Here is a 72089-nt window from a genome sequence, read left to right as displayed (position 1 = left end):
GGTTTTGTGAAGTAAGGGGTAAAAAGAGGGATTATATATATATATATATTTTACTTTATGGGATTTATCCCACATTCACAAGGGAACATTCTTCATGATGGTTTATATAAGCCCATAGTTACATTGTGTTTCGACAAAATAAGCCCAAGGCTACCCACTTGTGCTTGGTGTTAGGTGTGCTAGGCTTAGGTATTGTGAATGCAGGTCGCATGGAGATGGAGCGGGAGCTAAGCTTTCAGGCTTATTTTTTATGCAAATTTCAATAAAATCCAAGGCTTTAAAACCAGAAGCTTTGCAATATATAACCTTTTTGTCACACAAACCTATTCTTAATGATTTGAAAGCAGGTATTCGGCTTATGCTAGGGTAATATTCAAATGAATTAACAAGGAAAGTGGGTGATAAAGCAGGAAGCTAAGTAAAGGATGATGGAAAATGGAGAGGAAGCAAGGCGAGTCAGCAAGCCAAAAGCTTCATCATGAGAGCAACAAATAATATCTGAATCATCAGATTTCCTATAATTATAGGACCCTAACATCGGCTCCAGCTTGGGGATGGCAGTCTCCTTGGAGGTGCCAAGAACCACAAATCTCTGAGTTTATAGATCAGTGCCTTCTCCATTGGGTTGTTCCCAAATCTGCAACTTGTTCTTCCAACTCTCAAACTGAAATCAAAACCACTCTGCATACTGAACATTGAACTACACACTGAACTAAAATTTGAGAAGCAAACTGAATTTGAAACTAAAAAAAGGGCTCAGAGTCCTGAGCTTATTTGCACCCTGCTACCTACCCTATATTTTTGAAAATCATGGTGACTTAAATAATACAGAAATGCCAATGAAGCCAGCCAGGTAGCTACAAAAACAAATGGACTGCTTGACTGATTGTCAATAAACTCAGAAGTATAATTTTATCATGTGTCCACATAATCAAAGCTGTGATATATAATGGCAATTGTTGATGTATTTGGTCCTTATAGAGAAAACATGTTTGAAAAATTGAACTGAAAAGAACCTCCATGTAATCTGCTATAGGATCAACAAAAGCATAATGTATGATATTTTCTTCTAGGCCTTCAATGACTAATTGATCAGTTGCATCCTCAATATTAAACCCTAAAACTACTTCTTCAGTTTTGTACTTGAAAGCATAATCATCCTCAATCTCCCAGTCAAAATGTAGTACAATTTCCTCTTGCTTTGGAAAAGGAAGATTTTCCAAGAATTCTTTAGGATCTCGAAAATTATATGACTGAATTTGAGAATGCAAAAGTTTAATGCCATTTTCATATTTTTTAGCAACTAACTCAAGAACACATATTTTAACTTCAAGAGAAAATTTTCTTGATTTGAAAATAAGAAACACAGCTCTTAAAAAATCTTCATCAAGCTGAAATTCTGATAACCCATCCCTGAATTCATTTAAATTTTCATGAAATGAAAGGTTTTCCACAAACCTTGTCATCATGTATCACCATTAATGCTTTGGAATATAGATCCTTTGGTTATGGAATCATTCTGAACTTTCAAGCTCTCGATCTTGAACAATGGAGTCGCCGGGTGAAAGGTACAACCTTCTGGTGTCTAATCGTTGTTCACCATCAACAATCAGATCTGAACTTTGATGCACTTTTCTGAGGAAGATAAAATATTCTTTCCCCAGTATGGTCGCCACTATGTTATCACTCCAATAATTTCCCTAGGGTTGTTATCTTGTGTCAAAAGAAATATTAGAGGTAACCACAAACCTACTATTGAGATCAGGATCTAGCATTCCTAATGCTCAGAGAGTGCTCTCTCTTTATGATTTAACTTTGTTGAGTTAATTGATTTTAGGCTAGTTATTTAAGCTTGATTGGGTTTTGATTTTGATTTGGTGGTGGAATCACTAACTTAGATGGATACAGGGATGTCTTTTACCTTTGGGCTATGGGGTCAAGTGTCAAGAAAACATGACTGAATCAAGTTCTAAAGATAGTGTTCATAGGGTAAGGTAGCTGAGTAAATTTAGATCTTTTAGGCTGGATGGTGAAGTGGTTTTCAATCGGGGTCAAGGAGCAGTTAAGGATTCCTCAAACCGGATAATAAGGGAAATGATAGAGGTCAATCAAAACTAGGGAGAAATGAAGGATTCCCTACTCTGGATATCAGAAGAAAACATTGAAATGAATAATTGCTTAAAACAGAGTGTACTTAAACAAATTCTGTAATAATATTCCAGTTATTTCATTCAATTTAGATAACATGCAAATATGTGAAACACTTAAGAAGATAACAATTTGACAAACAAAAAATACTTCACTGAAGTGGCCCAACACATGAATCCTGTAATGCAATGCCTTTATTACTCAGTCCAGTCTGCTGACTTGAAAAATGGTACAATGAACCCTTAGGTTTCAGATCAATACAACTATAAAAATGTTTAGCAATCCACCCTCTATACTTCGAATTTATGAAGTATTTATACAAAAACTTATTAAAAAATATCCTAAACTGATTTAGGAATTATTCATGGAAAAAGAAATATCTTCATGCAAGAAGATAGAGATAGATATGTAACTGATGCAAGTTGTCCCTCTTTTATTGTTTGCAGCTAGCTCTTCTTTGATATTACGCTACCTTTTCTCTTTTGTTGTATGTCTTCCACGTTGGCTGTCCTTTTACTTTGCCTTCTGACTGATACTCTTTCATCTGATACTCTTTGACTTATCTGATCTGCTGCTTTTCTTTCACTGCTATGTATCCACTATTTACCTTGCATTTTCACAGTAAATAACTTAATTTTTCCCAAGTCTCTGTATCTGGTAAGTTAATATTTACCATTCTTCTATAGATTTCATCAGCTTCTGTGTATTTTGCAATGGTGGGCTAGTTTACAAAAATATGTTTTACCTCATGTTGGAGGTAAAAGAGGTTCTCAAAAGTCTAGTAAAGAACCTTTCTTGTAGGCATCCCTTTCATAAAGGAACTATTGGCTTTCTCCTTTGCCACTTCTCTAATTCCCTTGTTATAGTCTTCATGTGGCATTAACCTTTTATTTATTACCAATGGAGTAGGCAGACCTTTCTGCCTCAAAGCATCAAATTGACCATGAATCTGCCTATAGCTAGCTCCATGGTTTGGCATTTGTCCTCAAGCTGCATCATCAAGTTCCTCTTGGTGATTACCTTTTTCACCTCTAGTATAGTGCTAGTTCTGCCAGTTATGCCAAGCTCCTGCAATTCATATTTATTCTTTGAGTTAAGGAATTAGATTATTATTGAGGCTTATTCTGACATATTTCCAAGTTTGGCCTTAACCCTTTGAATTGCTTCACCAACCTCTTTGACTAAATCATTTTTTCCAAAGATAACTTGTATAAATGGCCAAATATCATTGATAGAGTCAATGATATTGAGCCATAGCTTCTCTTTTGCTTGGGAAAGTGGTTCCTTCAATGTTAATTCATTTTCTAAGTTCTTTATCCTCTCAGTCAACCTATTTGACTTATGTAATTCATTTTTATGCATGATTTGAGCCAGTTTCTTCTGTTAGAGCCTAGATTTGCCTCAGGCTGAAAAGGCAAGGTTCTAGGTCCACATCAAACCACGCTCAGCCTTGTAGCTAGCCCTACAAGGACAGGAGAGGGCTCTCTCCGGGTCAATCTCGGCAAAAGATAATCGATGGGGCTTGAGACGATTGTAATAAAAGCTAATCTTAGGCTAGGTATGAAGTGCAAGGATTAAATTTGAGTTTTGGCGGGTTTTGTTGGAAAAAGGGACAGGCAAATTTTGGGTCCGGGGATGAGGCCAGATTTTTGCAAAGTTCTAATTGGGGTAAGGAAGGAAATCGTTTTGATGATTTGAATTGAATGAATGGGTGGAACAAACCGATGAGGAGACAAGGAGGGCAAGGGGGTCTCAAGAGTCCTCCTCAAACAGATGAAAACATGAAGAATTAAACAAAATATCCAGGCAGAGCATAACAGTCCAATGAGTTCTACCTTAATCACTCATTTGTTTAATTGCAGAAGACAAGAGAAGGGAAAATGAAACACATAAACATCAGTGAACTTACAAATACATAGAGAAACACACCATCAAAACATAGAGCCACATGGATCCCAACAAGTGCTGCAAAACCCTGGTCTTCCTTAGCCAAAAATGTAGATATAGAATGTACAATAGAGTGCCAAGCAATCCCAAGTATCCAACCATGCTAATGATTGAAAGATCAAAAGATATAGGCAAACCTAACTCCTTCCCATGCCTCTAGGGGTCAAGCTCGTCATTCTAGGAGATGTTTGAACTAATTATAAACAAGGAACTGAAATCTAGGTAGTCAAACAACTTACCCCTATATGCTAGGAAACTGATTCATTCATTTAATTTTCACTTTTTAGTGAATGAATCCTCTAGAACAAGTAAAAATGTGCCAATATTACATCATAGTCATCAAGTTACATCTAGATAGATCAATAATTACATCAAAAAGTAAAACTAGTCAAAACTGGGCGAAATTCTGAGCTGCTGAGTGAAAAACAGGTCAAAATTCTCTATGTGCCGCACCAAAATCTGTATGCGTCGCGCCACTTTGGAGCTGATTTTGAGGCACTTCCTGAAGTTCAAATTGAGGCCAAGTGTGCTTGTTGGAAAGCCCCACCTATATACTTTCCAACCCAAGTGGAATTTCTGGATTTGGATGTCATTTTCCCCTCCAAAACCTCAATCTCCCAAGACTACTTCCTGTGTGTTAAAATAGGGGCAGTGAGGTCATTTTTAGGGTGTTTTTGACCCTTTAGGCAACCCAAAACTTGATGAAATCCTTAGGTAATCCATGAGCATGCATAAATTTTGATGAAAAATCCAAAAATGTAAAGTTTTCCTCCTGGAGATCTCCCAATTATAAGCACGTGCCAAGTGGCGCTACGCATTGGGCAGAAAAAACCTGTTTTTAAAGCCAAAAAATTCAAAATTGACAAAATTTTCTCCAAATTCCTTGAAATTTCAGCTGAAGGTGCCTCATCAAGTGCCATGCTCAGCCAAAGAAGCTTCAGCCAAAATTTGGAGTCGATCATGTGTTTTGTGCCTCCTCAGTACCCTCCTAGTGTATGCAGTTTCAGTTGTAGAGTCGTTGTCTCGGTCATATGATGTGTCGGTGTCCATCTCCATGGTGCTGCAAGGTGTATGTCAAGTGTATGTTTGGTTTGTTTGAAAATGAGAAATGAGAACTTGGTGTCATTATCTCCAATTTCCAACTATGTGCCAAATGTGTGCCAAAGGGAAAAGACTGTGGGAGAAATAGGACAACGGGAACAAGGACTGTAACCAAGTGAAATTTGCCCTTTTTAAAACTTCTGATTTGTCTCAAATGTGGAGACAATGGGACAGTCACTTGATTGTTTGGGGACTTGAGGATTTTACAAGTGAAATGAGAGAAGGAGAGTGATAGGGAATGGTAGGGTTTAGGAATAGGGATAATAGAACTTAGGAATAAGTGATTTGGGAATTGGGAGCATGGGCTTAGTGATTTTAGGGGATAGGGGGGAACTTAGGGAATGATAAAATCAAAGGACAAAGAAGATGAGGGAGTGAACTTGGTGACAAAAAAATGAATTGAAACCCTAGCAGCAAGTTTCTTGGAGGTATTTAAAAGGTAGGGTTTGATTGTTTTACACAAGCATCATGAAATACACATCATCAACAACCATTAATCTTGGATGAAAAACCATGAATGAAGTTCAACCTACTTGTACCAATGGAAATCCATGCATTTTGGGCGATCTTGGAGCAAATTTTAAAAAAAATCGGCCTTGGTAGATCTATGTGTTGTGCCACAATCCCAACATGCCGCGCCTTCCCTATGCACCACGCCAGTGTATTTTTACACTGGAAATTTGAGCCCAATGCGCCGCGCCACCTGCCCTATGCGTAACAATTTTTGCAGGAGACTTTTGGAGGCTTTCATGATGTCCAAATTTGGTGTAGGATAGTGCGCTAGAAAGGTATTTGAGTCTATTTTCCAACCCAACCAGAAATTTTCAATTTGGAGTTCATTTGCCCTGTCAAAAATCAAATCTCCCAAGACTGGTCAAAATGTGCCAAATGAGGCTGCCTCAAGGCAGAGTGCTGTTGCAGTCAACTTTTGAAGGTCGTCCTCAACTCCAAATTGAGTTCATGATAACTCATTGGAAATATATTTGTGTCTAGTTATTATTTGACTGATCAAGCAAGTCATTTGGCCAACCAAGCTAGGAGAAAACTTGATTTTACCAAGGTCACTTCAGAGGTGCATCAATTCTCCCGAGGCAAATTTATTTTTGACATTTCTCTAAAACCATGACACCTGTGTAAAAAGTGAATGAGGTTTTTCTTCCTTGGACTATTTTAGACAAAAACCTCTCTCATTTTTTCCAAATGCATATTTTATTGCTCAGAAATATCATTTGAGTAAAACCTACCCCGATGTGTGGAACAGGGGATTTGTCGAAATGAAGCGAAATGAAGGGGATAGGGGGCTTCTAAATTCTTGAGGAAATTTTGAGAAGTAGGGAGGGATGTTAGGAAATAGGGGAAAGTGGAATGTCAAAGATTGAGTGAGGGGAAGGGGTCCAAAAGGGCTAAACACAGGCCCATCCTAGGAAATTGCCAAGTTGTAGCAAGAAACTAGGGTTTGTGCAAAAATGAGGAATTAGGGGGATCTCAGTGATGGGAAGTGTTTAATAAGGTACATTAAGGATAGGGGAAGGTGTAGAAATATCAGGATACAAGTTTTGTTGATGATTTGGCCATCCAAGAGAAATTGCCTTCAAAACCCTAGGAGAGGGAAATGAACTTTACCTAGGCACAACCGAAGCATGAACAAGGTATAAAATGAACCATTGGAAACTGGCATGATGATCACAACCCTCTGAATGATGGTACACTCAGCTGAGTGGTGACCTGGACTGACATTTGGACAACTTTTAAAGGAGTAAAACCAAACCCTAGACCTAATACCTAGTGACCAAATTTTGCTTGAAAACTCACTGAAATGACAAAATTTGACCTTGACACCTTAAAATCACTTTGTAAGAGCATGTTTTATCACTGGAGGAACGCTGCAAAGACTGAAACTAACACTGGCTCCAATGGGGATGGTAGCTCCTTGGAGGTGCCAAGAACGGCAGATCTTTGGGAGAGCAGACATTGCCTTCATCCATTGGGCAATGGAGTCAAAACTCAAGCTAAAATGCATGACTGAAAACTAACACAAACTAACTTAACAACAAGACTGAAAACTGACTCACAAATGACTCATGACTGACTTAACTAAAACAAGAACTTACAAATCTTATTGAAGGGCAGCAGTCCATCAAGATTTCAAATCATGATGACAACCACCTGCATACTAATGAAATATGTACAATCATGTGTAATGAGATTTCCAATGTAACCAATCCAGTAGATGGCTACATACCAAATTTCGACTCTCACTCTTCTCGAGCAGGCGGAATGATGAACCTGTAGGCAACTCAAAATAACCACTGAAACCAAAGCTTATGATAATGAACCAGGCAATATTTATCTTTTCTAATGCTTGCAGAAGAATGCCAAAAGGATCTTGAAAATCCTGAAGCACTAGCTTGTCTTGAGATCCAAAAGCAAAAATACAAGTACTCCCTACATTCTGATCTGAAAGAACCACTGGTTGCTGAGTGATAGGAAGGCACAGAGAGGTATAAGTTTTTGTCATCTAAGTGTTCGCTGTGAATTCCTTGACCATGAGAAATTCTGGCATATTGTCTCTTTTAGGCTCATATTCCTCAACTTCATGGTCAAGGTCATTCTTAAACAAAAAACAATCTTCAAGATTATCAAACATGATAGCCTTATCATCTTTGTGAAAGAAATTATTATCTATTTGCTGATCTATAAAGCTAATTTCAAGACTATCATTATTTTCAAAAGTGGAAGAAATTTCACCAACACTTTCTTGACCATGTGCACACTGCAGACCTGCATTAGCTTTGGCTGTAACATGACCTTTCAAGAGTTGATCTATCTCATTTTCAGACAAAGGAGATGATACTTTCTGTTTTGTTTTGCTCAAGTGATTTTTGTCTTCTTGAAATAACATTTTAAAACATGAAAAATCTGAATGACAGTCCTGATCTTCTGAAATTTGGAAACATTGTTGATCATCTTCATATGACATGGCAATCAAATTATCCAAATTATCATTTACCACCGAATTATCAAAAGAAGATTTTTCACTTACTTGAACAAAGGTTTCATCTTGTTTTTCATCAAATGACTAGATTACCTCCTCATGAAGGCTTTGTTCAACAATTATGTCTTCTTCATTCCAGATGATCTCAACAGCAGAGCTCTCCTTCATGGGATTCAATACAAGGTAGTCTACATCATCACAATCTAAATCTAGATCCGAAATAGCTGACTTGACTTTATCACATTCTGAAATTGAAACTTGGTTTCCCTGCATGCTGTCTTCTTCTATGGACAGATCTGAAATAGAACCCTCTCTTTCATCAGTTCCCATTGTGCTAAGATATTGATCCACCTGCAAAGTTTCCTGAGCATCTTGATGAGTATCTTCTAAGCTCTTTTTATGTTCCTGAAATGGATTTTCATACAAGGCCTCCATGATCTCATCATCCATGAAGTCATCATCTTCATAAACCTTTTCAAGATTTTCAATAAAACTATGAACATGGCTACAACAATTCTTGACTAAATTTAATGATGGATAAAATTATTTATACCTTTCAAAGAACATGGTATGAAAATCCTTCAAACAGTAAATACAAGCAGGCGGCAAACTTTCATACCAAGATCGAGCTTCACTTTCCAGAGTGGCCATGAATATTTTCATCAAGCAATCTTCAGGAAAATCAACCTTCAACTTGCGAATATGTATGTGAAATCTAACCAGATGTAAGGCAGCATCCTTCCTATCATCATCTTTAATCGTAGGCAAATTCCTTGACCAATCTACCTTTGGAATTTTATTTGGAAAACCTAGAATGTGATCTCGGCTCATGGGAGCGTATCTTCTTGCAACCCGTTCCATATTGAAAATCTTAAAGCTACTAATTTTCCTGTAGTGGAGTCACCATGAAGCATTGATCTCTGTATTTTTCAGTGAATGAAGTTGCCAGGTGAATGATTTCAGCCTATCGAATTCTAGACTCATCACCCAAAGTCTAGAACGATCTGATGTACTCGGGGGTAATTCACAAGTCAAGTGTCACGTTCACAAGCTAGACGAGAGATTGACTGAAGCAGTGTTTATCTACTTGCGCTAATGAAAAGCAAGAGCATTTCGACGGCTACCTTGCATAACTTTAGGCTCCGTCTGTAGCTTATAAAACAAATGACATCAACAAGCAAACCATTTTCTTCCCCAGTATGGTTGCCACTATGTTAGAGCCTAGATTTGCCTCAGGCTGAAAAGGCAAGGTTCTAGGTCCACATCAAACCACACTCAGCCTTGTATCTAGCCCTACAAGGACAGGAGAGGGCTCTCTCCGGGTCAATCTCAGCAAAAGATAATCGATGGGGCTCGAGACGGCTGTAATAAAAGCAAATCTTAGGCTAGGTATGAAGTGCAAGGATTAAATTTGAGTTTTTGGGGTTTTGTTGGAAAAAGGGACAGGAAAATTTTGGGTCCGGGGATGAGGCCAGATTTTTGGAGAGTTCTGATTGGGGCAAGGAAGGCAATTGTTTTGATGCTTTGAATTAAATGAATGGGTGGATCAGAACGATGAGGAGCCAAGGAGGGCAAGGGGGTCTCAAGAGTCCTCCTCAAACAGATGAAAACATGAAGAATTAAACAAAATATCCAGGCAGAGCATAGCAGTCCAATGAGTTCTACCTTAATCACTCATTTATTTAATTGCAGAAGACAAGAGAAGGGAAAATGATACACATAAACATCAGTGAACTTACAAATACATAGAGAAACACACTATCAAAACATAGAGCCACATGGATCCCAACAAGTGCTGCAAAACCTTGGTATTTCCTTAGCCAAAAATGCAGAGATAGAATGTACAATAGAGTGCCAAGCAATCCCAAGTATCCAACCATGCTAATGATTGAAAGATCATAAGATATAGGCAAGCCTAACTCCTTCCCATGCCTCTAGGGGTCGAGCTCATCATTCTAGGAGCTGTTTGAACTAATTCTAAACAAGGAACTGAAATCTAGGTAGTCAAACAACTTACCCCTATATGCTAGGAAACTGATTCATTCATTTAATTTTCACTTTTTAGTGAATGAATCCTCTAGAACAAGTAAAAATGTGCCAATATTACATCATAGTCATCAAGTTACATCTAGATAGATCAATAATTACATCAAAAAGTAAAACTGGTCAAAACTGGGCAAAATTCTGAGCTGCTAAGTGAAAAACAGGCCAAAATTCTCTATGCGCCGCGCCAAAATCTGTATGCATCGCGCCACTTTGGAGCTGATTTTGAGGCACTTCCGGAAGTCCAAATTGAGCCCAAGTGTACTTGTTGGAAAGCCCTGCCTGTCTACTTTCCAACCCAAGTGGAATTTCTGAATTTGGATGTCATTTTCCCCTCCAAAACCTCAATCTCCCAAGACTACTTCCTGTGTGTCAAAATAGGGGCAGTGAGGTCATTTTTAGGGTGTTTTTGACCCTTTAGGCAACCCAGAACTTGATGAAATCCTTAGGTAATCCATGAGCATGCATAAATTTTGATGAAAAATCCAAAAATGTAAAGTTTTCCTCCTGGAGATCTCCCAATTATAAGCGCGCGCCAAGTGGCGCTACGCATTGGGCAGAAAAAACCTGTTTTTAAAGCCAAAAAATTCAAAATTGACAAAATTTTCTCCAAATTCCTTGAAATTTCGGCTGAAGGTGCCTCATCAAGTGCCATGCTCAGCCAAAGAAGCTTCAGCCAAAATTTGGAGTCGATCATGTGTTTTGCGCCTCCTCAGTACCCTCTTGGTGTATGTAGTTTCAGTTGTAGAGTCGTTGTCTCGATCATATGATGTGTCGGTGTCCATCTCCATGGTACTGCAAGGTGTATGTCAAGTGTATGTTTGGTTTGTTTGAAAATGAGAAATGAGAACTTGGTGTCATTATCTCCAATTTCCAACTATGTGCCAAATGTGTGCCAAAGGGAAAAGACTGTGGGAGAAATAGGACAACAGGAACAAAGGACTGTAACCAAGTGAAATTTGCCCTTTTAAAACTTCTGATTTGTCAAATGTGGAGACAATGGGACAATCACTTGATTGTTTGGGATTTAGGGATTTTACAAGTGAAATGAGAGAAGGAGAGTGATAGGGAATGGTAGGGTTTAGGAATATGGATAATAGAACTTAGGCATAAGTGATTTGGGAATTGGGAGCATGGGCTTAGTGATTTTAGGGGATAGGGGGGAACTTAGGGAATGATAAAATCAAAGGACAAAGAAGATGAGGGAGTGAACTTGGTGACAAAACAATGAATGAAACCCTAGCAGCAAGTTTCTTGGAGGTATTTAATGTTGAAAAGTGTGCAACAAGAAATGCTTGTTGAGAATGCAACAAGATGATGGAGCTTAGTGAAAAGAGTCGCCTTCACTAAGTGGGCCCGCAGGCAAATTATGGCGCAAGTTCTATTTTTGGATCCCAGCAGGGGTGATCACAGTGTGGGTGATCACAGTGTGGGTGATCACAGTGTGGGTGATCACAGTGTGGATGATCACAGTGTGGGTGACCACAGTGTGAGTGATCACAGTGTGAGTGATCAAAGTCTATTTTTAGACTGGCTGTCAAAAATAGAAAAGTCAAATATTATTGTCTCATAATAATATTTGGACTATAAACTTGATCTTATTCTCTTGGAGCACTTCAGGATGAGCTACGGATGTGGTACATGCAGATCCCAGAGGGAAATACGTGGTTACCTATGGGATGACTAATATTTGCATGCAGGACTTCAGTTAGAACTCAAGTGAGTTGAGTTTAGTGGACTGGAGGTGCAGTTGATGGAGTTGTGTTCAGTTTAACTTTGTTAAACTAGTTGTATTTAGTCTAACTGATCAATAGACTAGAGATGAGTTGGGTGAATTAGTTATTAATTAATTCACAAGTTATTAACTCATAATGCAACTATAGAATACATCAGTTAACTCAGTTGCATGTCAGTGCATGTTCAGTTCAGCAGGGACAGGTGTTAGAGGATTAGATTGCTATCAGTTGTGACTATAGCTGTGCATGATGATTTGCACAATCAAAGGGATTGAGTATGCCAATGAATTGGCCAATATCAAGAATTGTAGCATGTGCTCACGTCCAATAGAGTGTGAGTGATTATTTGCAGGTCAAATACAAGTTTGGTAAGCCATTCTCATCAGTTCTTGAGTACGTATTGAGCTGGAGAGGCAGGCAAGAAGCGGGGGAGATTTGGAGATCAAATCTGAGTTGTATTGTGTGTAACAGGTGGAGTTGGTACTGGATTGCTTGTGATAAGCATTGTACTTTGTAATGTTACATGATTCAATCAATATAATATACAGATAGTGTGGGGTTTTTAGCGAGATGCTTTCCCCGGGATACATACTATGTTAATGAGTTTGATTGATGCTTCTATGTGTGCCTGTGAATGTTTCTGCTTCTGTAAATTGATGATCAACGTAGAGGAGATTATGTATTATACATGTTCCGCTTATAATTGTATGATCAGGATAATCTCTGTGAATATGTGTTAAATTATTCAAAATTTCTACATGGTATTGGAGCTGCTTGATTTGTAGAAGAGATTTTTACAGGATATCAAGCGAGGATTGATCATCAGATCTACTATTCAGGAAGTGTTTACATTCTATTTCTTTAGGCAGAGTCTGTAATTGGGCCAGGTAGCCTCTGGATTCATCCTTCTTTTGGAAGGTGAAATATCCGGTGAATGCCCATACAGTAGATCTCTGTACAAGAAATATTGTGTTCTCACGAATTCTAGATCGGAAGCGATTGAGTTTTTGAGCTGGTGGAATTCGAATTTAATTCCAAAGCAAGAGATAAAACTTAGAAACATTAAGTGTGAGAATGGAGACAGTATGCCCTAGTATCTCACGAAGTTCACCCAATGCCGGGATGAGCTGGGAAGTGTGGGGGTGACTGTCGGATGAGGATGGTGAGTCTAGCACTCCTTGACCTTCCTAAGAGTTGGCATAGCTACCAGGACTCGATGAATGGAAGGGAGAAACTGCCAGGATGGGAGAGACTTTGGTCGGATCTTGTGCAGGAGGAGATTAGACAGAGCACCAGAGACGGTTCTTCATCCATGCAGGATGAGGAGAACTGTGCCTTAGCGAGTAAGGCGAAGAAGGGGAAGGGGAAGGTTTCTCTTTCCGAATCCAATTCTTCCAATGATGGGAAGAAGGTTGACAAGGCGAATGTGAGATGCTTTCGTTGTCATGAGTTGGGTCATTATGCTACTAATTGCCCAAAGAAGAAGTCCAAGAAGGGATCCGGGGAAGGATCTGAAGGTGAGGCACTTGCTTCACAGTTTGAGTTGGATTTCACACTATTCGCATGCATGGTTTCATCCATGATGGGAAGTGGTTGGTTTCTTGATAGTGGAGCTTCTTTCCACATGACCGGTGACAAAAGTTTGTTCAGTACTTTGGAGGAGAAAGATCTCCAGATACTCATAGGGATGGGTAATGATGAGAAGTATAGTGTCTCAGGTGTAGGCACGGTTATTTTTCAGAGGGAGCATGGAGCTCGCCTTACCTTGACCGATGTCAAGTATGTACCAGGACTGAAGAGAAACTTGGTGTCGATCGCGATGCTGGAAGACAGAGGCTATGATGTAGTCTTCAGTAAGGGAAAGGTTTTCCTTAGACACATCATCACCAGACAGGTGAAGCAGATTGGTCCACGGGTCAAGAACCTATATGCTCTTGAGGTTCAAGATGCATGCAAAGCCTTGAGTAGCGAGGCAATTGATGGAGACTTGGTGGTTGAGAGGGAGTGTATACTACCTCTCAACATGCAGAGCCAGAAGAAGTCTCAGACGATTGTGGAGGAGCCACGATTGGTGCAGCAGCTTCAGGAGGTTGTGGAGAAGCCACAACAAGGGAAGCTGAGAGGAGATCGAGTAGAGACATCTACTCATCCAGAGACCTCCAGTAGGGGGAAACTTCGAGCCAGGTGGGTTGAGGGATCACATGCAGCCATACCTCCAGGTAGGAGGTGGGGTGATGTGGATTGATCATCCCAAGGAGGAGGGGCAAGATCCTTGAGGTACCCAACCTCTTGGATGAGACCTTGCTACGGGAGCCCCAATGTGTAGTAGTAGGAACTGATTGAATGGGTAGAGACAAATGCGGATGGAGCGGCAGAGAGAACGATAGTGCAGGGAATCCCAGGACAGTGCATAGCTAGCAGGCTGCAGCAATGCGAGAGGCACAAGTGTTTTGCACAGTGCTAGGTGGCACAGAGAGGTGTGCAATGGTGCGAGATGCATGAAGATGTTGCGGTAGCGCAGATGTCAGAGAGGGAGCACTTGTCAGCAGCAGGTAGAGCTTCAGCATCAGAGGGTGTTTCTAGCCCAACAGGGAGGTCAGTTGGGAGGTGCAGTGCGGATGCAATGCTGGGAGATAGAACTAGTAGCAGCACAGATGCAGTCAGAGATCAAAGTGACAGAGGCTAGAGCAGTCAGATATTGAAGAGCACAGAGATGCAGAGTTTTCAGTCAACAGAGGCAATAGCAGTCAGAGACTTTGATGACAGAGCAAGTGGACCGGCCAGATGTTTTGCATGGAGAACATTCCAGAGTTACAGGATCAGGTTTGAGAGGAAGCCTTTCTTGTTGAGAGGGAGTGTTGAAAAGTGTGCAACAAGAAATGCTTGTTGAGAATGCAACAAGATGATGGAGCTTAGTGAAAAGAGTCGCCTTCACTAAGTGGGCCCGCAGGCAAATTATAGCGCAAGTTCTATTTTTGGATCCCAGCAGGGGTGATCACAGTGTGGGTGATCACAGTGTGGGTGACCACAGTGTGAGTGATCACAGTGTGAGTGATCAAAGTCTATTTTTAGACTGGCTATCAAAAATAGAAAAGTCAAATATTAATGTCTCATAATAATATTTGGACTATAAACTTGATCTTATTCTCTTGGAGCACTTCAGGATGAGCTACGGATGTGGTACATGCAGATCCCAGAGGGAAATACGTGGTTACCTATGGGATGACTAATATTTGCATGCAGGACTTCAGTTAGAACTCAAGTGAGGAGTTTAGTGGACTGGAGGTGCAGTTGATGGAGTTGTGTTCAGTTTAACTTTGTTAAACTAGTTGTATTTAGTCTAACTGATCAACAGACTAGAGATGAGTTGGGTGAATTAGTTATTAATTAATTCACAAGTTATTAACTCATAATGCAACTATAGAATACATCAGTTAACTCAGTTGCATGTCAGTGCATGTTCAGTTCAGCAGGGACAGGTGTTAGAGGATCAGATTGCTATCAGTTGTGACTATAGCTGTGCATGATGATTTGCACAATCAGAGGGATTGAGTATGCCAATGAATTGGCCAATATCAAGAATTGTAGCCTGTGCTCACGTCCAATAGAGTGTGAGTGATTATTTTCAGGTCAAATACGAGTTTGGTAAGCCATTCTCATCAGTTCTTGAGCAGGTATTGAGCTGGAGAGGCAGGCAAGCAGCGGGGGAGATTTGGAGATTAAATCTGAGCTGTATTGTGTGTAACAGGTGGAGCTGGTACTGGATTGCTTGTGATAAGCATTGTACTTTGTAATGTTACATGATTCAATCAATATAATATACAGATAGTGTGGGGTTTTTAGCGAGATGCTTTCCCCGGGATACATATTGTGTTAATGAGTTTGATTGATGCTTCTATGTGTGCCTGTGAATGTTTCTGCTTCTATAAATTGATGATCAACATAGAGGAGATTATGTATTATACATGTTCCGCTTATAATTGTATGATCAGGATAATCTCTATGAATATGTGTTAAATTATTCAAAATTTCTACATTTAAAAGGTAGGGTTTGATTGTTTTACACAAGCATCATGAAATACACATCATCAACAACCATTAATCTTGGATGAAAAACCATGAATGAAGTTCAACCTATTTGTACCAATGGAAATCCATGCGTTTTGGGCAATATTGGAGCAAATTTTTAAAAAAATCGGCCTTGACAGCTCTATGCGCCGCGCCAAAATCCCAACACGCCACGCCTTCCCTATGCGCTGCTCCAGTGTATTTTTACACTGGAATTTGAGCCCAATGCGCCACGCCACCTACCCTATGCGTAGAAATTTTTGCAGGAGACTTTTGGAGGCCTTCTCGATGTCCAAATTGGGCATAGGATAGCGCATTGGAAATTTCTTTGAGTCTACTTTCCAACCCAACCGTAATTTTTCAATTTGGAGTTCATTTTCCCTGTCAAAAATCAAATCTCCCAAGATTGGTCAAAATGTGCCAAATGAGGCTGCCTCAAGGCAGAGTGCTGTTGCAGTCAACTTTTTAAGGTCTTCCTCAACTCCAAATTGAGCTCATGATATCTCATTGGAAAAATACTTGTGTCTAGTTATCATTTGACTCATAAAGCAAGTCATTTGGCCAACCAAGCTAGGAGAAAACTTGATTTTCCCAAGGTCACTTCAGAGGTGCATCAATTCTCCTGAGGCAACTTTATTTTTGAAATTTCTCTAAAACCATGACACCTGTGTAAAAAGTGAAGGAGGTTTTTCTTCATTGGACTATTTTGGACTAAAAAATCTCTCAGTTTTCCAAAATTCATCTTTTATTGCTCAGAAACATCATTTGAGTAAAACCTACCCCGATGTGTGGAACAGGGGATTTGTCGAAATGAAGCGAAATGAAGGGGATAGGGGGCTTCTAAATTCTTGAGGAAATTTTGAGAAGTATTGAGGGATGTTAGAAAATAGGGGAAAGTGGAATGTCAAATATTGAGTGAGGGGAAGGGGTCCAAAAGGGCTAAACACAGGCCCATCCTAGGAAATTGCCAAGTTGTAGCAAGAAACTAGGGTTTGTGCAAAAATGAGGAATTCGCAGGATCTCAGTGATGGGAAGTGTTTAATAAGGTACATTAAGGATAGGGGAAGGTGTAGGAACATCAGGATACAAGTTTTACTGATGATTTGGCCATCCAAGAGAAATTGCCTTCAAAACCCTAGGAGAGGGAAATGAACTTTACCTAGGCACAACTGAAGCATGAACAAGGTATAAAATGACCCATTGGAACCTGTCATGATGATGAAAACCATCTAAATGATGGTACACTCAGCTGAATGGTGACCTGGACTGACATTTGGACAACTTTGAAAGGAATAAAACCAAACCCTAGACCTAATACCTAGTGACCAAATTTTGCTTGAAAACTCACTAAAATGACAAAATTTGACCTTGACACCTTAAAATCACTTTGTAAGAGCATGTTTGATCACTGGAGGAAGGCTGCAAAGATTGACACTAACATCTTCTAATCCTCTAGAATTTTTATCTGTTATTTAAGTCTATTTATTTCACTGGTCTGAATGGACATGTCCTCCATGGCTTTGACCAGTTTACTTGCTTCATCACTTGGATGAGCTACTGCTATTGTTGAACCTATTGCTGATGTAGTTGTTGATGCAGTTGGAAGTGTTGTAGCTACTAGAGCTGTTGGGGCCAATGAAGCTACCAAAGTGGAAGGAACTGCTGTAGTGACTGTAGGGATAGCAGTGGTAGTAGTTGTCTCAATGCTAGCTTGTTTCAGCTGTATTAAATTGTCCAATTCATTCTCCATTTCTTTCAATTGAGCATTTAGTTGAAGAATGAGATCCATCATTTCATCCTGCTGGGTTTGGCTCTCTAGGACCTCCTTGGTCTGTGGATGTTCAGAAGGAGGCAACTTCAGTTGTTTCTTCAAAGCAACAATGTCTTCATTTTTCTTCTTTATGAGCTTTTCTGCTACCTTGATGTCATTTGGATTATATCCAATCTCAATCACCAAGTCCTCCAGTGACTTGATTCTGTTATCCTTGGCCTGTGAGGATGCCTTTTCTAGCTTAAACTGTGTTGTGATGTTGTCTAGAGAACTTTGAAGTTTTTGCACAGTTATTGCTTTGCTAGTCATTGTTGAGTAAATCGTTTCACCTTCCTGCTTATGAAATTCAATTTGATCAATAAGGTAAACATCCCTAGCCAAAACTTCAAACTTTGTCTTCCTATAATTTGATGATGTTCTAGGCTTCTGGATTGTAGGCTACAAAAATATCATTTGCATTTTACCAGTTTTAATGTCAAAAGCTGACATCAACCTCTTCTGATAGTTAGGAGTCAGTTTGAAGTATTGGGCATATGTTTCAGCCTTCAATGCCTCATTCCTCAACTTGATTTCTTTGTACTTCTCTTTTATATCCTTCTCTTTATCCACTGGTTTGATAGATGAAAAGACTTCAATACTAAGATGTTTTTCAACAATTTGAGTATTTGAGGTGGAAGATTGATGAGTTTCCTATGAAACTACTGGAGTTGTATTCTTTTTAACCACTGTGTCTGTATCAATGATTTCAACTGTCTCAATGGTCTCTTCTTGCTCATTTACAGGATTAAGCTTGGGTTTCTTCTTGTACATGATTTCAAACTTGTCATCTGTAGTATCCATTTTAGAGCTAGAACCTTCTTCCCTGGTTCTTTTTACATTTCTGTCCTGCATGGCTAGAGTCTGTAGAATGGGACTAATACCCATTTGTTCCTGTAGGGTTGGAATCTATAGAAAGGAACTAGTATCTATCTGCTTTTCCACATCTATTAAGGTATTTTCCAACCACTCTGACTAGTTGGCATATTTTTCAATGTCTGGCCTGGAGTCATGCATAAAAGGTCTTAATTTGAATTTGAGCCTTAATTTGTTTATGACTCCATTAGGGTCATACTGCCACATGAAACTGCTACTAAACTTCATTTGCTGTAAAATTTTCTCTGCTTCTTGTCCAGCTTCCCTATTATTACAAATAAAAGGGCCCAACTGGTTTTTGATCTTGAATTGTGTTTTCTTCCTAGCTGACAGAAAATTGACATCATCTGAGTTTATGATCTGTCTGAAATATTCTAATGCAAATATTCTCATGGGGAGATATCTAGGCAGCTTGTAGGGAGTGAGCTGGCATCCATATATCCTGATTTAAGTGTGGTCTTGGTATAAATACCAGTCTCCTACTCTACTGTTTTTAGAAAACTAAAAAACTATTTTTATCTCATCACTAATCCTGGGTTGATTGCTACTTGTTAGCATATTTACAATTGGATGAACAAAGGAATCAATGAACTCCTTATAACTAAAAATAGTGGAATATTTTTGGATCAATGGTGTCCAAAAGATGACAGGCCTTGGTTGGCCCTTAGTGTCCAATTTTTGGATGCTGACTGGAAACTTGTTTGACTGGAAATATAGGAACATGTGGAACAATACTGAAGAGTATTTGAATACTCTTTCATTTGGGAATCTGATCAATTGATGATGGATTATGTCTACCAAGAATTGGGAAAAATTGAAAACTGCAGCTAGAGACTTGCCTAGGAAAAATATAGAGAGGAAAGAAATTACAGGTTCATCTATAAATTCATCAATTATATACCCAAGGATACAAGAGAACATGGTTAAAATTTGTCTTGCCTTCTCATAGAAAATGGTGGCAGAGTATGGAGGACTATCTGTAAGAGTATGAGACTCTTCGAGGATGAAAGTTTGAAAGATTTGAGCCCTCTTGGGAAGGTCCAGCTTTATGTAAAGTTCACATAGGTTTTCAATGGAAAATGGGGTTTCATTTGGGCTTGGCTAGACCTGCAGCATTTGATTTATTGACTCTGCAGTAATGGTGAATAAAATCTGTTGGTCAGGAGAGACTATGGCTATTTGACTTGGGATATAGAAAGCTTGGCAGAAATGGATGATTTCTCGGAACATGTATACCTGTGGGAACAAGTATTTGGGAAAAATTGATTCCCATAGTTGAATGTCATCATTCTGGTTAAGGAATTTATCTTTACTCCAACAGTGGAGTTTTAATAGATGGCTAGAGGTGGATGTGTATTTAATTGGGAAATATTTGTCGGCCAATGGGAGGTGGTCAATGTCCAGGTGAGGGGTTTGTAGGGTTTTTTCATTTAGAATGCTCCAGGAAGCCATAATTTGGTTTATTCTATTTGAATTACTCTTTCTCTGACTTTATGATTAGGTTTAAAAGCTCTGGAATGGTGGGAAAGGTGAATATAGTCTGCAAGAAAGGGTTTCTTCGGATGCATAGTGGGTTTCTTTAGTTTGGCAAGGTTTTTTAATTAATTCAGTTAATTAACCTTATATAAACAGTGTGCAAAGCTTAATTACAAGGACATTCTAGTTCTTTCAAGAATACCTGGAAAAACGATGATTAGGTGTGCAGACAGGGTTCTGTGGTAGCAGCAAAAGTTTCTGGAGATTGAATTTTCTGTGCGTTGCTTCAATTCAGAGTCGGCAGGGTCTTTGATTGCAAATGGGTAGAAAATGGTTGAACAGAGTTCTCGGGCATAAGAACTGGTTAGCAGAGGTGTTTGCAACGAAAATTAGTGAAAAGAGTGAAAAAGGGTCTTATTTGGTTTTTAACCAACAGTGATTCAATTTGGGCATGGGATTAACAAATGAACAGTGGGCGATTTCATTTTATGCGCGGAGGTGGTTTTATGCACTATCGCACCGTTTTTGGGTAGACGGCAGTATTTTTTGAGAGCACATGATACAATGTGGTGCTGCCACATAGTGAAACAGTGATCGACCAAAACCGCGAATTTCGCGTGCTTTTGGGATTTTAAGTGTCGGACGATGGGAGTGCGCGATATGGATATGGGTCATCAGATCTGGGAGTGTTTGATCGGAGGGCTATCGCATGGCAGAGTTGCAAGGGCAAAGTTGGGATGTGGTTGGCGGGGCCCGGGGATAAATAATGCGGCGGGTTTAATACATTCAAAGGTTTAGTGAGGGTCAGGGAATTATAACGTGGGGGGTTAAATACATAAAGTGGGACTATAGGTTAGGGAATAACTTAGGATAAAGGGGTTTTAGTGGGTTTTTAAGGAAAAAGGGAAATTAATAAAGGGGAGGGTATTATTTGTGATGGGAATGGTTTTCACACTAGGGAAAAGAGGTTTTGGGAAGGGGAAATGGGATGAAATAAGGGGGAAAGTGAAATGAAGGGGAGGGGATATTTTTACAAGGGGAAATGAAAGGAAATGGTGCTTAGAAATGAAGAAGGGGAAAAAGCATTAGGGAAAGAAAGGTAATGAAGGGATAATGAAGAAGGGGAAAATTAATAAAGGGTGAAATGAGGGGAAATTAGTGAATAAGCTTTAGTGAATGTCCTTTGCCTTTGAGAATTCCTCTTGCACATGAAACATAGGATTAAGCATGATGAAGGTGCATTTGAGCTGACAACCTTGTATATTTCCAAAACTTCTTTTTCCTACCTTTATTTACCCTAGCATTTTCTCTTCATTCATTGGGTGCATTTGAGCTTGCTGACCCTTTATTTCTTTTTCTTTGATGAGAAAACTATCTAATTCTAACCTTATAACTTCCAATGGCTCAGATTAAACTGATGAGCTCATTATTATTCTCTACCTATCAACATGAAATTTAAAGCATGAATGAATCAATATTAAACTATTTGACCATCATGGATTGTGGCATTTTTGACAAGCTGCAAACAATATTATTTTGCAAAGTAGAGTAAAAAGGAGTGGCATTTGAATTTGTACACTTTCATGATCCATTCTTATCTTTTTTTGGGGTTCATATTTTATATCTTTTTTATCTTTTTCTTTCTTTTGGTCCTTTGATTATTATTTTAGGACTTCACCCTCTTCACATTTTTTTATTTTTAATATGGGAAAACATTTTGCAAAAAGAAACAGTATGTACAATATTACAAGACTAATCATAGTCAATTCAAAATTATGAATCCTATTATTATAGGAACGTAACAGTGGCTCCACATGGGGATGGCATTTCATGGTGAAATTTCAAGAACTTTAAGATCAGTAGCCTTTGAAACTTTGACTTTGGTTGCTTTGTAACTGCTTCTCTATGATCTGGTTTATTCATACATATGATGCTACACCTTTCAAAGCTGAGGGCCTTCTCTTCGGGCTTCAACCTCAAAAGATAATCATCCAATTCAATCTAAACTTTGCAATGTTATGTACAATGAGAAAAGTAAACAAATTAACTAATGTTAATCTGGGGACAAGTAATGCTTCACCATTCTACCATTGACTGGTCCACCTGGTAGATTTGTTCCATCTAGTTACCTCAAGAAAAATGCATTGTTACATCTGTAACCACGGATGATATGGGATCCTTTCCATAGGAAATCAAATTTACCATGTTTACCCTTTTCTTCTCTTCTGGAATCCCATTTGAGTACTTTGTCACCTATGTAAAAATCATCAGCTTTGGTTTTCTTATCAAAAATATTTTTGATTTTATCTTGGATCACTTGGGATTTGACATAGAATTCTTCCCTAGTTTGTTGCAAATGTATTGTCTGATTTATCCTCCTTTGGATATCATTTGGTTCTACTTGCAACTCTTGAATCATTTTCATCACTGGTACTCCTAAAGAGGATGGAAAAACAACATCCATTCCATATACTAGTTGATAAGGAGATGTACCAATGGACTTTTTGGTAGTTAGTTTGTCTGCCCATAAGGCATTAACCAAATTTTTGTTCCAGGTCTTCTTATTGTCTTCTAACAGTTTCTTGATGATATTAACAAGGCTTTTGTTTGAGGATTCTGCAAGTCCATTACCTTGAGGGTAATAGGCAGTGGAATGGCCAAGGGTAATGTGATATCTGTTACAAAAGTCTACCATTTTCTTGGATTTGAAAGCAGCTACATTATCAGTAATTATTTTTTGTGGGCATCCAAACCTAGAAAGGATGTTGTTCTAAAGGAATGAAATGATGACAGAATCTATGGCTTGTCTAGAAGGGATGACTTATATCCATTTAGTAAAGTAGTCAGTGGCTGTCAAAATCCATTTATGCTTAGCTGAGGAGGGTGGGTGAATTTACCCAATGAAGTCTAAACCCCATTGCTGAAAAGGGATTTCTGCTGAGATGGGTTTGAGGGGTAAAGGTAAGAGTTTCTTCTTGCCTTCAAATATTTGGCATTTATGATAGGAGGTCACATATTTCTTGACATCTGCAAAAAGGGTGGGCCAATAAAAACCTGCCCTTAAAATCTTATCAGCAGTTGTTTTCCAATATAGGTGTCCTCTACAATCTCCTGCATGAAATTATTGCATGACTTTGTCAGCTTCATCTTTTAATAAAAAATTCAACAAAATTCCACCATTATCTTTCCAAAATAAATCATTGTCTATGATACAATATTTCATTGATTTCATTTTCAAGAATCTACCTTTAGTTCTAGATAAACCAGGAGGATCTTGTAAATTTAGTAAAACAAATATGATATCTACATACCAGGGTGAATCTATGAAAGCTTCACTAATCTGTGGAGTCACCATCTCTTCCTGATCATCTAGGGCACCAATGAAATTTATATCTAAGGCCTAACAGTTCGATTCAGCCATGAGTTTAGCTAAACCTTGGGCTTCGATAGGTTTTGTAGGCTTTATTTCAATGTCTTATTCCAAAATAGTGGCAATCCATTTGCCTCTCTTCCCTTCAAGACCATTCTGTGTTAGAATGTTCTTTACTACTGAATTTGGAACATATGCAATGATGTGTGAGTATAATATGTACACTCTCAAATATTTAATAGATTTCACTAAAGCAAGTGCTTGTTTTTCCATTATATTATACTTTAGTGTAGCATCTCTCAAAGATTTGTTGAAGAATGCAATAGGCTGCTCATAACCTTGATCATTCTTTTGCAACAAGACTGCTGCAATAGTATGTTTTGAAGCAAAAGAAAAAATTATAAAATCTTTTTTGAAATCAGGACTTATGACGATAGGTGTTTTAGTAAGTGCTTCTTTGATTGCCTCAAAAGAATACTTAGCCTCTACTGTCCACTTAAGTGTTGAATCTTTCTTTAACATGTTATTAAATTCTCTGATTAGTTCTGCTAAGTTAGAAATGAATCTTCTAAGAAAAATTATTTTACCTAAGAATGATTGTAATTCTTTAATGTTTCTAGGGTGGCTGATGCTTAGAATTGCCTCTATTCTAGCTAGATCTATTCTAATTCCATCTTTTGATATTATGTGTCCTAAGAGTTTACCTTCTTTGAGTCCAAAAAGTGATTTTTTAGGATTTAAGGATATGCCAAATTTTCTACATTTAATAAGAAAGCTTCTCAAATGATCTAGATGTTCATCATCTGATTTGGAAAACACTGTGATATCATCTGGGTAAACAACTAAAAAGTCATGGATTTCTTTTGCATAAGCTATGTCCATAGCTCTTTGAAAGGTAGCCCCTGCATTCATCAATCCAAAAGGCATTTTCAAATACATGAAAGTCCCCTAGGGAGTGGTAAATGTAGTCTTTGCTTGATCCTCTGGTTGACTAAAATTTGGTTGTATCCAGAAAACCCTTCAAGTAATGAGATTCTAGATGATCCTACCAACCTCTGTAGAATATGGTCCATTTTAGGGAGGGGATAATTATCCTTCAGTGACACTTTGTTCAAGTTTCTAAAATAAACACAAAGTCTGATTTCCTCTATTTTCTTTCTTGTGGTGACTAAATTAGAGAGCCAATCTGAATATCTAATTGGTGCTATGATTTGTGCATCATACATCCTTTTTACTTCTTTTTCAATTAATGGCATAAGAACTGGATTAATTCTCCAAAGCTTTTGTTTGAAGGGTTTCTGATCTTCTTTGATAGGTATTTTATGTTGGATAATGTTGGTGTCATAATATTTGAGGCCTTCATAGCTCCAGGCAAAGACATCTTGAAATTCTTTAAACATACTTATGTATTTCAGTTTTTTAGTTTGAGGTAATGCTTTGGATATTTTAATAAGCTTAGGTTTTTCTTCTGCTCCTATGTTACATTCTTTTATGTTTGATCTTATCCCTTAGGCTAAAAGTTATTTTTAAGGTTTAAAATCTCAGAATCATCATTGATTATTTCTTCTATTTCTACTTTTTCTAAGTTATCTATTTCTACTTTAGTGAATTTAGTGGGTTTATTTACATCTAAAGCATTTATATCTATCTCACTATTTATGATGTTATCTAATGTACAATCAATATCTACGTTACAATTTTGGAATTCTCCCTTGACATTCATGAAATCATAGATTTGAGAATCTTGTGAAAAAATCTGACAATATTTCATATTATCATGTATAACAGGTATGTGTCTTATTTCTACAGTGTATTGGTGGTTGGGCTGAAAAGGTAATCTGCAAGTGGTAGCAAAAGTAGCCAAATTGTGAGCTTGCATGTTCTGTTTCCTAGGAATAGCAGTGAAATCAGTTTCAAGAAGTTCCTTAATCAGATCTAGAACAATTTCTTTGTATTGGCTAAGTCTAGGATTATTCACAAAATACTCTCCTTTAATTTTTTTTATGATCAATTCTGAGTCTCCCATGATAGAAACTATCTTGGCTCCAAGTTTTCTTACAATTTGCAATCCTAAGATTAAAGCTTCACACTTCGCCATGTTGTTTGTGCATTTAAATTTTAATATAAAGGCATGACCTTTAGAATGATTATTTTCCATGTTATGAATCCAAACTCATGCACCTGCTCCTAACCTATTTACAGAGCCATCAAAATCTAAATGCCATAGAGACTCATGTGTTATGTTTTCACTATCAAGTGCTTTGTATTTTTCTTCTACAACTGTGATTTCATTTTTGCCATTGTCTAAATTATACAAGACAAATGAGTCCATATCAGAATGCATGGAGTATATAGGGTAATTCTGTGGTTTTTCTGAACTACTTACCATGTATTTCATCAAGGTTTCTATGTAAATATTTCTTTGCTGACCAAATACAGAGATGGTAGCATATGACATGTCTAACTCTAGATATCCCTGCAATTTGGCTCCCCATGAGCGATATAATAGCATTCCATACTTGGGTGGGATATCAACAACTACTATGTCCATAACAATACTCTTTGTTGGGCACTGGACTAGAGTTACACACAAATATTTAATCAGGCCAAGGCATTTGACTTGACTAGAATCAAAGGAAAACAGGTCCTTGTAGGGTCTGGTGATATCTAAGTTTAATATTTCCATGATTTCTTTAGGCATTAGGTTATGGGATGCCCCTGAATCTAGCATAGCATTATGTAAGATTTTATCATGAACATTTAAGCTAATGTAGAATGGAGGGATACCCCCTTGTTGATGTTTTCCATTTACTTCTGGACCAAATAATAACTCAAGTTGATCATCATTAAGGTTTACAGCATCTTCGCCTTCACCTATGTTTAGTGTTTCAGTGATTTGTGCTTTGTATGATTCATTTTTCACTAGCTCTATCAAAGGAACTGATATTTTCAATTTGGCTATCTCAGTCTTAATGTTGAATGGAAATTGAGTTTTTCCTAATTGAATGAGTTCTTCCTTAGAAATTGTGGTCTGTGTACTTTTGTCTTCTTTATCAGCACTTGGTAACTCAGTTTGTGTACCAACAGTTTTGTTTTGAATTTTCTTATTTGGAATAGTTTGAGCAATAGTTGAAGTTTGAGTTTCAACTGAAGTTATGTCTACAATTTTTGGCTGGAAGTCTCCTGAGTTCCTCTAGGGAGAATTTGCAGAACTTTGGTCACAAGAGCTTCTGTTATTTTTTTAGTTTGGGTTTGGACTAATTTCTTAGTGGGAACTTCTGTATTCTTTTTTCTTCTAAGGCTATATTGTTTGTGAACTTCATAGATAGCAGATTCATAGCCTTGTTTGTAGTCAAAGGACTCTCCAGATTCTAATTGTAATTGTTGTAACATGTACAGTTCTTGTTCTTCCTGAGTAAGAAAAACAACATCTTCATTTTTAATCCCCAATAGGTTTATCTGGGTGTCCTCCTCTTCTTCATGATTTTGTGAACCTTCAGCATAATTCTCCTAGAATGGTGGTTTAATTGGTTGATCGGGTATAACATCTCTTGTTTTTCCAGTATTAGGATTTTTCCTAAAGTTGGGGTTTCTAATTGGGGGTCCTTGTTGATTTTCCCACTAAGATTTTCTTTCCATATTTTCTAATCTATCCATTATCCTTTCTACACTTTTAGCTAAACTATCTATCTTACCATATGAAGTGGATGGTTCCTCTTTAATGGTAACTCTTTTCTAGTTTCTCATCCTAGCTCTCTTAGCTAATAAATTGGCTTCTACACTAACATCATTACTTTGCATCTGTTCCAATGTTTCAGGGTTTCTTTCTCTCAATTGGTAAGACATATCAGTGTCAAAACCATCAGGAAATTTGATTAGTGCCAAGTCTGGTGGAGGTTTGATATTTGTAGGGATTGCATTATAGATATTGTTGAACCTAGTACAATAGTCCTAAACAGATTCATTTGGAGCTCTTCTAATGTTTTCATATTCAGAAAATATTTGTAAATGGTTTTTCTTTCTTTCCCATCTATTGATAAACAATCTATGGAAAGCAGCTAAATCAGCAATATGATTAGCAGGTAAACCTTTAAACCATTTTTTGACATCTCCTGCTAATGTTTGGGCAAATAATCTCATTTTCACATCAGACTCATCAATCTCATGTAACTCAAAATAATCAGTCATTTTATTCACATGTTGTTGGGCAGTATATTGACCAGTAGCATCAAACAGAAAGATTTTACTCTGGTAGTCTTGGGGCATGGCATGTAGTTGAGCTGGTAAGACCAAAGGTGCATATCTGTCTGCCATGGCTAAGGCTTTGGTTTGACTGGGGGGTAAAGTAGTGGTGCTTGAAGAAGCACTTGAAATGGTTGTAGATGAACTTGAGATGTTCGGTTGGAGAGGAAGTTGAGGTATGAATGGTTTTGGGGAATGAACTGTGGTGGATATTATAGGTGAGGTGGTAGTAAATGAAGCTGTATTTACAGTTTTTGAAGACTTCGTAGAAATTTCAGTGGTAGCAGTAGTTAGGGCAACCAATTCAACTAATTGTTGAAGAGAGGCTTCATCTATATTCCTTATCAAAGGTGAGGTTAAAGCTTCAAGTTTGTCAAAAGTATCCAAAACATGTTGATCTAAATCAGGATGTATAAGAACTTCCTTTGATTCAATAAATTGAATAAAATTGCGGTCTATTACAGTATCATGAATTGAATTTTCATATTTGGTACGAAACAAAGAAAGCTCAAATGGTAAATCAAATTGAATATCCTCTAAACTTGATTACTCTTTAGGAAGTGAATTTGCTTTAATTAACTGACTACTACTTCCTTGATTTTCTACCTTTTTTGGTTTTCTTAAAATTCTGTCAAGATCATAAACTGTTATACAGGGTTTAGATCTGGATGTGCCCTGGTATAGTGTGTTCTTTTGGAAGCCAAAATTTTAAATTTTAATGAAACTTTTAAAAAAACCTACAATGACCTTAAGATGAAGAGATTAGATTTTAAGATTTCCTTTAAGGTTTATTAGACTAAGGACTGTCCCCAGTATGGTCGCCACTATGTTATCACTCCAATAATTTCCCTAGGGTTGTTATCTTGTGTCAAAAGAAATATTAGAGGTAACCACAAACCTACTTTTAAGAGCAGGATCTAGCCTTCCTAATGCTCAGAGAGGGCTCTCTCTTTATGATTTAACTTTGTTGAGTTAATTGATTCTAGGCTAGTTATTTAAGCTTGATTGGGTTTTGAATTTGATTTGGTGGTGGAATCACTGACTTAGATGGATAGAGGGATGTCTTTTACCATTGGTCTATGGGTTCAAGTGCTAAGAAAATAGGACTGAATCAAGTTCTAAAGATAGTGTTCACAGGGCAAGGTAGCTGAGTAAATTCAGATCTTTTAGGTTGGATGGTGAAGTGGTTTTCAATCGGGGTCAAGGAGTAGTTAAGGATTCCTCAAACTGGATAATGAGGGAAATGATAGAGGTAAATCAAAACTAGGGAGAAATGAAGGATTCCCTACTCTAGATATCAGAAGAAAACATTAAAATGAATAATTGTTCAAGACAGAGTGCACTTAAACAAATTCTATAATAATATTCTAGTTGTTTCATTCAATTTAGATAACATGCAAGTATGTGAAACACTTAAGAAGATAAAAATTTGACAAATAGAAAATACTTCACTAAAGTAGCCCAACACATGAATCTTGTAATGCAATGCCTTTATTAGTCAGTCCAGTCTGTTGACTTGAAAAATGGTACAATGAACCCTTAAGATTCAGATCAATACAACTATAGAAATGTTTAGCAATCCACCCTCTATACTTCGAATTTATGAAGTATTTATTCAAAAACTTATTACAAAATATCTTAAACTGCTTTAGGAATTATTCAAGGAAAAAGAAATATCTTCATGCAAGAAGATAGATACATATATGTAACTGATGCAAGTTGTCCCTCTTTTATTATTTGCAGCTGGCTCTTCTTTGATATTACACTACTTTTTCTCTTTTGTTGTTTGTCTTCCATGCTAGCTGTCCTTTTACTTTTCCTTTTGACTAATAATCTTTCATCTGATATTGTTTGACTTATTTGATGTGCTTCTTTTCTTTCACTTCTCTGTATCCACTGTTTACCTTGCATTTTCACAGTAAATCATTTAATTTTTCCCAAGTCTTTGTATCTAGTAATTTAATATTAACCATTCTTCTATAGACTTCATCAGCTTTTGTGTATTTTGCAAAGGCGGGCTTGTTTACAAAAAGATGTTTTACCTCATGCTGGAGGTAAAAGAGGTTCTCAAAATTTTTGGTAAAGAACCTTTCCTGTAGGCATCCCTTTCATAGAAGAACTATTGGCTTGCTCCTTTGCCACTTCTTTGATTCTCTTGTTATAGCCTTCATGTGGCATTAACCTGTCATTTATTACCAATGGATTAGGCAAACCTTTCTGCCTCAAAGCATCAAATTTGACCATGAATATGCCTATAGCTAACTCCATGGTTTGGAATTTGTCCTCAAGTTGCATCATCAAGTTCCTCTTGGTGATTACCTTTTTCACCTCTAGTATAGTGCCAGTTCTGTCAGCTATGCCAAGCTCTTGCAATTCATATTTATTCTTTGAGTTAAGGAATTTGATTATTCTTGAGGCTTCTTCTGGCATATTTCCAAGTTCGACCTTAACACTTTGAATTTCTTCATTGGCCTCTTTGACTAAATCATTTTTTTCAAAGATAACTTGTATAGATGGCCAAATATCATTGACAGAGTCAATGATATTGGCCCATAGCTGCTCTTTTGCTTGGGCAAGTGGCTCCTTCAATGTTAATTCCTTTTCTAAGTTATTTATCCTCTCAGTCAACCTGTTTGACTTCTGTACTTCATTTTTATGCATTATTTGAGCTAGTTTCTTCTCATCCTCTAGACTTTTTATCTGTTCTTTAAGTCTATTTATTTTAGTGGTCTGAATGGACATGTCCTCCATGGCTTTAACCAGTTTACTTGCTTCATCACCTGGATGAGCTGCTGTTGTTGTTGAACCGGTTGTTGATGTAGTTGTTGATGCTATTGGAAGTGTTGTAGCTACTAGAGCTGTTGGGGCCATTGAAGCTGCCAAAGTGGAAGGAACTGGTGTAGTGACTGTAGGGATAACAGTGGCAGTAGCTGTCTCAATGTTGGCCTGTTTCAGCTGTATTAACTTGTCCAATTCATTCTCCATTTCTTTTAATTTAGCATTTAGTTGAAGAATGAGATCCATCATTTCATCCTGTTGGGTTTGGCTCTCTAGGACCTCCTTGGTCTGTGGATGTTCAGAAGGAGGCAACTTCAGTTGTTTCTTCAAAGCAGTAATGTCTTCATTTTTCTTCTTTATGAGCTTTTCTACTGCCTTGATGTAATTTGGATTATATCCAATCTCAATCACCAAGTCCTCCAGTGACTTGATTCTGTTATCCTTGGCCTGTGAGGACGCCTTTTCTGGCTTAAACTATGTTGTGATGTTGTCTAGAGAACTTTGAAGTTTCTACACAGTTATTGCTTTGTTAGTCATTGTCGAGTAAATCATTTCACCTGCCTGCTTATGAAATTCAATTTGATCAATAGGGTGAACATCCCTGGCCAAAACTTCAAACTTTATCTTCCTATAATTTGCTGATGTTTTAGGCTACTAGACTGTAGGTTGCAAAAAGATCATTTTCATTTTACCAGTTTTAATGTCAAAAGCTGACATCAACCTCTTCTGATTGCTAGGAGTCTATTTGAAGTACTAGGCATATGTTTTAGCCTTCAATGCCTCATTCCTCAACTTGATTTCTTTGTACTTCTCTTTTATATCTTTCTCTTTGTCCACTGGTTTGTTGGATGAAGAGACTTCAATACTAAGTTGTTTTTCAATAAGTTGAGTATTTGAGGTGGAAGGTTGATGAGTTTCCACTGAAATTGCTGGAGCTGTATTCTTTTTAACCATTGTGTCAGTATCAATGATGTCAACTGTCTCAATGGTCTCTTCTTTCTCATTTGTAGGATTAAGCTTGGGCTTCTTCCTGTACATAATTTCAAACCTGTCATTTGTAGTATCCATTTTAGAGCTAGAACCTTCTTCCCTGGTTCTTTTTACATTTCTATCCTGCATGGTTGGAGTCTGTAGAATGGGACTAATACCCATTTGTTCCTGTAGGGTTGGAATCTGCGGAAAGGAACTAGTATCTATTTGTTTTTCCACATCTATTGAGGTATTTTCCAACCACTTTGACTCATTGGCATATTTTTCAATGTCTAGCCTAGAGTCATGCATAAAAGGGCTTAATTTGAATTTGAGCCTTAATTTGTTTATGACTCCATGGGTCATACTGCCACTTGAAACTGCTACTTAACTTTATTTGCTATAAAATTTTCTCTACTTCTTGTCCAACTTCCCTATTATTACAAATAAAAGGGCCCAGCTAGTTTTTGATCTTGAACTGTGTTTTCTTCCTAGCTGACAAAAAATTGACATCATCTGAGTTTATGATCTGTCTGAAATATTCTAATGCAAATATTCTCATGGGGAGATATCTAGGCAGCTTGTAGGGAGTGAGCTGGCATCCATATATCCTGATTTCAGTGTGGTCCTAGTATAGATACCAGTCTCCTACTCTATTGTTTTTAGACAACTGCAAAACTCTTTTTATCTCATCACTAATCTTGGGTTGATTGCTACTGGTTAGCATATTTACAACTGGATGAATAAAGGAATCAATGAACTCCTTATAACTAAAAATAGTGGAATATTTTTGGATCAATGGTGTCCAAAAGATGACAGGTCTTGGTTGGCCCTTAGTGTCCAATTTTTGGATGTTGATTGGAAACTTGTCTGGATGGAAATATAGGAACATGTGGACCAATACTGAAGAGTATTTGAATACTCTTTCATTTGGCAGTCTGATCAATTGATCATGGATTTTGTCTGCGAAGAACTGGGTAAAATTGAAAATTGTAGCTGGAGGCTTCCCTGGGAAAAATATAGAGAGGAAAGCAAGTACAAGTTCATCTACAAATTCATCAGTAGTATTCCAAAGGATACAAGACAACATGGTTACAATTTGTCTTTCCTTCTTAGAGAAAATGGTGGCAGAGTATGGAGGATTGTCTATAGGAGTATGAGACTCTTCTAGGATGCAAGTTTGAAAGATTTGAGCCCTCTTAGGAAGGTCCAGCTTTATGTAAAGTTCAAGTAGGTTTTCAATGGAAAATGGGGTTTCATTTGGGCTTGGCTGGACCTATAGCATTTGATTTATTGACTCTGTAGTAATGGTGAATAAAATCTGTTGGTTAGGAGAGACTATGGCTCTTTGACTTGGTATATAGAAAGCTTGGTAGAAATGGATGATTTCTGGGAACATGTATACCTGTGGGAACAAGTATTTGGGAAAATTTGATTCCCATAGGTGAATGTCATCATTCTGGTTAAGGAATTTATCTTTACTCCAGTAGTGGAGTTTTAATAGATGGCTAGAGGTGGATGTGTCTTTAATTTGGAAATCTTTGTCTACCAATGGGAGGTGGTCAATGTCCAGGTGAGGGGTTTGCAGGGGTTTTTCATTTAGAATGCTCTGGGAAGCCATAATTTGGTTTATTCTATTTGAATTACTCTTTCTCCGGCTTTAGGAGTAGGGTTAAAATCTCTGGAACAGTGGGAAAGGTGAATATAGTTTGCAGGAAAGGGTTTCTTCAGATGCACAGTGGGTTTCTTTAGTTTGGCAAGGTTTTTTAATTAATTCAGTTAATTAACCTTATATAAACAGTGTGCAGAGCTTAATTACAGGGCTGTTCTGGCTCTTTCAAGAATGCCTGGAAAAACGACGATTAGGTGTGCAAACTGGGTTCTGTGGTAGCAGTAGAAGTTTCTGAAGATTCAATTGTCTGTGTGCTACTTCAATTTAGAGTCAGCAGGGTCTTCAGGTTGCAAATGGGTAGAAAACGGTTGAACATAGTTCCCGGGCGTTAGAAATAGTTGACAGAGGTGTTTGCAATGAAAATCAGTGAAAAAAGTGAAAAGGGGGCTTTTTTGGTTTTTAACCAACAGTGGTTCAATTTGGGTGCGAGATTAACAAATGAACAGTGGGCGGTTTCATTTTATGCAGGGAGGTGGTTTTATGTAATATCGTGCCACTTTTGTATAGAGGGCGGTATTTTTTGAGAGGACGCGATACAACGTGGTGTTGCCACATAGCGAAACAGTGATCGGCCAAAACCGCGAATCTCACGTGCTTTTGGGATTTTAAGTGTTGGACGATGGGAGTGCGTGATATGGATATGGGCCGTTAGATCTAGGAGTGTTTGATCAGAGGGTTATTGCGTGGCGGAGTTGTGAGGGTGAAGTTGGGATGTGGTTGGCGGGGCCCGGGGATAAATAATGCAACAGGTTTAATACATTCAAAGGTTTAGTGAGGGTCGGGGAATTATAACGTGGGGGTTAAATACATAAAGCGGGACTATAGGTTAGGGAGTAACTTAGGATAAAGGGGTTTTAGTGGGTTTTTAAGGAAAAAGGGAAATTAATAAAGGGGAAGGTATTATTTGTGATGAGAATGGTTTTCACACTAGGGAAAAGAGGTTTTGGGAAGGGGAAATGGGATGAAATAAGGGGGAAGTGAAATGAAGGGGAGGGGATATTTTTACAAGGGGAAATGAAAGGAAATTGTGCTTAGAAATGAAGAAGGGGAAAAAGCATTAGGGAAAGAAAGGTAATGAAGGGATAATGAAGAAGGGGAAAATTAATAAAGGGTGAAATGAGGGGAAATTAGTGAATGTCCTTTGCCTTTGATAATTCCTCCTGCATATAAAATATAGGATTAAGTATGATTAAGGTGCATTTGAGCTGGCAACCTTGTATATTTCCAAAACTTCTTCTGCCTACCCTTTATTTACCCTAGCATTTTCTCTTCATTCATTGGGTGCATTTGAGCTTACTGACCCTTTATTTCTTTTTCTTTGATGAGCAAACTATCTAATTCTAACCTTATAACTTCCAATGGCTCAGATTAAACTGATGAGCTCATTATTATTCTCTACCTATCAACATGAAATTTAAAGCATGAATGAATCAAGATTAAACTATTTGACCATCATGGATTGTGGCATTTTTGACAAGCTGCACACAATATTATTTTGCAAAGTAGAGTAAAAAGGAGTGGCATTTGAATTTGCACACTTTCATGATCTATTCTTATCTTTTTTTGGGGTTCATATTTTATATATTTTTGATCTTTTTCTTTCGTTTAGTCCTTTGATTATTCTTTTAGGACTTCACCCTCTTCACATTTTTTATTTTTAATATGGGAAAACATTTTGCAAAAAGCAATAATATGTACAATATTACAAGACTAATCATAGTCAATTCAAAATTATGAATCCTATTATTATAGGACCCTAACAAGAATATTACCAATACTGAGAGGGGGATGAATCAATATTGGGCACATTTTAACAATTTTAATCATATTGTATAAATATTAAACAATTAAAAACACCATTCAACAATGCATAATACCATAGACATTTCTTAAGTGATTTTTAGGTGGAAATCCTTTTGGGAGAAAAACCACTGAACGATTTTTAATATACGTCTTAAAGATTACATCAACATCAAGCTCCAACTTCCAAGATTCTCCAGTAATGACTAAAAGGAGGCTCCAACCCCCTGGTTTTATGGGCTCCAACATAAAGGATGTGCCAACACCCTACTTTTACTAGCTCCAATTGGAAGGATGCTCCAACACCCCAGTTTTACCATTTCCAACTAGAAGGATAATCCAACACCCTGCTAGCATCAATCTGCTACCGTAGCACCACTCTGCCACCATGAAGTGTTCTCATGCTCCAACTTAAAGGAGAATTCAATATTTGCCTTGCACCACCCTGTCATCCTTAAAATAGAAGATAAAAGAATAAGGTAGGTCACACTAGTCACATTGATCATTGACTGCACTCACGACTCTAATCATTGCCCAAACACTATTATCAATAACCCTGGTGTCTATGTTGTCAAGACCATTGTTACAATGTCGTTGAACTTCCTTTGCTTGTCACTATATTGTCCAATTTATATACACTTTTCAGAATATTGTTTTCATCAAGTTATCATGCTTGGTCTTGTCTCTGAAACCATGACATTATTAATGAATAATCAATAACCAAATAGATCCATTGCTTAGCACCACAAGTCTATGAGATAAAATCAATATACCAATAACATCCAATAAGACAATCTGGTTGCTAAACCAAACCAAATTGTGTCAATCTCATTAGCTTCAACAAAAACCTCTATGATCAACACTCAGTCTTGTTATTAGAAAAATACAACCATTTCAAAATATTATCTTTCCAAAACATACATCAACAGGAGTAAAGTACATAAACTTAGTCTCACTAATTCTGTCATTTAACATTATTAACCTTGTGCATTAGTACAACAAATGTAATGTTTCAACACTCACTCAACTCCACTACCTCTTAGACATACAATATCACTGATTAAGGTTGAATGGAAACAAGTTGGACTTCTTTCTATTACCCTTAATGCAATATCGTTATTACTATTTCTTTCATAATAACGATATGTTATTACTATTTCTTTCATAATAACGATATTGCATTAAGGGTAATAGAAAGAAGTCCAATGAATAATTAAATATTTATTTATATATTGATATTTAATTCGGAAAGTATATATTTACATATTATTCCATATTATATTAATGATTTAATGTTTTTGATATATAGCTATTTCATAATATACATATATATTTAATTAGTATTCCATATTAGTAATTTTGAGGTTACTAATGATTAATGTTTGATTTAGTGATTACAATTTTTGGTAATAAATATAACAAAAACTAACTTTCATAATAATTAACTAACCATTTAGGCCTAGTAATAACTAATTCATTCATTCTCTTAATTTTTAAATACAAACTTTACCTTTATTCAAATGTTGGTAATAAATATAACAATAATTTTGGTAATAATTATAATGAAAATAACTTTTCCTTTCCCTTGGTCCAGTCAGGTTGGCCATTCAAATTTAGCCATTTCTTAGTCAAATTGCCCAGTCCAATATAAATGTTTCCTAGTCAAATATAGCTCTTGGAAGATCCGCTCTCCCTATTTAACATGCAACCATGATCTAATTCTTCAACGTGTCCTGACGATGAACCACATTCGTTGGTTCGAAACCGGTAGACAAAAGTATTATAATGTGATTTCCACACAAAAATCTTCTCTCATCTTCCAATAAAATTTTGAAATTTGACTTTTTCATTTAAAAATACCAGTGTTGTGAAAATCGCAATAAATTCAAATTATCGTGATTTTTTCGATATGCCGATTTTATCGCGATTATTATAGGAAATTATTGCCGGAAATTTTTTTTAGCCAATTTTTATGAAATTATCGCGATAAAAACTGAAATAATCGTGGGGCTTCGCGGCAGTGAGGTTTTATAACGGTTTTTTGGTTTTTTATGATTCATTTGGATAGTCGCTCGCGGAGGGCAGAGGAGAGCTGGGAGACCAAGCTGGAGAGGGTTTGACGCTAATTCTAAGTGCTTAGAGGAGAAAATCAAGAGGAGACCACCAATTTCTCCATAGAAACGGTATGTGGATTAATTTTTTTTTGTTTTCATTGTTTAAAAACATTGTTTTTGTATTTTTTTCATTGTTTTTGGTTGGGTAACTTTGTATGGACGCCATTTTTTTTTTGTGTTCATTGTTTTTAAATATTGTTTTTGTATTTCTTCATTGCTTTTGGTTAGGTAACTTCGTATGACTATGGGAACCAATTTTATTTTTTTGTTTTCATTGTTTTTAAACATTGTTTATGTTTTTTTCATTGTTTTTGCCATTTGGTTGGGTAACTTGGGTTTGGAATGGTTGGGTAACTTGTGTTTGAACTTTGGAATGGTTGTTTTAGGTTGGGTAACTTGGGTTTTCATTGTACAATGTAAAAATTAAAAATTAAAATACTAAATTGTAAATTTGTAACTTGTAATTTTGTAAATACTAAATTGTAATCCTTATTTTCCCATAGGTTCACAACTGCACCAAAACACCATTCAAGACTTCAAGTTTGCAACTTCAAAGTTCAAAAACAAACATGCCAAGGAAATTGGATCCTTTCTGGGAATATGGTGAACCTGATGCTCCGAATGATAGACTAAACTTGAGTTGCAAGTTGTGTGGCCACCCTATGTCCAGGGGGGTGTACAGGTTGAATTTTCACCTTGCACAAATCCCTGGAAAAGACATGGGGCCTTGTACAAATACAAATCCTGAACTCATCCAAAGAGCCATGAGAGCATTGGAAAATTTAGAGCAAACTAGAGAGGCCAAAGAAGAAATCAAAAGGCAACTAAAAAGGTTAGCTGAAGCAAGTGGCACTGGTTCTACTGCAACATCAACCAATTCGATAGCTGCCACATCATTTTTTGTTCCTCGAACCACACCTGGTTCACAGCCATCTATCACTTCAATGATAAAAAGAACTGAGAAAGAACAAGCTGACAAGTTGCTGGCAAAATTTCTCCTCTAGAGTGATATTCCTTTCAACATTGTAAGGAATAATCCATTTTTCCAACCTGCTGTTGATGCTATTGCCAGTGTTGGCCCAGGGTACAAAATCCCTTCTTATCATGATTTCAGAGGTCGGATTCTTCAAAATGAAAAGGGTGACTGCACCCAAAGATTGGAGGATTTTAGGGCATCATGGGCACAAACAGGATGCATTGTTATGTCACATGGTTGGACTGACCAAAAGGGGAGAACCCTTATAAACTTCTTGGTTAGTTGTCCCAAGGGGACTATGTTTATCAAATCTGTTGATGCATCTGCACAAATCAAAGATGCAAGAACTTTATGTGATATTCTAGATGTGTTTATTTTGGAGGTGGGTGCAGAACATGTTGTCCAAGTCATAATGGACAATGCTGCAAATTATGTTGCTGCTAGCAGGATGCTTATGGACAGGTATCCTAGTTTATTTTGGACACCTTGTGCTGCACACTGTATTTATTTGATGTTGGAGGACATAGGGAAAATTCCCTTTATCAAAGATATTGTTGATTCATCCAAAAGCATTACAAAATTTATATATAACCATACATCTGTGCTTAGCTTGATGAGAAGATTCACCAACAACAAAGAGTTGGTGCGCCCCGCCATTACACGGTTTGCCACCAGTTTCATATCTCTTCAATCCCTCTTGAATTCTATGTGGGATGTGAAGAGAATGTTTCTTTCAGAGGAGTGGCGTGCTTTGCCAATGAGCTGCAAACCAGAGGGAGAGGCCGTATGCAGACTAGTTTCATACCAGGAAGACTTCTGGGCGGGAGTGCAAGAGGTGTGTGCCATTACTGAACCTTTGGTAAAGGTTCTTCGGTTGGTTGATGGTGAGAAGCCCGCAATGGGTTATTTGTATGAGGCCATGGACAGGGCCAAAGAAGCCATTCGGGCCTACTATGATGGTAAGGGAGATGATGGGTTTCAGAGACAACTCCTCCTATGGGGAGTGATTGATGAGCGATGGAACAACACACTCCATCGTCCCATTCATGCTACTGGGCTTTTCCTAAACCCTGCATTTTCTTACACATGTGGGTTTGATTTTGATGCTCAGATCATGGATGGATTCTTATCCTGTGTCCAGAAGATGGTGCGATCTCCAGAACAACATATAGAGATCTCTAAACAAATTGAGACATATAGGATGGCAGGTGGCACATTTGGCTTTGACATGGCTGTCACTGATAGGACGATTAAAATGCCAGGTATTTTTTAGTTTGTAACTTTGTTTCAAATTTCATTGTCTCTTCAAATTCCATTTTTTTCTTATGTTTATTTAAAATTTTATTTGTAATTTTGTTGTAGATGCATGGTGGAAAATGTATGGTGGCAGGGTACCCCTTCTGCAAAAGCTTGCCATTCGCATCCTCAGCCAAACATGTAGCTCCTCAGGATGTGAGCGCAACTGGAGTGTATTTGAAAAAATACACAACAAGAAGCGCAACAAGTTAACACTTAAACATTTAAAATATTGCAAATTTCCAAATAAATTTTTGAATTCATTAAACAATATTTTTTTTTATAATTATTAATTATTATTTCATGGTCTTTGTACAGGTTGGAGTCCCAGCGCCTTAATGACATGGTCTATGTCTACTACAATCTTCGATTGTGGGTGAGGCAACTTGAGAAGACACCTGATGTGGAGGCCATCTCATTGGATGGGATTGACACCACTGCTGCATGGAGGGTTGAGGTGGAGAGGCCTCTCATGGAGTATGCTGATGATTGGTTAGTGCAGGGGGAGGAGGAGCAGGAGCAGGAGGAGGAGGAGGGGGAACAGGAGGAGGAGGTGACACCACCTGCCCGGGCTACCACTACCACCAGTAGAGGACGTGGTCTACCTCCTATAACTCCTACTTCTAGTTCTTCAGCTTCTAGAGCACATCAGACTCCACTGCCATCTCCACCAGCACGGGCACCAGCCTCTACATCTAGAGGGAAAGGGAAAGCTGTGGCATTTTCTCGCAAGAGGGGCAGAGGAAATCAATAGGATTAGACTTTAGTTATTTTCTTCATTTTATTGTATGACATTATGACATGATGAGATACATTATCATATTTTTTGTTGATATTTTGAGGCTGAGTTGGGACTCAGGAGTCAGGACATGATTCAATGTTATGCGTGATTTTAGCACTAGAAATGATATTAAACATCTTATATATTAGTTCTTTTATCATTTTTATGTGTCAATGTATTTAATTTATGTTGTAGATGGTTTAGATATTAAAAAAATTGAAAAAAAATGAATATTTTTGTACCAAACGATTATTTCCGATTATTTCCCGATAATTACGATTTTTTCCTCGCGCTGATATTATCCCGATAACGATTAATGCAACATTGAAAAATACTCTTATTATTATTATAATAAGTTATTATTTAATTTATTACTATTACCAACATAGATTCATCTTAACTCTAACTCTACCAAGGGCTGAGGGATCAAATTTACGAAGATACAACCCTCTTTTTGAGCAAATCTTCAAACTTCAAAAGACTTGATCCGTCTAGGATCTTGGTAGATCTTGAATTAAGATAGATCTATGCTGGTTTTGAACAACACACTAATAAAACATTTCAACGGCAAGAAATTTTTTATTTTCACTTACTTTGTATAATAAATAGAAATATTTTTGTCATTAATATTTTTTAAAATGTTACATCTTTGTATATAAATTGATTTTTTTTGTTATTAATACTTTTTAAAATGTAACATGTCAATTTCATATTAAACATTCAAAAACTTACAAATTTCTATCATATTTTGAATTAAAAATAAATAAATAAAACATATTAAGAATGAAATAAATTACATAGCTATTTCACACATAGAAAATGAAAATATAATAATTTTTAATCTAAATTATTTCATTTCTCTCTATATAAGGTTAATATAAAATTATGTTATTTATAACTTATAGTAAAATATTTATTTCTTATTAATATATTTTTATTTTCAATATTATAGGTTAACCCAACATAGAATAAATTATACATTATATATAGTATTAACAATATTATTTTTACAAAGAAATACATATCTTCCTTATACTAAAAATTAAATTAGTTTTTTAATTAATTACTTTATTTTTAATATTAATTTTAATTTAAAATTAAAATATTTTATTTATTTATTTTTATTATTAATATTTTTATCAATAAATATAAATATTATTTTACTATTTTTAAATATAATGTTGTGCGACATCTGTAATTCTTTTATTTTTTAAATTATAACCATTTCTAATTTATTAATTAATCTTAATAAATTACACATATCTGCTGAATACCTTCAGATACTCTCGAACAAAAGATTCAAAACGCAAAGCATCCCACCTTAATAATATTCCAGTTATAACATGAAAGGAACTTAGTTATCCGTAAATCGTTCAACAAACTTCTCTCATATTTCAACCAACGGTTGAAATTTGTCATTTTCAAATATTCTTGTTATTATTATAATGAACTATTATTATTTATTTATTTTTATTAATATAATAAACTATTATTTTATTTTATTTTGCAAACGTTTCTAATTTATTAATTAATCTTGACAACATCTGCTAAATACCCGTGGGTATTGTAAAATAAAGGATTCAAAACACAAAGCATCCATGATCCGACCTTAATAAGATTCCAGTTAGAACATGGAGGGCACATTCCCGGCCACTTTGCACGGGTTGATACGCTCGCGACTGCTTACTTATAACTATTCGTTTCACCTATTTAAGACCCTTTCGAACCGAGAAACACAGTACGCCCAGTCCAGGAAGGAATCGGAAGATTTTGTGCTGCTTCCATGCCTTCACATTCGGGAGAAAACATGAAAGGACGGAAGTACAAATATCATTGGAATTGGACGATCCCTTAAATATGCAGAACCATGCTGAATCATCATCTGTTTATTCTACTGAAATGCACAAGCCAAGCCATTGGCCACTGCACCATACAATTCCTGTTAAATAAGAACAGAATTGGAAATTCTTAGCTAATCCATGGGCCACTGCACCATACAATTCCGGTCAATTACAGAATTAGAAATTCTTAGCTTCTTGTATGCCAAGAGCCGAATCTTTCAGTGCCTATAATATATACTAGGAAAGAAGTAACACGGAAAAAAAAATACAGGTTATCATTAACACAGAGGAAGGGGCAAGTCTGTGTGTAAATAAATTCGCACTCTGAAATTGGGATATCAGTGGCGTTTGTTCTTGCTTCCGAGAAGCAGAGAAATGTAGAATAAAATTCGGAACAGGACTCCCCAGGCTAGTGTCACGTACAGGCAATCCCATTTGCTGAGCTGCGTGACACCCTGTGATTGCAGAATATCGACTCCCGTCGTGACGCAGGTGGTGGGCGTTATGTCGATGTTGCTGGTGGTTTTCAGAAGGTTGAGAAATGATTGCTGGAGCTGAGGGCTGAGGTGTGATATGGGCGTGTTCTCGAAGACCTGGATTCCTCTGGCGAAGCAGGCGTGAGGATTGTCGAACTCGTTTTGCAGGACGGCCTCGTAGGGATACTTGATGAGGGAAATGTAGTGAAACCAGATCCAGTAGGGCGGGATTCGGTCTCTGTTGATGAAAAAGCCGCTGAGGAGCAGGAAATAAGCGAGCAGAGCCACGACGATCGTGTAGGCGATCATGAGATTCGAAACCGCGCCGGAGAGGAACGTGACGAAGGAATTGGCGGCCCAGAATGAGGCAATGGTGGCGAGAAGGAAGAAGAAAAAGCCGGATGCTCCGCCGGCGAGCCCCACGGCCCAGAATGTGGTCACGGCAAAGGCCGTGGCCAGGATTGTGAGCTGCGGAATAAAGATGAGGGTGTGGGCTAAGACGTAGGAGGATCTCCTGTAGGCGTTGTACGCGGTTTCCCGCATGAAGATGTAGCGCTCCTGCAGGAAAATTGGCAGGGCGTCGGCGCAGGTATAGAAGGTAGTCGACATTGCGAAGGCAAAGAAGCTGAGCCGTTCTTGAATTCCTTTGGGGCTTTTATCAAGGTTCCAGAATATCGTCGCGAGAAGGAATCCAGTAACCATGACCGTCCCCAATCGCATCATGAAAAGCTCCGGCGTCCGGCGGATGTTGGTGAACGCTCTCTTCATCAGAACGGCGATTTCGACCCACGGCGGATTCGCGAAATTAGCGACCTCGCCGGAATTGGCGGCGGCAGGGATCATAGCGCCTTGATTGTCATTCTCGCCATGATGGTTAGCGGAAACCAGTTTTCCTCTGGCTATGCTGGCGCCGATGGCTTCCTTGAGGCTCATAATTCCGGTGCCGTTTTCTGCAATTTCGCCATAGCTTGCCGTCTTTCGCCAGGCTTTAAAGAATTCGACCAGCGGCTTGATTCCCCCGGAGAGGCATCCAGTTCTTGCGTTAAATCCAGGGCGAATTCCGTGCTGTTCTCGTTTTCCGGTATTGGGTGCCCGAATTCCGTGAAAAATGGCCTCAGCCGACTTGGCGAGCCGCTGAAAATCGCCTCCCCGTGTGCCAGCAAAATGAGCCGGTCCAGCAGTCCAAGAATCCGGTAGCTTGGCTGGTGAATGGAAAGAATCACGATGCTCCCCGTCTGGGCAATGCGCTGCAGCACCTTGACAACCATGAAAGCACTGGTGGAATCCAACCCAGAGGTTGGTTCGTCCAAGAACAGCAAAATTGGATCGTGGATTATATCAATACCGATGGACACCCGCCGCCTCTCTCCGCCGGACACCCCACGGTGCCCTTCGTCGCCGATGATCGTCTTGGCCGCCCCACGGAGCCCGAGCTGGTCAAGCAGAACCTGCACTCGCGCTAGCTTCTGCGTTCTCGTCTGAGACCTCGGCAGACGAAACTCCGCCGAGAACATGAGCGTCTCCTCCACCGTCAACATAGGGAAAAGCAAATCATCCTGCATAACATAAGCCGAAATGCTTCTCAGCACTCGCCCTCCCAGCGGCTCTCCATTCAGCGTCACGCTCCCCTTCAAACTCTCCTTCGAAATCCTGTGCGCCAGCGCGTCGATCAGCGTCGATTTCCCAGACCCACTATGCCCCAGCACGGCGAAAAGCTCCCCGTCTCTGGCCTCCCCGGACACATCACTCAAAACAGGTTTGCTCTCATACTCCCTGGGCAGATGCTCTATGTCATCCGCCGCCTGCAGCCGATTCCGACTGCCGCCACCGCAGCAAGATCTTAACTTCGGCTTCCGAGAAATACTGTACTTCAAATTCTCGAACCGCAACACAAATGGCGGCGCAGGGCTAGTGAAGCGCATCATCGGGCCCTCCCTCAATTCCACCACCGTCATTTGCTCATCCACGGCAGCCTCCTCCCTCGTTCTGAAAAGCTCCGCCAGAGTGGGATACTTTCTTTCCTGTCCGCGGGCACCCCAGGAACCGGCCACGGATCGAGCATCGCTACCACGTGGGGTCACGAAATCTTGGAAATCCGAAGAAGCCATAGAATCCCCACGATTCATTGGGTATTCTTCTCCAAAACTACCCGATTTCTTCAGAAAACCAGCCATTTCGGGAGCATAAACGAACAAGAAAACTCAATAAAAAAAAACACCAGACGCTATCCCACAGATGAATACTATTACTAATCCTCCATGCACTGAATAAACAGAACCAGCAAACCGCTAATTCAATGGCAAGCCAGCAGTGAGGTGCTATCCTACAGATGAATACTATCACTAATCCTCCATGCACTAAATAAACAGAACCAGCAAACCGCTAATTCAATGGCAAGCCAGCAGTACACCTCAGACCGATCAACAACATTCGCTTTCTTCCCCTTCCCGGTCCGAATTGATATGGGTGTGTCTGTATTTCATTGAAATAAAGAGCAAGAAGCGAACAAGAGTAAGAAAGGTCTATTAGGTGGGAAGTAGGCGTTGAAGAACACAACTTTATGGTTGAGGCGGTATGCGTGTCGTGGCTCACTTTCCTTTTCCGTTGAAGAAATATGGAGGCAAAAGTATGGTTATCTACATTCCTCCCTCACGCATTTAATATCGGATCTTCCCAAATTTTCAATGCATTCATATTCCACTCATGCATCACCATTGTTCGCCTCAATTATTATTTTTCTTTGCATCTTTAAAGGAGCGTGCAGCGTGTAACATGATACCAACCCAATCTAAACCCTCGCACACACTTCGTCTCCCCTGCACCTACTCTTCCTAATTTCCTTATCTTTTACGGTCATTCGACTATGGCGGGTGGAGATATTATCGATGGAATCTCAATTTGACCATACTTGATCCAGAAGCCAGCAGCAGCGGAATTAGTCCAAACATAAAATGCATGTGTCTCAAAGCTTTCTAGACATCATCGAAGTGTGTATATATTAAAAATAAGAGAGTATATATATAATAAATATATATTCTCATTGTGAAAGTCACATCACACCGCATATTGTTTGTATCTCATGTGACCACCGTTAATTGTCTTTATCTCTCTTTAATTGGTTGAAGATGGGCAGGAAGTGCTCTTGGGAAGCAAACCATCGTTATCAACCGTCATCTTCTACTTTATCAACCGTCATCTTCTACTTTATGGTATCATCCATGTTTCATAGTGTGAGGACGCGAAAGACTTCCAACGTTCACATCATGTATCTTATTTAGTTTATTGAGTTTAAGAAGTTCCTTGGGCTTAGGTTGTTCCTTGGGCTTAGGTTCTTATCAAGTAAGAAAGAAAGAAGAAATAAGAAAAGAAAGAAATTATTTTAAGGTCCACGAGGCTAAAGATAGCCTATGGGACAGATTGCTTTTTCATCTGCTTGATGTATTCGGCCCTTTTTTTGTGAAGCTTCACAATAAATGCTCCCGTCTTCTCGACAAACCCCTCGTTAAATAGATTATCCCAAGAGCTAGTTGCCAGCGTATCTGCATAACTTTCCCTATTGTCTTTGAAGGCCTCACATTCTAAAATGAAATGTTTTTCTGTTTCCACTTTTCCGGAAGAACAAAAAATGCATACCCTTTCCTCCCACACTTCCTTTGGCCTTTTCCAGCGCCCTGTTTCACAACGGAGTTGATGAGAATTAGTCCTTAACTGAGCAATAAGAATTTTGGCTCTCCAAGAGATATTGGCCTCTATGTATGCTTTTGGTTGATGATTATGAGTGGGATTAAACACTTCAATATAGTAATTTTTCTTTCTTCCTAGCTCCTTCTCCCAGGTACGTTTGTGGAACTTTTCCATAACAAAAGTTTTTATCTCTTTGTTGTTTATGGGGCACGCGTTCAAGCAAATATCCCATTTACTAAACCATTTGTTATTTTGTTGCATCCAAGTTTTTTTGCTCTTGCACAATCTATCATTAAAGACAACCTTAGGCCATCTACCCTCTTCCATTTGCTCAATTTTTTTTAAATAACTTATGACTCGCACCATAGCAATTGCTTCAATAGGAGCAGCCCCTGTTTCACTTAACAAAATATCATAAGGCACTGCACTTTTAATCTTAAATTTGTTTGTAATCAAACGCTTATGAATTTTCTCAATTTGTCTCCACTGCATGTCGGAGGTATTGCTAGCCCACAGTTCACAACCATATAGAATCACTGGAATCACTGGAAGCCCAAAAAGAGTTTGAGTGGTCTTCCAGTCCCATAACTCTGCCTCTCTATACCTATTTTGAAAAGCATAAAATGCTTTCCAACCCCCCAAAGTTCTTTTCTTTCTACAACCATTCCAGCTTAGATTTTTGTTGAAGTCAACTCCGAGGTATTTGTATTCCGCAACTTCTTCCAAAATGTTGCCTTCAAAGTAGAACTTATGTTGGTTATGTTTTCTTTTCTTAGAGAAGACCACTACTTTCGTTTTGCTGATATTGACTTGCATCCCCACACTTCTACAAAAATGCTCAAGGGATAGTAAGTGCTCTTGCAAACCAAGCGTCGATTTAGCAATCAGAATAAGGTCATCTGCATACAAAAGAAGCCTTATAACAAACTTGCACAAATAGATACCATCACCCCCTTGCGAATTTAACCACTCCTCAAGCTTGTCGATATATAAACCAAAAAGGGTAGGAGACAGTGGGCAACCTTGCTTGACCCCGATATCGCTTCTAAAACTTTCAGAAATGCCTGCCGAAGTTCTAATTTTGACTTTCACCTCTTCATACAGCCTATGCACAGCTGCTCTCAAATGTTTAGGAACCCCAAGTTCCTCCATTCTTTGCCAAAGTTTATCCCTAGGAACCGAGTCAAACGCTTTTCTGAAATCAACAAAGCAACAAAAGACTTCTTCCTTATTCTCCCAAACTTTTTCAATGATGTGCCTTAAAGTTATGCAATGATCAACTGTTGAATGCTTAGGTCTAAAACCTGCTTGCCCTTTAGCACGCTTATTTCTTTCTTCTGCCCACTTGCTAATTTTGTTTTCTAGCATGCTTCCAAATAGCTTTGCAAACAAAGGGTTTATCATGATGGTCCTATAATTGGAGGGATTATTGATGTCACCGCTCTTGAAAAGCGGTATTGCCAGACTAGTTGTCCAATCTGTGGGGAGCCCTTGTTGTATGATGTTGTTGAAGATTTTTGTAATGTGAGGTGCAAGGATCTTTGAGCCCCACTTTAGATATTCTGCTTGGAGTTCAGCTAAGTCTTTTGCTTTTCCAACACCCAACTTCTTGATACCCATCTCTACCTCTTGTACCGTGAAGAGTTTAGTATCCGTGTTGACCAAGGGGGGAGGGTCAACCTTGGGAACCTGCTCATAGAGTTGTCTTGCATAGTCAAACCATTTAGAAGCTGTAATATTATTTCCAATTTGTATCTTTTTCGGTTGGAGCTCCTTCCAAAATAATTTGGGATTATTTTTCCCAAGGAAGATTAGTTCTTCCCTCCTTGAAACCATGAAATCAGCCTTTTTCTTGCTTAATAGATGCTTGTAAGATTTGAGCTTTATGTTGTCCTTGTTTGACTCTTTCCAGATTCTCCTTGCCTTTTTGCATTCCTCGTCAAACCAAGCATTAACCGGAAAGCAATTTGTTTCAGACTTCTTAATTTTTGTTCTTTTGCACTTTGCAAGTGCGCATTGAATTAAATGTGTTAATTCATGACTATGAAGGCTGTGAGTTGTAATTTTCTCCTTCTCAAAGAGCCTCTCTAACGTCATTTTGAAGGTATTACAATTTTCTGGGGTCAAAAGAATTCTGCCCTGTGGGAGATTTTGTTGGACATGCTGAATTTTTGACTCTAATTGTTTCTTTCCAATCCAAGAGAAACATAAATAAATTGGCTTGTGATCTGATTTCAAATCCCACAACTGATCTCCAACCAGAACTTCGTCCATTTTCTCACACAAACCATGCGAGAAAATTACATAATCTACCACACTTGCTCCATTGTAAGTATTGCAAGTGAAATTACCGGACTTTGCCCATCTAGTCAAGCCATTACAAATGACTAAATCAAAGGCCCCACATAGAGTAAGCAATTGTTCACCAAAGAGATTGCAGCCCTTGTCCTCTGAAATTCTTTCCCACTGATGATTGCTTTCTTCTGTAAGCCAAATAGGGTCACAATCATCTTTACAACAAAGAATGCTAGCTTGCTCACTTGCAGTCCTAGCATTGAAATCACCCACTATAAGGACTTCACCTAGCTGAGAATATGTTGCAATATCCGCTTTTAAAGCTGCAAATGGATCTTTGTGGTCAAGCCCTCTACCTTTGTAGATTTTTGAGACCTGTGGCGCAAAATAGCATGCTGCAATTCTGATATGGTTTCCATTTTCTGATATTTTGAACCAAATGAATTGCTTATTTGAGTCTTCTTTTTCTAACTGAATGAGACGGCCTTCTTTCTCCCTTACTAAAACCATGATACCCCCGTGCCCTTTGCCATTCCCTACTGTCTTGTTCCACACTGCCATCTTCCAATATCCTTCAAACAAAGGTGTCTTGCACCCTTCATGCTCATGTGTTTCTATGAGGCAAATTATGTCTCTATTTTCCGCAATAGGCCCTAACCCAGGTCCTCGTCTCCATGGGTAACCTCTGCAGTTCCAACAAACTAATCTCAAGGAAACCTGGGTATGACTTGATTGCTATTTATTTTGACGTGCAAGACTCACATTTGAGTCTTTGTCCCTGTTTTCCCGTACTGACCTTGCTTTCTGATTTCCTGTTGAAGAGTTTGTTGCCTCTTCTTTATTACCATCTTGCTGCTCTGTTTTGGAAGGATGTCCAAATTGCGCTATCACAGCTTTGCCTTTATAAATCCATGCTCTCTTTCCTTCATCTCTTGCTGCCCTAACCTTTAAAATTTCCTCTCTTCTTTCCTCCTGTTGTTTTACAGTTAAATCTTCTTCTAGGAAAAAACGAGAACCCCTCAAGAGATGCTTCTTGCTTAGAATAATATATTTATCACGTGAGCTAGGCATAATGACTTTTATGGGCCTGGCTCTCTCCCTGTTAAACTTACCCACCCTCCATGCTTGGTATATTTGTCCTTGCCATAGCAACTTGTCTTTCAAGAAGTCTCTTGCAAGGTCAAGAGTACATTCATTTTTTCCATAGTCTTTCACCCCTTTAATAATTATGTTTGCTGCCCTATTTTGTCTTTCCTTGCCTTCACCATTTTGCATGTTGTCAACCTTATTAGCAGAATTACTAATAACTTGAGCCCAAGTTTTGGAAACTTTGGTGGAATCTTCTTTCATTTCTTCTCTTGCGTTCTCTTCATGGTTGTTTATTTGGACAATCATTTTCCCTTTATCCTGGGATGATTTCACATTCACCACCTCTGTACTTTCCACTACAGATTTCTTTACATTTTGCACATCCGCCTTCATGCGTTGCCATTCTGTCTTCCCTATCAGGAGAGCTTCCTGTAGCAATGCCACTTGTTCTTCTAAAATTTTATTGCTTTCTGCTAACGCCTTGTTCTCAGCCGTTATTATATGAATTTTATGATCTCTTTCCTGCCCTTTAGCTTCTAAAACCTCCAACCTTTGTTTTGCATTTAACAATTCTTTCACATAAAGATCAGATGACCAGGTGAGAGGTGTGGCTGTGGGACTATATAAGGCAAAATCATCAATGGTTTTTCCTTTGGGCTTCTTGTTGCCACGTGCTTGTGGAGGAGACTTGTTTGGGTGCTTTTTGCGAGGGAGTTTCTTCCTTGTTTGCTCCCATTTTAGACGAGCTATTCTTCATTTTAAAATGCCCCAATATTGTTTGGCATTGACCCAAACCCACTTCCCAGCGTTGGCGGATGATGCAATTTTCACTTGCCCTAAATCATTTGTCTCCACATGTTCTGAAATTTCTGGTTCCTTTGTCATGTTTGAATGCATTTGTTGTTGCTTGCTTGCTGCTCAATACTTCCGCTGCGTAAAAACTCCCTGCTTTCACACTGCTCATTGTTTGCTGCTCGCTCTGCCCAAATTGCTCTGCTCACTGTTCACTGCTCATACTGCTCACTGTTCGCTGCTCGCTGCTCTCACTGCTGCCCAAATTGCTCTGTAGAGAGATTAACTGTAATGAATTTTTGATAATGAATTTAAAAAGTTTGATGGGTGTTTAGGCTTTTACTAAGTTATAAATTTTTTTAAGTAGGTTTAATGGTTAAGAATAAGAATATGTGTTTTCTCTTAAAAGGTAAGAAGGAAGTGGGTCTCTTGTCTCACAAACAAAGGGGTCTCATGTATATTTTGGTCTCTTGTCCCACAAAGAGGGGATCTCACACACAATTTGGTGTATGGGTCTCTTGTCCCACAAACAAGGGGGTCTCATACACAATTTGGTGTCTCACTTGCTAGTTGTGACCTTAAATATTTAAGTTTAATCTTGAACCTTGATTAGATTACTCTAACAAATTACCAATTCACACATACTCTAACCTCTCTGGTTTTGACCGTGTGACCTCTTAGGAGGAAAGACATACTCTTAACCATTAACCTCACTCAAACTATATATGTATATATATAGTGTGTGTGTGTGAGAGAGAGAGAAAGAGAATGTGCAATATATATATATATATATATATATATATATATAGTGTGTGTGTGTGTGTGTGTGTGTGTGTGAGAGAGAGAGAGAGAGAGAATGTGCAATACAATTTCCTGATAGTATTATAATAACAATAGCTAACTTTAATTTTGAGCCTTTGCCTACCTAAAACACAATAAAATTCCTATACATTATGATAAACAATAATTCAAATTTTAGCACACGAACATTTTTGTTTTTTCTGGATTATTTTTTGTTTTGATTTTCCTTGTTTTAAATTTTGTGGAAATTATATCTAAAATTCAAGCTTTATATCTAAAAATTAAGTTTAGTGATTTTTTAAAATTTGGTTTTCGGAGATTTTTGTCAATTTTAAAAGTTCTAATTTTTTTTTTTTGAGTTTTTTTCAAGCATATTTTATATCTCAAAAAATTGAGTTCAATTAATTTGATAGGATTTGGTCTTCAAATATTTTTGTCAATGTTATAATTTATTTATTTTTTTAATTCTTTTAGAGTATATCTATAGGTTTTGCAATAATGATTTGTTTGAGTTCTGAATTTTCCATAATTTTTTTAAAAGCATTAAATTTATATCTGTAGGTTTTGCAATAACTATTTGTTTGAGTTCTGAATTTTCCATAATTTTTTTAAAAACATTAAATTTATTTATACATTTAAAAACTTATTTTAAACCATAAAAATCAACAAAGTTGAAAAAAAAACCTCTAAAATTTAAAACAATTACTAAATTATTATTTTTTCAAAAATTAATAATAATAAAAATCAACAAAATTCAAACGAAAAACTCTAAAATGTAAAACAATTACTAAATTATTATTTTTTCAAAAATTAATAATATTAAAAAACATGAGTTAAAATAAAAAAATTCTCTCCAAAAAAATTGAAAAATGAAACCACCTATATGCTCCCTATCAAATTCCTTTAAAATTGTTTATTGAAACCATTATTATCGAGAATGAACTCTCTATCCTCAGTCTTTCTGTAAAATTTGAATTTAAAGTTTAATAAACTAAACCTCACACAAATTTACAAATAAAATAATCTACACTTTACAAATTTATTTTTAAATCCATTCGTATAACTAATTTGAAGTTCGATCAATATTTTTATATTAACTATTTCTACCTCCAGAAGTGTGGACAGTGGAGAGAAGAGAAATCAAAAGATCACGGGAACTTCGGTGGGTGAGTTATTATTAGTATTTTAAAATTTGATTTAAACTAGTTAACAAATATAATTAAAAAATTTAATATGAATAACGTTTATTTTTTTGGTGGTGTGATATCTTTTTAATAATATATTATTATGGCTCTTTTTATTAAATTTTAATTAAAAAATTATATATTAATATGATATTTTATTTAGATTATTATTATTTGTATGGGAATTTAGAAGCACTTTTTACATTTCATGCATGGTAAATTAGTTAAACTATTATCAACTAGCAAAAACATCAAAAAATTTCAAGGTAAGATGGCTCTAATCTACATGAGCTAACTTTTGTGGCTATATATGTAAAGAGAAAAACCACTTGAACTTGTTGACACCTAATCATACGGATTGGGTGAACAATTGTAAATAGCGTAAATAAATAATAAGAGAAAATGGAGAGTCATCGGGAGATGGAACTCAAGAGTCACTCCCTCATGTATATAACTCTGATCAGCCTAAATGAATAAACATGATCTCATTTGAGGAGTTACCTCCTGGACTAACATGGTATCAGAGCCAGCTCCATTTTTGGCATTACAATATGCCATTGTAACTCCCTTCTGCCATTTTTCAGAAATTTGTCCTGCAGTCTACCATATTCTTTAGTCCTATGCTCTCTGCCCTCTTCCCTCTGTGTGATAATCTGGTGTAACGCTTGGTATACCCATCGAATACCTGCACAGGTCCCAAGACTCTTCCTCAGCTTGCGACCTGCTCCGAGCCAGCATCTCCATACCTGATTTCTTCATTATATATCTCACACGCCAGCGTCTCCATACCTGATTTCTTCATTGTATATCTCACACGATAGAAGTCTTGCCATAGTTGCAATAGAAGTTAACGTGGACCATGGCTGCAACGCTGCTCGGCTCGGCCTCTGCACATATATCTGGCCCATAAATGCTGCCCATACCTATTCATCCGACGCAACAAGGCCTCACCCTCAAAATCCTTCGTGGATTCTTCTCATCAAGAGTAAGAAGCATTCTTGCAGCAGTTCCATACCTCCCACGCTGCGCTGCTCCTCCCACGTTGTCGCTGCTCCCATACCTCTCCACGTTTCCTGTAAATGTTGGCAGCACCAATATGTTGGCACACCCGATTACCAGCTGCTCCCTCCCATACAACTCCCATGCCTCGCAGCGTCAACTCTCAGCTTGAATAAAACGTGACTATCGTCACTCCATTTGAGGTTTGCTTTGTTTTAAAGCAGCGACTGAGCTTCTGCATTTAAATTGCTAATGAATTTAACGTGATAGCATTGGATTCATAAAATTGTGAAGACATATCAATAACATTCTGTTAAGTTTGATATTGCTACCATAACCTCTCTTTTGTTAAGTTTGATATTGCTGCCATAGCGTCAGAGAGCTTTGCCTTCAACTACGCACTATTTTGTGAGCGCTGCCTTGAGTTTCCATTTAACTCCCTCCCTTATATAAAACCTCTGATACATATTTATATCAGAATTGTATTTTTTTTTTTACAAAACTACCATTGGAAGTGTTATTTCTAGGCGGCAGAAGTACATTTTTTAAAAGTACACGGATTTTTTTTAAATGCATCCATTGATATCTATTGTGGGAGTGGTTCTCACTGGCAAGGAGAACTATCTAGAATGGTTATGGAAAATCAAACACACCCTCAGTTTTAGTGAGTTGTGGAAAGGAGTGTGTGTTGGAGATGGAGACAAAGAACTAGAACAACCTACCCTGAACAAGGAATTCACCATTTGGGAAAATAAGAACAGCAAGGTTTATGTCGTGATTGCAGCATTAGTAAATGAAGAGGTGAGTCAACATATTTCACCATTTTCAAATTCTTTCGAGGCCTTACAAAAATTGAAGGAACTCTATGTCTCACTCTCTGCACTTGAAGTTGTTCAACTCATGATTAAATTGTTCAGCCTTGAATTACAAAATGATGATCCTCTTGCTCTTGCATTAGAAGTAAAATCTATTATGCATGATATTAAAGTCACTAATGTTGAACTTGACATTCCTCTGATAGCATTTGTTAAGGTACTTTATCCCACTTACTCAAATTACCTTGAGTCATTGAAAGCAAATGGAAACCTCAAAGAAATTACCTTTGACTCCCTTGTGAAAAAAATTGCTGAAAGAGAAAAATCTTTTGGGAAGAAGACAACTCCTCAGTCTTTTGAAGAGGCTATGTGTCTTGCACATAGAGAGAAGAATCTTGCTCAAGATTCTTCCAAAGGAAGAGGTGGTCGAAGAGGAAGAGGAAGAAGAAATTTCAGAGGCAGGGGGGGTAGACACTCTCAAGGAGAAAAGTCAGATTTTCATTGTATAGGTTGCAATAGAGATGGATCACATGATGCATCCACATGCAAGCTGCCTTGGGACAGAATTGAGCAGGAAAGAAACCAACCCAAAGGTAAAACTAATGACAAAGAGAAAGGTAAAGCACCTAAATCCGCTCACTATGTTGTGGCACATTGTAATATTGGAGTAAATGAAGACTTATTTAATGCTTCACTTGCTTCTTGGAAAAATGATTGGTTGCTTGATTCAGGAGCAACTTGCCACATGGCTTTTAGAAAATATTTTTTTGAAGAATTTATTGACAATGTTGATGAACAGTATACTTTGTAGACAAATCAAAACTCAAGCCATCAGGGCTTGGCACAATCAGGCTTAAATTACCTGGTCTTCCAGAATTTCTTCTGCATCATGTTTTATATCTCCCACAGTTGAGGAGAAAATTGTTGTCCTTGTTCCACATCCGCTAGCAAGGACACTCCATTCATATGTTTGATGGCAAGGTTGAGGTTAGAAAAGCATCAGATCACTCACTTGTCATGATGGGGATAGAAGAAGAAAGGATTCTCAAGCTGAAAGGTACCTCTGCTCGTGCACACAATTTCTCATACATTTCTCATTATGAAGAAGGTACATTTCCATCAAGTTTATTATGGCATGCTAGATTTGGACACTTGAACTATGAAAACCTCCACTTGTTGAAGAAAAATGGTGTTACTAGTTTGCCTACAATTCCTAGGAAACTTAAGCAATGTGGCGCTTGCATTCTAGGAAAGCATAGCAAACAATATTTGCATGATTCACATTCCAGAGCACATAGAAAACTTGAACTCATTCATTCATATTTATGTGGTCCAATGCCCATTCCTTCTGCAAATGGAAATAAATATATGATGACATTTATTGATGACTACACGAGAATGTGTTGGGTTTATTTATTGAAGAACAAATCTAATGCTTTTCAAACATTCAAGAACTTTCATACATGGATTGAAAATGATGCACAATCTCATATTGGCTCTATTCACACTGATAATGGAAAATAATACACTTCAAATGAATTTGAAAACCATCTTCGTCGGGATCAAACATCAAGCAACTGTTCCTTATAATCCCCAACAGAATGGAGTAGCTGAAAGAATGAATAGGACAATCTTAAATATGGTGCGCTCCATGATGTTTTTTAAGAATGTAAAATTGATGTTTTGGTCTGATGCATTTCTATGTGTTGTATATGTAAAGAATAGATGTCCATCTAATTATTAGAAACAAGACTCCTTATGAAATGTGGTATGGGCATATTCCTTTGGTAAAGCATCTCAGGGTCTTTGGTACCACATGTTATGCCTTGATACCAAAGGTACATAGAAATAAACTTGGTGCAAGAAGCCATAAGTGTATCTTCTTGGGGTATTCAAACACCTCCAAAGCATATCATCTCTATGATGAGGTCAATAAAAAGTTTGTTGTATCTAGAGATGTAATCTTTTTTGAATCATCCAATGCTCACAATGTTGCTAAGCAGAAACTTGATCACTTGGATAGATTTGCAAATGAAAAATCATTTCAAGAATTTGATAATTAGATTCCACATCTTGAAGGGGGATTCCTATACTGGATTAACCTGTGGAATCATCTTCTGAAGCACTCTTTGCCCCGCATGAAACTCAAACCACTGATGATACTTTGAGTGATATGATTGATAGAATTGGGAGACTCAATCTTGATTGAGTCCCAATTCAATCAACTAAGCAGCCTGGACCATCTCAGAAAGGTCCCCAAAAGTGGTTGACAAAGACACTTGAAAGTGTTCATGCTGATGAGGTTGGAAAGACAGGAACTAGAAATTGAACCCGAAAAAATGGAGGTGGTGTAGATGACTCTGATTCACCTGTTGATATGGATTTTTCTTATGATTGTGAATTGAATTTGTCTACAGATTTTGAACTAACTTCCTTCAAAGAAGCTGCTTCTCATGATGAATGGAAAGAAGCAATGCAAAAGGAGTATGATGCCTTGATAAATAATTACACTTGGAAGTTGGTCGATCCTCCATTAGGAACCAAATCAATTGGCTGAAAGTGGGTCTACAAGAACAAGTATAAAGTTGATGGCTAACTTGATAAGCACTGCGAGGCTGGTATGAAAAACTAACTGAGCATCTTCTGAAACTCAATTTCAAACATTATGATCTTGATGACGCAACTTTGTTTGTCAAGAAAGATGGAAAAACAGTTGTATATCTTGTGGTATATGTAGATGATCTTTTGATGACAAGGAACAATGAGAGCTACATTGCATGCATAAAGAAGGAATTGAGGAAAGGTTTTGAAATGGCTGATTTGGGCTATGTTCATTACTATCTTGGTATTGAAGTAACTCAACATCCGAAGTCCATATTCCTTTCTCAAAAGAAGTACATTGGAGATCTGTTGAATAGGTTTGGCATGGCTGAATGCAATCCTCTGACTACTCCAATGGATCAAAACTTAAAGCTCACATCCATTGAAGGAAAAGAATTTGAGGATGCAACAAAGTATAGACATCTTGTAGGAAGTCTCAACTACCTGACTACTACCAGACCAGACATTTTGTTTGCTGTTGGAATCCTCTCCAAGTTTATGCAAAAGCCTTGTGAGGGACATTGGTCTACTGCAAAAAGAGTTCTAAAGTAATTGAAGGGAACTCAAGACTTTGGACTCAAGTATACATAGGTGGGCAACTTTAGCTTGATTGGATACTTTGATTCAGACTTCGATGGAGACAAAGAAACTGGGGTATCTACTTCTGGTTATGTTATGATCTTTGGATTAGGAGTTGTCTCCTGGAGGTCATGCAAACAATAAGTTCCAGCAGATTCCACAACAAAGGCAGAATATGTGGTAGCAGCTGAGGCAACAAAATAAATTGTGTGGCTCAAGAAAATTCTGGAAGATTTATAGGTAAAACAAGTACATTCAACTCCACTCACGATTGACAATACCTCTGCAATAAATTTGGCTAAGAACCCAAAGTTCATGATCGAACGAAGCACATCAACACAAAATATCATCTGATTCAACATCATGTTGAGGCCAAAACAATCCATCTTAGCTGTTGTTCCACTAATGAGAAGATTGCAGACATCTTCACCAAAGTGCTTGGAAGAGAAAAGCTTGAAAGATTCAGAACGATGCTTGGACTCACCAACATCCCTCTAGATTAAGGGGGGGGAATGTTGACACCTAATCATAGGGATTGGTTGAACAATTGTAAATAGTGTAAATAAATAATAAGAGAAAATGGAGATTCATCGGGAGATGAAACTCAATAGTCACTCCCTCATGTATATAACTATGATCAAATTAAATGAATAAACATAATCTCATTTGAGGAGTTACCTCCTGGCCTGACATAACTAACCTTTGTGGATGTGTATCTATATATATATATATATGTGTGTGTGTGTGTGTGTGTATATATATAGAGAGAGAGAGAGAGAGAGAGAGATGAGTTTAAAACTAGCAATTACACCACATGTTGTAAAGGAAATGTCGTAAGGCGGGAGCGTAGGAAAGAATAGTACGAAATAGAAGTAAAATTTTTATGCAATTTTATTTATTTATTGAGGTTTATGTGAGAAGAACTTTGAAATTCAAACTTTACAGAATTTAACCATATCATAGATTATAATTGTATGATGGGTTCATTTCTAAATTTACTCTCTCTAGAATTAAGAAAGTATTTTATTGATTCATCATTTTCAATATACATCATTTATTTTAAATTTGAATGGTTAATGTCAATATACATTTTGTGGCAAGTTTTTTTGTTGTTTCTTATATGATTGAATAGTAAAATTGGTATTGAGTGTAATATTTAAGTTTCAATTATCTCAATTATTATGTAACAACATTTATATTACAAACACTGATTTACTTAAAAAAAGGCAAATAGGTACACCAATTGATTCCTCAATGGTTTATGTAATTTAGGTATAACTCTTCCAGATAATACAACAAAGAACTAGCCAAAACCAAACAACTATAATGAAGAGATATATTTTAAAAAAATTGTCCAAACCAACTTGCATATCATCTTCTCAATCGTAAATTGTCAATAAATTAAAAAAAAAATTCAAAACCAGACAAGATAGAGACTAGATTAACAAAAAAAATTGAAGTGATATCAACAACGGGGAGATCCAGCCAAGGAATATATTATGCAACTATGCGCTTAGCACCATCATTAACACTCCTAATCCACGAAGTTAAACCCATTTTCTCGTCACATTTTTGTTCAAACGCCATTCCAAGTCTTAATTAGGCACTGAATCCACCCTTCTGGCATCAATAGATGATGAAAAAACCAATATTCTTCGAGTTGTATATACTATTTGGTAACTTAGGCATCTCCTCCTTTCTCAATTGCATTGGAATCAAGACCTTTGAATGAAATAAAACTCCACTAATTCTTCACTTTCAAATCACATGATTTTTTGATAAATGGAAGGAAAAGTATTTTGGAATTTAGATTGTCGTGAATCTCTTTATAATTGAGCATGCATTGAATAGAAAAAAGAAAGGTGAAAAGTGCACATCTTGGCAAGATGGTGCATTTGTCTTGCTCTCTTGTATCGGGTCAATCGATTCCCCTCTTCCACTACTGTATCTTTTGTCAACTTAGCCGGCCCAAAGTTCTACTGCAAACAACCTTTTGTGTTTCTTCTTTAGAAGAAAAAAACTAAACTTTCATTCATTAAAGTGTGAAAGTTTTATAATAGTATGGTACTTTATCCCCTGTAACAATTTAATATGTAGATATCAAGTGTTCACCAAAATTTGGATGTGGCCAGAGTAGTGCACAATACAAATTGTATTCACTTCTAGAAAACACAAAACAAGACCAGTGAAGGATACACAGCGACAATGAAAGAAATATGGTCTAAAAAACTAGAAAGTGGTAAAAATTGGTCCCATCAAGGGGAATAATCTACAGAATTTTAGTCATCTATGGGACAAAAAAGGAAAACTAGAAAGCATTCAGACAAAACCCCAAAACTAGATCATAAAAAATTCATGTGACTGCCCCTAGCCATCAACCTCCAACTCAAAGACCATGAAGACGGGGGGAAGAGGAAGACCTCGTTTAGAAAGAGAATCAACCATAGAGTTTTGTTCTCTGTAAACATGCTGAAAGGAGACAACAGAGAAGGATGCCATGAGATCAAAAGATTGCTACATCCAATTGCACGACAAGGAGACCTCCGATGAGTATTCCCTTTGAATCCAATTGATCACTATCAGCAAGTCACCCACAATCAAAAGGTTGTCCATGTCCAGCCATGAGGAAACTTGTAGTGCACCCCATAGTGCAATCAGTTCCACTCTGTAGTTGTCACCATCACCACCATGCTAATGAAAATGGTAACGAGTTGTGCGATCAACAGAAAGGTAAATGCCACAATTGCAAATGCCACTAGAGGTGGCCCCATCGAAATGGAAAATGGGGAAGATGTCATCTAGATCAACCAGTGGGATAGTCCTTCTAGGTTCCAAGTGGAAACAAGGACCGACTTCTTGGTAGTATTGAACAATGTTCAAGGCCACAAGTTGGACAATTGGTTCTTTGTCTTCTAAAATAAGCTTGTTTCAAGCGCACCAGATGCCCCATGGCACATATAGAGGGACAATCCGATATGCCTTAGCATGTAGAGACTAAGTAGAGAAACAATCCATAATCAAGTCAAAGTCACAGGGCAAATGGACACCAAGGAGTATGGAGACCTTCGTCCAAACAGCCGCAACAAAAGGGAATTTTATGAATAGATGTGTGCAATCCTCCAAATCCAACCCACACTTGGGGCATCTTTTAGGGCCCATGAAACCCTTCTTGATCGGCCGGTCCCAAGTAAGAATACAGTTATGTAGAGCCAACCATGAGAAGCATTTTATCTTAAGTGGGGCATTCCATTTCCACCATGTCACAGTAGTAGCAACAAATGGGAGAGCTTGAGAACAAGAAATGATATGTGCATAAACTTCATTGACATCAATGTAGCCAGACGCAACATGTCCACCCCACACCAATCGATTAGAGCATAGAGTGGGATAAATTCCAGCCATGTGGAGAGAGTGACGGTATTCTTCCCATTCCCCGACCAAGTGATTTGGTAGGCCAATTTGCCCAGCATGTGGCCAAGCAGGAGCATGTTTGGGAGACAAGCACTTTCCTAAAGATTGGTCAGTGTAAAGATCCCCTGTGTCTTCAGAAAATGTATCAAGGGGGTTGTAAGTATATGTCAGCCATTCATACCTTTAATGACATCTAGGTCGAGAAGTATTTTACTACCATCCCCCACCAATCACCGTAAATTGTTGCACAATCATGGAATTTCCCGATGAAGACTACACCAAATAATAGATGCACCAGGTGTAGGGGCCCCCCCAACAACCACCCAATCTTCCATACCCACTCATGTAATGTATTTACTGAACATGATTTTCTTCCACAGGCCCCTAGCATAAAATATCCTCCAGAGGGACGAGGTAAGTAGAGAGATATTGAAGCCTCAAGAATTAAGGAGTCCCCGGCCACCAAAGTTGACAAGTTTCAATATTGTACTTACACTGACCACGTGTATCTTTTTTTTTGGCTTTATGCCTGACCATAAGAAGTTGGTAATGATATTGTCAATTTGGTGGATGATGGACTCAGGAATATGAAAGACATGAATCCATAATACCAGAATGCTCTGTAGTACAACTTTGATCAGGGTAACCTGACCTCCCAAGGTGAGCCAACGATTGTCCCAACAAGTCATCTTATTTTTGAACTTTATAATAAGCCACTCCAAATCATGGGAAAGGTGTTTGTTTAGTTTCAAAAAGCATCCCAGGTATTTGAAGCCATCTGTCGTGGAGTGAATATTTATCCCAAATATTGTAGCTATAGCCATAATTATATCTGAGCCTTGGTCATCAGTGATTAGTTTAGTTTTGGAGGAATTAATGATTAATCCAGATGCCTTCTTGAATTTGTCAAATATCTTGTGAAAATTTTCCCATTCAGTGATCTCAGTGGCCCCAACACACAACGTATCATCAACGAACATGAGGTGGGTCACCTCACAGTTTCTAGAGATTTTACAGCTCGTAATTTGACCAAATTCCTTTATGGTGATTATACTCCTACTGAGGGCATCCATGACTAGTATGAAAAGTAGAACAACCATTTGTGTTATGGTGCACACATCATAATAACCTCATGTTATGGTGCAAAAATCATGATAAATATTGGCTTTATCAATGAATTCATGTCATCTTCTCAATTGTAAACTTGTCAATAAATTCATAAAAAAATTGAAAGGAATGTCTACAAAATTATTGTATAAAGATTGATAAGGATTGCACACTCCAAATTCTAGACAAGTACAAAATTGTTTACAATATTTCTTAGCAGAATCCTAAATTTGTTGATGTATCTACCAATAAGTACACCTCTAATAACTATATCCTTGCATAACATTGTAATTGTCCCACTACTTTCATGGAGAAACATAATCCAAAAATCTATTGCCTAAATTCTTATTGAATAATGAAAGATGAAGGATTAATTTGATCAAGGAAATTATCAAGGAATGTATCCATGCACTCAAAATTTTCTTTTCTCAGCTCCAACCCATCATCAACAATGTGCTTGGAAGGACCAAGATCAACTGGCCTTATCAGTTCTTGCTGCAACAAGAAATAAGAGAGCACTATATAAGCACAAGTTATCAATGCTAGATCTGATGAATAGACAATCATTCAACATGATCTTACACATGTTCTAGTCCATACCTTGACAACAGTTTGTTCATATAGAAGAGGTAGTAATTCTAGGAGGAGACCCTTTATTAGGTTTGGATTATTGTGAGTTGTTGTACTCAACGCTGAAACAACCGCACGCCTCACATGTTGAATGAAAAACATGCAGAAAATATTAACAAATAATCAAGACAGTGTCATCAACTCCACCGCCCAAATCCAGTGTGAGCTTCAAAGTTTGTTAGAGAGAACAACCTACTACAACATGTACACAAAATTCCCTCATAGGTTATCAAGGGTATTGACTATGGATAATTCTCTTTTCTATTCCAATAGAAAACTTTCTAGTTTGGGTCCACCATGCCATTTTCTATCATCCAGGACAAAATCGATCGAACAATTTTCTTAACATGGCCTAAAGATAAATCCTTTGATTTCACTGGAGTAGTAGGAAGAACCTGAATTCGGTAAGAATCGCTTGATTTCCCCTTTATTTTCACAATGGGGTATGGTCTTCCTTTCTTCCATTTCTGACCTTCAAGCAAATATTCTAAACCAACTTCATGATTTTTACTACCAAATTCAGAAATTGCTAATAGACCTTCCCTTAAATTTTTGATTTTCAGTCCTTGTGCGCTTGCACTTCTCATGACATTTTCGTGGTCAAATATCACTAATTCAAAGGTACATTCCTTTACCCTTGTAGTTTTTTCTGTAAGAGGAAACATTTCCCCTGAAACATTTATCCTCTTATATGCATCTTTTGTCTCCTAAACACCCGTTGCTTTAGTCCTATGTTAGTTTTCAAAGCATCCTCAATAATTTTATTATTGTTGTTATCATGTTTTACTACTTCTGTAGACCTATAGACTCTTCTTGACCTCTTTGAACATACAAAATTTGAAGACATGTGTCTTGCATCCCATGTCCAATTTTTCTGCGGAGGAGGAAATGGAGAAACACCCACTCCAAAAGAATTTTCTTGACTTCTTAGCCTCCACATTATCTTCATGATTTCCATATGTTACTCCTTGAATATTCTACTATTGCTTCCATGTCAAACATGCTCATAAAAGAGAATAGTAATTCTGACCTGTAGGGGAAATATAATGAACATCATGATGCCCCCTATGAGATTTGAACTCAAATCTCCATCCTATAGTAAGGAGATGCATTTTGGCTTTGATGAGAGTTTGTTTTTCTACAGTCTTGTCCAAATTAATATTATAGTTAAGGGTTGCTCAAGGAAAATATTCAACATCAAAGGTTTCTCCTTTTGCAGGAGACTCCCATGATTGAGTTGATATGCACCCTAACCTGTTCAGTTGTACAGGTTTTCCATGAATGCCTAAATAAAGTGACATGTCACTAGATATTCCTTTCCTCATTGAAGAGGTCATTCCATCCTCCAATCCACAGTCATTGAAGAGGTCACACCTCATCAAATTCACACTCTTCTTGGTCTTTCAAGTTTTCCTCCTTGGTTGGAGGCTGGGACATAATTTTCTCAATACAATCTGTTTCATTTTTCAATTATGCTTCATTGGCTACAACAAGGGGTAGTTGTTATTGTTCTTTTAAACTTGACTTCTTCAAACATTCTATTTTTTCTTTATAGATCTACCTTGCTGGAATAATCCTTAGACAATGTTTTGTCCCCAAAATATGTTTGGCCCTACAAATTTGCAACATTTTCCAGATTCTCATATGGATGTCTACCAACTAAGAAAATATAAATTGCTTAATCCTTTACTTACCCACTGCAGAAGATTTTGGTGCATTCTTTTAACGTTATTGAATTACTAGGAACCTTGGATAAAATTTTTTCCGTGCAACCAATTTGAAACCAAAGGTGCTTCATTGTATGGAACCTTAGCTACTTCATTGAATGCACAATTAGTTGATCACACAAGTCTAGTCCCCCCAAAAAAACCTCTGGTAATTTATCTCTGATGTGGTCTATTTGATTTTTCAAATATTCACCATTAGTCTAAAAAACCATTAAAGCATTTGAATCAACACTAGAATCGAGTGCCTCTTTTGAGTGGAATATTTCACAGGAAACCAACCTCAGTTTGATTGTTTTGGATCAAACTAGAATCTACTTCTCTTTTTCGCTCCTGATATTAGGGCAACGTTTCAATCCACTGGAAGCTAGACATACTCTTGTATATTGCGATGAAATATGCAAGATTTTCTTCTACCTTCTATGGTACTGTAGAGAAACCAAGATTGGTAGATGATGTCATTTTCTGGTGTAATTTATCTAGTTCCTTGATCATTTTTATTTTTATTTTTATTTTTTTTAATTAATTAATTAATTTTTATTTTATTTATTTATTTATTTTTATTTATTTACTTTTTTACTTTTTTAATTTTTTTTAATTATTTATTTATTTATTTTCTTCAGTTTAGATAGTTGAATCAAACTCTTATGTTAATGGAAAATGAAACTCTTGATTCATAGCTAACTCACAAATTTTCATGTCTCACAAAGCTTCATGGTCTTTAATTTTTTTTTTTTGCCATCAAAACATTTAAGAAGAGATTATATTCATAAACATTTTATCTGGTTTCCTACTTTTTTGTCACACTAAAAATTCTTCCAGTCGGTCTAGTTGATGTTGAACTAAAATTACTATATGAGCATGACAAATCTTTATTTATGTTTATATAGTAGCACACAAGTCTTGTTTATATATGTTGGTTGATATCTATTATAATGATGTTCTTGTCAAATTCCCATTTACAATTCTATTTGTGAGTGAGAACATCATTTTGTTGGTGCTTTATTTTATATTTTTTATTAAGTCTGGTTTTTCTTGATGTTTAACTCATATGTTAGTTATATACTAGATAACTATGAAGGTGCTAGTGCGATATATAAGCTTTTGGCTATCACAGAACATGAGAAAATCGTCACCACTTTCAACTTTCAATAGACTTTCTTCTTTGAGGAATGGGTTACTTTGTAAACTTTTCTTTGAATGTAATTGAGACCCCCTGGCTACATTCCAGAGTGGATCTTCCCTTGTAGTTAGACCCGTGTTGTTTGGGAGTGATGCAATTCCACAATAACCAAACTATGATTTTTTTGAAGAAAAAATCATGCAAAGAAATACATTGTCCCAACGATTTTAACTATTTGTAGAATTTTATATACAACTTCCCTTTTTATATTGAGACTGTAAGTCTTCCCCACTTCTTAAGTAATGGCACTTTCTATCTCCATCAATGTGCTCACGCTACTGTAGTTATGAAGTTTTTTTTTGCATATGAAAAGGTTGTTGTTTCCCCTCACCCAAATGCTTGTGAACCATTTTTAAGTTACCAGAGAAATATGAGAATGACATCTGCTTCTCAAGTTTTCTCTCTGAACCTGGACTTCTACCATTAAAAATTTTTTAGAAAGGATCCATCTCTCACTGTCTCACCTTTTAACAGAGTTTTCGAGTGAAAAAATTGTGCCTGTTGTATTTCCCTAAAAGGTTTATTATTTATTGATTTTAGTTTCCTTCTTAAATTGGGCCATTTGTATTTTATATTAATGGACTTTGAGAACAAGAATCATGAACCATATCTTGCTTCGATGCTCATGATATTGCATAAAAGAGGAATACTGTTAATGCAATTCAAGAACCACAAAATATTGAAAGCAATTTGGATTAAGTATTAATAAAAAAAGAATCTCAACAGTCACAGTTGTTTAAGTATTGATGAAATCCAAGAATCTCAATGGTCACAATTGTTTAAGTATTAATGAAATCCAAGAATCTCAATGGTCAAAGTTGTTTGAGTTTAGTATTATTGGAAGCCATAAAAATATTTAAATTTAGTATTATGTGAATAGAATATGATAATTCCAAAGTTAAATTACCATTGGTAGTGATACACAGTTACAACATACACTAAAAACCCAAGTCTTGTTCACACTGAATGAATGTATAAATTCATTAACGTCTTGGGTCTAATCACTAGTTAGTTGAAGTACTAATGCACAAAGATTCTCATTACCGTTTCAAATAATATAGTGTCTCACTTTTACAACCTTCCTTTGCATATCCACTAGGATACTATTGGGTTTTAAGACCTTGCACACCAAAATCATTGGAGTTGTAAGTAGTTAAAGAAGGAAGAGCATCGATAGTATCAAAACCATTTTTGCAAAACCATTTCAACAAAAAAAAATATGAAGGAATGACAGATGTGAGCACATGTGCATTACACAAGATGCACCTGTGACTGAAGGTTCAAGAACACACACATTTTCCTTTGATAGTATCTGGAAATTAGTGGAAGAAAATGAATAAGAACCCAGAATGTTGTCTGAGCTCCAAGAAAAAATCCTTCCTAAATGAACCCTTGTCAGGAGAACACTCAGAAAATAAAGGGTTGAACTTGTAGACATCCAAAATAGGGATTTTTTAAAGAAACACATTTGAATGGTTCTATGGTGAAAAAAAATAAGCATAAGCTTTACTTGTGTAAAACATCTGGGAGTTGTCACAACTCCAATAACTTTCTCAAATATTAACCAATACTTAGAGCACAGAATGTGGAAGGTAAATTGAGAAACAAAATTATTAAATATCAGTAAGAGTTGAAGGAACAACTAATTACCTATGTAGTGATTTTGTGAGCCAACAAATAATGTTGTAAACCCTCTTGGTAGTGATTTTCTCTGAAAACCCTAGAGGAGAAGACTGTAAATCGCTCAGGAATGAAGACCCTAGAGGAGTTGACTAGAAATAACTCAGGAATGAATAGAGAAATAACTTAACAAAAAGAGTCTGCATTGCTCACAAATAATGGGACTGCACCTCTATCTGGGCGAGATGGTAGCTTTGCTACTACTTCTAGAACTGAATATGTTTTAACTGGCTCAAATGCTCCCTCAATTAATTCAGTAAGTGTTATCTAACGATGCACTAGTGAATGTTGTATCCTGGGCTCAGATACTCCGCTTGGTTACTCAACTAGGCTTATCGAATGGGCTACTTGGATACTTAGCTTGGCTCATGGGTTGCTCAGTTAGGTTACTCAATGAGTGAGGGTTTATTACACAACGAGATTTGATTTCGATGTGATACAATGCAGGTTACACAAAACATGGGCTTCGATGAGGCTCGATGTAGGATAAACAAAAAATAAAGTAGCGAAAGTGTTCTGAATTACAGAGATGGTGTACCCATACACTATGGTCAAATTGAAAAATTAATGAACAAGTCAGTTGAGTGGTAAGGAGTCAATTGTGGGATCAACGGAGTGGTAAGGAGTCAGTTGTGGGATCAATTGATGGAAACATTTCAATCTTCTAACACATTATTTGACGGTGCATAACGAGGATAGAAAGGACTAGAGAAGAGTTCATCTCAAAGGAAACACCTTAAAGTGTAACAATTATAAATAGATTATTTGTGAATCATTTTAGGTGGTAACATTTTATTTAAATAAGTGTAATGAGCCAATTTTCAATTTCCAATAACAATTAGTGATGGTTATTCTCAATTTTAGTTGAACATTGGTTTATGGTATATTCTACCACATTATATAGAGATATTATACCAACTTAAATCCATCTTAACTCCATTAGCTAAAAGAGATAAAATCCTTAAGTTGCAAATCTTTACATAAGTTTTCTTAATTTTGTAACACTCCTTCCCACCCTATTAGGTTATTCTCAGGCTGTGGAAGGTGTTAATTTAAAATTAACCCATTCTTCAAGGTTTACTATGAAGATGGGGTCACAAAAATCCTCTTTTTCCAACCTCACTGAAGCTCAAAACAAATACGATCATTATGTTTTGCTCATCAAGAGCTTTTCGATGATATAATTTTTATCTCAATATGACCCTAGGATTAAAAGTTGTGCCCATTTGAAGTTTGGGCCCTTTTAATCCTTTCCATGTCAACATGCACTACCACGTGGTGTTACCAATTGACATACGTGGCTCTACCATGTTTCTCATAAACCAATGTGGCTCTTGCCATGCCATCACGCCCAACACCATCACACCATCGCACCAAGGTGAGAGGTGAATACCATTCCAAATCAGCACAACGAGAGCAATATTTTAACTTTATCTACTGGAAGGTTTTCCCACTAGTGATCTTTGCCAGGCGCTAGACATGAGGCAGTGACGAGAACCTTCTCGTCTCTTAATGCTAATAATTGACATCATGCATTTTGTTTCCTCCGACATGGCACAACCTTGTGATGCCACCCAAAAACCATGTCATCTAGCACCATGTCACCTATCTCGTTTTCTCCTTGTTGATGTTAGGATGATGTCACCCTACCACATAGCATCCTATGATGGTGCCACATGTCATCTAAAAATGGACTCTTTGGCCATCCAACAGGGTCGATTCTACCTACCCTGTGTCATGCCACGTAGGCACCATGTCAGCAATATTTCCTCATCACCATCCACATGGCTTCCATATAGCCTTACCTAGCCTACGTGGCACCTGGCAACTCGACCTGTACCATGAATCCAACAAGGCCAATCCCTTAGTGTAAAACTGAGCTTTTATATTGTATTAAACTTGCGGTTGAGGACATGATTTATTTGTTAAATTCCATTCCCCATATTTTTTCCCCATGACATACATATTACCATCCCGACATCATGCCACAGTGCCATGATATAGCGAGGCCTCATGCCAACCGAGCATGGTGTGAAGGAAATAATCTCGTCAAGTGATAGAGGGGGGAAATTTTTTCCATTCACTCCATCAAAATTTCTTGTTCCAATATATACCACTTTCCAAGACAGGGGGACAATGCGGCATGAGTTTTCACATTGGGTAATAGGAATAATCTCATCCTGCACCATTGTTAATAATATCAATAATAAGAAAAACCAAGCTTGTCGCTTTAGCTAGGGAGGCATGGTGCAACGTGAAACTTCACATTAAATGGAGATATTCCCATCCTGCTCACTCTGTCTATAATGCCCATTTTCAAAGTTCTATCATATAAAATGATTATAAGGCTTATTCAACCAAATGTAAGCTTACAACTTGCAATACACAGGCATAGAATCTCAAGGGGTTTTTGAGGTATCTTTTTCATTGGAAAACAACAACCCTACCAACTCTACAGAGTTAAGGGCCTAACCATTCACATCAATTTAACTCAAAACTCCATAATTCCTACAAGATTCTTGTACAACACATAATGCATATCCATCCTATGCATAAATAGAGTGCATAAAATTATTAAGCAATAACAATGAACCTTTCAATTTATAAGCATGTAAACCATCAAAGCATCGATATTAGTAGTTATTTGCATGTCTTCATGCAACTAGTCACAATTGCATATATAATCAAGAACATTCATATCATCCACATAAAGCTAGTATTTTAACCTAGCCAAAAGAACATGCAAGGCATATTCCTATCAAGGACACGTAACAATTTCAAGGACCATTCAGGAACATTACATAGCCATACATCAACTAATAACATACCATTCATGGTAATAATTCACATTTGATATGTGTGTGTGTGTGTCATGGCACCTACCTAAATGCCAAGAGATGGATAGAATGTAAAGGTGAGACTTCAACTCTCCACCCAACCATAGTCCATTTGCACCTTAGTGTTTCTTGCAGCCATTCACCCCTGAGCCAAATCCATGATATGAGGGATTTATTTCTCAGGGAATCCAACAAGTTTTATCTGGGGTATTGCTCAATTTATAGGAGTATGGATTTACTTTATAGATGGTTTATCAACTTTATTTTCAAGTCAAGAACTATAGGAACCTATAGATCATTGTTTGGGTGGTTTATTAGCTTACTTGGAAATCGCTAGGTGGTTTGTTATCCTCCTCAATAAGCACTTAGTGGTTTATCAACCCTTTTCAACAAGCACTCCAGTGGAGTGCTACCCTTCCTAGTGGTTTATCAATGTTTTTCAGCAAGAACCTCAGTGAATTGCTTCCCTACCTTATGGTTTCTCATCCTACACGACAAGCACTAAGTGGTTTATCAACCTTCTCAGTAAGTACTTAATGGTTTATCATTCCTACAACAAGCACTTGAGTGGTTTATCAACTTACCTGGAAAGCACTCGGTGGTTTATCAACCTTCTGAGCAAACACTTAGTGGTTTATCAGCCATAGAGTAGCCATATTAGTGGTTTATTAGCTTACTTTGTAAGAACTAAGTAGTTTATCAACTTTCTCAACAAGCACTTAGTGGTTTATTAGCCATTTTCAATAAGAAGTCATAACCTAATTCCTCCTTTGAGCCTCCCACTGACCTTCCATGATTGGAAACCATAGTCCAACAATTTACATGCATTCATTATTGGGAATCAGATCTCATTAGTCTCAGTAGAATTTATTAAGCATGCAACTCCGTCATCATGTTCTTAGCCTTATCTTTTTTGCAAATTTCTCTCACTTTGTCTGTCTAGTGTTCTTCTCTGCCTCAGATCTTTTGTCGGTTATTCTCTCTCCCTTTGTTTTTCTTACCTCCCTTCTTTTCCTCTAATATATTCATGCCCCCACATGGAATTATTCATTTCCTATCCCCTTCATGTCATGGGATTAAGGAAACATGGGTATCGCCTCTGCCCTATCATTGCTTGTCAGTTGTTTGGTGGTGTGAATTTAGCTATGCCAACCAACACTACTCACAACTCTCTCGTAGATCTTAGATCTATGTGTCCCACACCTTAGGCTAGCCATTAAAACTTTATTTTATTTTATAATACAAAATCAAGGGCTAACACAAAGGGGTTTTACAAACCCCACCCCCTTAAAGGAACATTGTCCTTGGTGTTTTCTATGACTAGAAAGTAAAGAAAAAAAAAAACTCAACTTTATATAACAACACTTACATTCAGTTATTCATCAAACAAAAATGGTTATATCACCCTCATCTATTTTTCTATCTCCCAAGTGGATTCATCAGGTCCAAAGTTCTTCCATTACACCTTGACCTTCTCTATTACTCGATTATGGAGTACAATCTGCCTCCCATTCATGATGCAAAGTGGTTCTAGTTGGAACTCTCCCTCAGGTTCCACATGTATCATAAACCATTCAAAAATATGATCAGTGGCATGTACATACTTCTTATGTAAACAAATTTGAAAAACATTATGTGCATTCATTGTGGGTGGCAAGGCGAATCTATAGGACACTGACCCCACTCTTCCCAAGATATGAAATGGTCCACAAAATCTTAGTGCCAACTTGGCACAAAATCTTGCTTTTAGTGAGATCTTCCTCAGTCTTTTACGAAGATACACATGCTCTCCCACTTCGAATTCCTTGTGCATCCTTTGCAAGTCTCCATAACTCTTTTATCTATCTTGATATGCCTTTAATTTCTTTTTGATCTTGACCCCTTCTTATTCCATTTCCTTCAGTGTATCAGGTTCAAGATCTACTTTATTTACTGGGTCATCCTATCTTATAGGAGTGTTACATGTTTGGCATTCTCTGCACCTACATTGCAGAGCACTGGTAGCCTATATGCACCTATGTTGACCCATGTTTCATGCATATTTTTTTTTTTTTTTTTTTATGTTTTTATATATGATTAACTTGGTTCCAATTGGTACTCCTAGTGTCCTTGAGTGTGTCTTGGTCTCCAAAAAGCCTTCATCCTAATTTCTTTTGGTTTTGATGG

At 37.4% G+C, this 72089-nt stretch overlaps 1 pseudogene; it reads right to left on the bottom strand.

Annotated features, from left to right (window-relative positions):
• Positions 1–41802: 41802 nt before the first annotated feature.
• On the bottom strand, positions 41803–45113 carry LOC149179571 (ABC transporter G family member 20 pseudogene; annotated as a pseudogene).
• Between the last annotated feature and the right edge of the window lie 26976 nt (positions 45114–72089).

Source organism: Pinus tabuliformis, chromosome 3_2 (assembly GCF_031772625.1).
Source record: "Pinus tabuliformis cultivar Carrire ecotype Pingquan chromosome 3_2, CPIR1, whole genome shotgun sequence".
Taxonomy (NCBI): domain Eukaryota; kingdom Viridiplantae; phylum Streptophyta; class Pinopsida; order Pinales; family Pinaceae; genus Pinus; species Pinus tabuliformis.
This window is presented reverse-complemented; position numbering and strand designations above follow the sequence as displayed.